We start from the raw sequence: 71558 nt of genomic DNA, 5'->3' as shown, positions 1-71558 counted from the left end.
CTCCACAAAAGCTGGCAAGGTAACTGTTTTGGCAGGGGTCAAAGGTCTCCTCCAAGCTTCTGGGAAGAGCTGCCAGAGAGGGCCTGAAGTGAAAGCGACCCCATTCAACCAGAAAATCTGCTGAGATTCACAAACTGGTAGTCTGCCATGGACTTCGCTCCTCTCCCCGCTCTTCTGCCCCACTGTGTCCCTCCTGGCAGGCAGGAGCCCAAGCCAGCCGAGTTCCCTCTCAATTGTGCTGTGGGCCAGGAGATTCCCTGCCCAGGATCCCAGTTTGAGCTGAAAGTGTGGCCCTCCCATGGGGGTGGATGCCCAGCAAGCTCTCCACAGCTAGGACCCACACTGCATTCCCCTCCTAGTTCATCCCACGCGGGCTCCCTTGCCTCCTGAGGCCAAGAAAATCAATCCCTGACCATGCCAGGGAGAAGTGTGCTGGCCCCAAGTCACCCACGGGGTGCCCAAGCAGGATCAATGTCCTTTTGCCTTGAGGCGCGCCTTACTCTGATGGAGCCACTGGGCAAGCAGCACCAGGGAGGAGCTCACAGTCCGAGCACCCCTCAGTCTGCTGCAGAACCCCCAAGAGGAAAGGCTTGAGCCCCACTCTCTGTGGAAGCTTTGGTGTGGTGGCTCAATTGTCTCTCTCAGCAGCCGCAGCTGGGAGAGGGGAAGGGGAGGGAAAGAGTCTGTGTGGAGGAAAGCTAGTACTCTGGTCATCTCTGACCCTCTCTCCGGGAGGCAGTCCGCCCAGAATGTCGAGGCTCTGTCATCATACTGCAGATCATTCGGGACTCCTACAGTCTGGGCCAAAGTTGGGAAATGTCTGTGTGGGAACAAGCAAGACCAAACCTGAGGAGTTGAAGCCCCCTGGGGAGGACAAAGGTTCACAGTGGCCGGAGAAGCAACATGGTGCCTACCGTCTCAGCTCAGGTGTGTGGGGGCGGGAAGTGCCCCAGGGGGCTGACAGCCTGGTGCCCTGTCCACCAGAAGTTCCCAGCTCACTGGTGACAGCAGCCTCTGGGCTTGTGTGGGCAGAAAGTCTCTCCAGCATCTCAGGAACTCACCAACTATCAGAGATGCGAGGGAGGGAGAAACAAACCGCTCCATCTACTCTTCTCACTGGACTCCGAGCCTCTGTGGGGGGCTGATCTTTGCTGATACCTTGATCCTTCTTGTTCTGCACTGCAACTTCTTCCCATGGAGTCTCCCGAAGACTCTGGCACCCTTCCTTCAGACCCATATCGGATCTATGTTTGTCTGTTGATTTTCTTTTCTTTTTTTTTTTCTGAGACAGAGTCTCACTCTTGCCCAGGCTAGAGTGAGTGCCGTGGCGTCAGTCTAGCTCACAGCAACCTCAAACTCTTGGGCTTAAGCGATCCTACTGCCTCAGCCTCCCGAGTAGCTGGGACTACAGGCATGCGCCACCATGTCCGGCTAGGATTACAGGTGTGAGCCACTGCGCCCGGCCTGTCTGTTGATTTTCTCTCATCTAAAACTTCTCCTCACTGAGATGCTTGGGTAGCTGGTGTCTCTGGTCAGCCACGTGCTTTTGAATTTAATAATGTGTTAATGCAACCTGAATTGGTGGCAGTCATGAAATGGCTGAAAATGAAAACATTTGTCCTCTCTGCAAACCATGGTGGTACTCTGGCGGCCAGTTATCCATTTGATAATGGTGCTCTAGCAACTGGAACATGACTTTCCTGGAGCTTAATTCCTGATGATGATGTTTTTCAATTTCTCCCACATATCTATGATTCAAAAAAATCGCAATATGAAGAAAGAAAATCAGTGTAAAAATAAAATGAACTTTCCTAGTGGAGTTACAAATTGATACTCTTGGTATCCCCTCCAAGGTGGAATGCAAGATTATAACTACATCTGGGCCCAGTGTTTTGGAATTACACCGGAGTAGTCATGTAGTAAATAGCCCCACCAGGAGAAGCACCAATTCTTCTGGAATAACAAAGCCTCATTACATGGATATATAAAACAGGTGCACCTAGGTGTAAAGGGTCAAGTTTTTGATCAGCATGGAAATCAATTACCCAACGTAATTGCGGAAGTCTGAGAAAGAAAACATATCTGCCCTTATACAACCAAAAAATATGGACAGTATTTGGAAGTATCTCATTCTCTTGCCTGGGTCATATATAATAAATGTTACAGTCTTTGGACTTTCATACCTCACAAATGTGATAATTCCAGGGAAATCCCAGAACTTCAATGCTCTTAAAAAGGACATTTTGCTTCCATTCAAAGGGTAATTGGAACAGTGTCAGATCCTTCCTGCCCCATGATTCCTCTATACAGAAAATTGCCAAGCCACTCTATAGTAACAAAGCATGGTTTATTCTTATTATTTTAGTGACTCTTTTGTAAATATTTTTCATATAAACCAAAATGTGAAACTCAACCCCCATCACCACCTGGAACTAAGAATGAGTTATGCCAGGTTACTGCAACCCTAACTCCCTCTGGGAGATCTCAACTGGATAAACTCCATGGATTTCCCTAAGATAAAAAGCTGTTTACAAATCCTGCAATAAACAATACCTGGTGATAATGAAAGAATACATTCTTGATGATGAATGGAAGACAACTACCTTCAAGTCTTTAAGTAATTTACATTTAAATTAATCTTGAAGTAGTCTTAGAAATTTGTGAGAAGTTAATCTCACGAAGCAAAAAAAAAAAAAAAAAATTCCTGCAAGAAAAAAGGAGTTAATTTTGTACACAGAGAGCAAGATGAATATAAAAAATGATGATGAACATATATTGATCACCTACTATACACAAGACCTTGCCATGAGTGGCATATATGAAGGAATAGTAAGTGCTGTGTATAACTAGTTTGACAAGTGCAGGGGGAAATAATCATAGCACTGGGAATATTTAGTTGTGAAAATGTTCAAAGGCTATACAAGAGAAAATAGGCAACCATGTCTCAGTGGCCCAAGAAAATATGGGTTTGAGGGGATAACAAGTTTGTGCAAGGTTGTGTTTATAGAACCTGAAAGTGACAGGTCATTTAAGTAAGTCTTTCTCCCTCCAGAGCCAGAGTCCCTGCCTTTCTGTACCTGGATGTCACAGTCCTCTGTTATGCTGACGATTCCCACATGTGTAACTCTAGCCTCTTGTCTGAGCTTCAGACTCATGTCTCCCCTCCCAGTGGACATATCCACCTGGATGAAACCCACAGGTCAGGCCGGAGCACGAGTGTGAGCATGAGCATGCTCATGGCAAAGTTGAGCATACTTTCCCCCCCGTGAGCTGCTCTCCCTCCTGTAGCCTTTATCTCAATTCCTGGTACCATCAAGCTAGAAACCTGAGAGTCATCCTTAATACTTCCTTTTCCTTCTTCATTCCATATATTCAGTAAATCATAAAGATTGTTGTTAATTGTAACCGTTGATTAATTCTAAAAAATTATATTTAAAAATAGATGATTCTACTTAAAGTGTTCTTACTTTTTTTTTTGAGACAGAGTCTCGCTCTGTTTCTCCGGGCTAGAGTGCCATGGCGTCAGCCTGACTCACAGCAACCTCAAACTCCTGGGCTTAAGCGATCCTTCTGCCTCAGCCTCCTGAGTAGCTGGGACTACAGGCATGCGCCACCATGCCCGGCTAATTTTTTCTCTCTCTATATATTTTTTAGCTGTCCAAATCATTTCTTTCTATTTTTAGTAGAGATGGGGTCTCGCTCTTGCTCAGGCTGGTCTTGAACGCCCGACCTCGAGTGATCCTCCTGCCGTGGCCTCCCAGATTATTTTTTATTTTTAATTATTATAGATAAATAATAGTTGTAGATATTTATAGGGTACATGTGATATTCTGTTAAAAGCATACAATGTGTAATGATCAAAGCAGGGTAATTGGGGGATCCATCAATTCAAGTGTTTATCATTCTTTTGTGTAGGAACATTTCAATTCTACTCTTGTAGTTCCTTTGAGATACACATTAAATTATTAACTGTAGTTGCCCTGTTGTGCTATTAAACATTAGATCTCATTCCTTTTATCTAACTGTACTTTTGTACCCATTAACCAATTCCTCCTACTCCCCGCTCCCCACTACCCTTCCCTGCCTCTGGTAACCATCATTCTGCTTTCTATCTCCATGAGGTCAATTTTAGCTCCCACGTATAAGTGAGAACATGTGACTAAAATGTCTTATTTTAGATCGATATGTTTGTATATAATTATGAAGTTTTTTATAAGCTTAATTATGGTATTGGGTAATATTAAGTATGAAAGATGAATTTATCTCATGTATCATGTTATTTAATATGTGATATTCACTCTTTATTTTAAATTCATGTTAAGAGAAAAGCCTATTAAGAAATAAATTCAAAGATAACATTATGCTGTATTTGGTTTGGGGAAGCCATGTGCTAAAAGGTAGATTGGGATTTATTGTGTTATTCAAGTAAAAAGTTGATTTTATGATATTTGGAATTTTTACACTTAAAATATTTTTTTTTTTTTTTTTTTTTTTTGTTGAGACAGAGTCTCACTTTGTTGCCCAGGCTAGAGTGAGTGCCGTGGCGTCAGCTTAGCTCACAGCAACCTCAGACTCCTCGGCTTAAGCGATCCTACTGCCTCAGCCTCCCGAGTAGCTGGGACTACAGGCATGCGCCACTATGCCCGGCTAATTTTTTCTATATAGATTTTTAGTTGTCCATATAATGTCGTTCTATTTTTAGTAGAGACGGGGTCTCGCTCAGGCTGGTCTCGAACTCCTGACCTTGAGCAATCCACCCGCCTCGGCCTCCCAGAGTGCTAGGATTACAGGCGTGAGCCACCGCGCCCGGCCTACTTAAAATATTTTGAAAGTTTAAAATATCAATAATCTTAGTTTTATGTTTGAGTTTTCTGTAAAATTGAGGAATTAAGAAAGTGGTTTTATATTATCTTATTTCTCTGAGTATGAAAAGCCCATCTAGGTATTATTCTCCATTCTGTTATTCCTTTTCAAAAAATTGTTTTTGAGACAACGGAACCATAAAATGAGGTACTGGGAAAAAATTTTGAATAGATGAATGAAATTTACTGATCAGATAAAGGAAATCTTGAGGGGAATTTATAACGTTATTATTTCTGTGCTCCTCATTAAGTTATATTTTGACATCAGTGCACTGTACATTTCCTGTCTTTAGCCAATGGTCCATTAGAGGCATAAATAAAACAGCATATGAGCACAAATAAAGATAATTCTAAATTGTCTAATGATCTGAACCATTGTGCTGACAAATGATATTCAACTGAGTACTGGTGGTAAACTGGAGGAGAGGCGAGTCATATGCACACTCATCTGGTTAAAACTAGCTCTTGAGCACCTCATTTGGTATTTATTCAGAGCTCCAAACTGTTCCCTTTGTATAATTTAAACAATTATTTTATTTACTAATCCCAAAGTAAATAAATAAAACAAATATTTAAGTAAAAATAAAGTAAATCGATACCATTTTGACCTTTAACCAGATGCAGCCAACTGGGACCATTGGGGCCTCCCAGCTCTAACTAACATGCAGTGGCTACAGTCAGGAAAGTTAGGGCTGCCTCAGGCTGATTTGCTACATTAAGCCCTAAATAATCAAAGAGAGGGCAGAGAAAGAGGGCACTGGCAAAGTTCTTAGTGAAAGCAAGAACTTTCAAAAAAAAAAAAAAAAAAAATCCAGAAGTAGTTAAGAACACATTGTCATAGATCAGAAGTATGTTGTATTATTATTATGTTTTCAAAAAAATCAATTCCAATCATTTTTTTTCTACACCTTCTTTAACTGGAAAAAAAAATTAATGATCGTTGGGGAAAATATCAAAGAAATTTCCAAAGAAAAAACAAAATCAACCATAAACCTATCCAAAGATAACCACATTTAAGATTCTAGTTTAGGTCCTCTAGTGTTTTATTTAAGTGAATAGATCAGTGGACACACACACACACACACACACACTCCACACTTGTGGAGGAGTGGCTTAGGGTGACTGTTACAAGCCTGCAGGGCCAGACTTCCTGAATCCTGCTCTGTGTCCTGGTTCTGCCACTTAAAGGGTGTATGACCATGCACAAGTTACTTGACCTCTCTGTCCTTTAATGTCCACATCTTTAAAGTTGTGATAACACTATTTCTGTCAGAGAATTTTAGGAGAATTAAATGGGCCTACAAAGCTCCTAGAATAGTGCTTGGAATATAGACAGCAGTATATAATGTTTATATTTTTATTATCTCCAATCATACATAGTTTTACAAAAGATGATGTCACATTGTATTTGATATATATTATATTAGAGCTTGTGTCTTTCCAATCTAGTGCTAGTCCTTTAGAAAAATCTGTTTGTTCATGCTTTTCTTATATGTTGGAGTCTTTGAGGGTGTCCAGTAAATACCAGCTTTCTCCTCCAATCCTAAATGTAAATCTTTTGAAAAACAAGACAGACAAGTGTGGCACATGGAGTCCAAAATACTATTTTTAGCACCAAGTATGTTAATATGAGGGAATGTGTTTTAATTAAAGAATCCATTGGCAAGCACATTTCCTAATACTAAACTTCCAAATAGACAGACTTCCCCCATGATCACTGATCATGTCAGCCCTCCCCACGTGCGTAAGTGGGATATGCACAGAAGAGAGGTGTGCTGTGCTAATGGAGCTCCATCGAAATAGAAGAGAATAGTAAGAATGAGGAATAATACCAATATAATCCTTTTCTCATTTTTATGTACCCTTTTTTAAAAAAAATGTTTTAATGTGCCATTTTTAATCTGGCTGTTGAAGCATTCTAACAAAGCACTTAATGATAACCAAGAATACGTACGTATCATCAACTCAGTCTCTTTGGACATTTCTGCCCCCACCCCCACCAAAACCTTAATAAGCAAACAGGGTATACGTTGCTGTATGAAGATTTGGTGACTATGATTGTGTTTACATGATGCAAAAGTGATTAGTTAATGTATTCAGGTCAATTAAAAATTAATTGATTTGATGATAAAATCATCTTCTTTGGCACCACAGAGAGATTGCAGTGTCCACATTCGTAAAGCGGGGAGCTGAACACTATACAAGTAGTTAAATTTCCTGAATCTTTTATTACTGAGAATACAAAGAGCATTGAGGACTAAAAGTTTATTATCCAATAATATAAAAAGCTACCCTTCATTGAATGTTGACTGTGTGCAAGTTTTATATTACACATTTAACATCTCCTATCTACTTCTGGAATGATCATGGTTGTGTTGATCATTTGTTTATCTGGCCTCACATCCATTCATTCCTATTTCACTATCTGGACCTTGAAAAAGATAGATACTGTCTCTATTTTGTAGATAGATTAAGTGACTTGTACAAATGCACAAAGCTAGTTTAAAAACAGGCTTTCAAACCAGTTGTACCTAATTTAAAAGCCCAAGTATATCAATTACTATGCTGCATCCAAATGGTAGTTCAAATGAATATCCAAATGAGTAGTTTTCATTAATCACCCTTATTTAGCTCAATTTGGTTGCATTATGGCATTAACTTGCTATTATCAAGATTTAATTAACTATCTCTCCCAATAGCTTATAACACCTCTTGAGAGCAAACACGTATATTATTCATGTTTGTATTCCTAGTACCTACATGTGTGCTTGGAATGTGGTAGAGCCTTAATAAGTATTTGTAGAATGAATGAATAATATTCATTTGTAAAATGAATAATAATCACTGTTATCAACTGAGTGACTATTTTATTTTAACAACCATGCTAGGGGTCTTATGTACATTTTATAACTCAATCTTCATAACAATCTTGCGAGATAGCCATAAATATTTCAAAATCATGGGTGAGGAAAAATAGGCTCAAACAGTTTAAACAACTCACAACTAATTTGGGATTAAACCCAGGCTAATTGGTTTCCAAGGTCTGACATTTCAATTATATATAGCTGCTTATCTACATCAATAAATGTGAATTTAAAAAACACACAAATAAATGGATTGGGGAAAAAATCTAAGCATTTTATTGAATTTTCAATTATTTTTGGAGCTTTACAAACAGACAAAGTCTTGTCTTTATGAGAAAAAGGAGCAGTATTTATTTGCCATAAATTGAATGATGGTACATATTTTTATATCTAAAATTATGTCTATGCAGACAAATGGAAGAGAAGAATTGGGATAATAATCTGAAGAAATTAAATAGTTTATATTACTGTCAAAGAAAAATCAGAGCTGGACAGAAAAGTGGTAAAAGATTTTATTCAAAAACAACTGCAATGAGAGAATAGAGACCTCAGTATAGAATGGGGCCCAATTCCAAATACAGAATGGACAAGGAGCAAGGTGGGGGTCGGTGGATGGGAAATTGCTAAGAGAAAAAGTAAGGAGGGATTCTGGATAAACCAACTTGACAAGATTTTTGTTGAAGACAGGCTAGGGTGATCAGATTTCACCTGGGGGATGATCAGGGATGGGAATTTTATCAAATATCTAGATCAGATATCAAGGGCGAGGAATTCTCTCTAAACTGACTTAGCAAGATTCTTGCTGCAACTAGGCAGTACAGGGTTAGACACCAGTTCGAGGAGTAGCGGGATTAGAGGAACCTGACTAGGCTTAGGTTAAGGAGGGCATCTTGTGATCACCAGTGTGGAAAGCATTGATTACTCTCATGATTATTTAATTATTTTCTAGAATTATTTGGTTGACAATATTCACAACCTGTTCCCCCAAAGATAGAACTGAAATTTCAGCTTTGTGTTTCTGTTTCTTGGTCTATTGTCTAGAGTTAGTACATTATCCAAAGTAACAGGGTAGGTATTTTTACTGGTGGATGGCTGATGAAGATTTTTGCTTGTGTTTCTGTGAGTTCCAGTCTTTGCTTTGCGTGGAAAAATCATAGGCATGAATAATATTCTTTGTTTCAGTTAAGTTTCTCCTCTAATTTTCCCTAGAGTAATGCAATCCTGGTACCTTCCTCTCAATGTACAGAGTAAAATAATACCTGCATTTTTAAGGCTGATTTGCAGAATCCATTATTTTATTCTTTGATTTCTGATAAAAATGAATGAATGGAAGTAAAATAATTTGGTAGGCATCATACAAAAAAGTCATTGTTGATTCTACATGTGCTTCATTGGCACGTACTTGCTTGGTTTGGTATTGGTTGACGTTGTTTCAGCTGAATACTGCCAAAGAGGCTGTTTAGGCTGTTTTCTCACAGGGCTAGGAGCCATTTGAAGATCCTGAAAATAAGTGATTTTCATAAGATTTTTGTGTGACTCTCTTTTTTCCCTGGGAAAGGATTGTCTTCTAAGTCTTCTTCATGTATGGACTACTGGCTTTGCCATGATAAAGTAAGGCCTTTATTTTATTAATTGAATGGTAGAGAATAATGTAAATTAAATGCATGCATTTTTCCTAGGTGATTTCTACTAATCACAGATGATGTCAATTTGCTTAACACAGGGACAAGAGGGCAAATGAGGCTGTTTGTTGTTCTCTTGTGATAGAGACATATTATTAAGGGCTGGCAGCCAACAGGTCTCAAAAACTTCAGAGTATTGCTGTTCAATTGGTGTAGAGTTTCGTCATGCAAGATGAAAAAGTTGTAGATACCTGCTGTCCAACAATGTGTATATAGTTGACAATTCTGCACTGTGCACTTAAAAATTTCTTAAGAGGGTATATTTCCTACTAATTTTTTAAAAATCACAAACAACAAAACAAAACAACCCAGAGCTGTGACCAGTAGGCATGAAAGAAACTGAACCACATTTGTGTGAGAAAGCATACTAAAAAGCATTACTTGTCTCCATTTGAATGCTGGAAGGATTTAGAGAAATAAAATGATTTTCCACTTAATAAAACTTCAACAAGTTGTTTTCATTAGCAGCAGTGACTGATAGGAATTTGTCAGTGACACTTTGTGGTCCTGGGAGCAAAAGTCACTGTGTAAACAAGACTGTGCTAACAAAAGAGAACTGTTCACATGGCTGGCACTTGGACAGCCTTGAGAATATGAAGAAACAACACATGCAGTTCTCTGAGTTGAGGCCAAAATGGCCAACAATGACTGTAACATTAACTATTGGATCTCATGAATTTTGTCAAATAAATGGGATAGATTTTGTTAGTTCAATTATTTTTTTCCACCATGAAAATGTTTGAAATATATCTGAAAACAAAATGTTTCACTGCATAGATTAACAAATTAGAGAAAGCTTAGGGTTAATTTAATCACATTTGGTTCTTTCCAAGTGTTTACCTTTAAATACTACCTCTTACTCCAATCAAGACAATTGTTTATAAAACTTCTCTCAAATAGTAAAAACATTTGAAATAAGTCTTTAAGACATGGTGATAAAATCTTCTTAAGATAGTCACTTTGTGTCATAATTCATGGAAGAAATTACATAGAATTCCTCTATGTGGTAATTTTCTGTGTCACTTACTCCAGCCTCTATGCCCTTTGGCTACATATGAAAAATACACATGTAGATTACAGAGGGAGGAGATGGAGAAAGATGGCCAAACAGAACCTTCCAGTGATCATTCCCTTCCAGGAAAACCAAATTGAACAACTATCTACACAAGGAATTATGTTCATAAGAACCAAAAACTTTGTGCAGTCCCAGCTGCAGTAGCCACAAGGGAGTGCTCACATTACCCCTTCCACAACTCCAGGCAGCCCAGCACCAGAAGTGACATTCCTTCTCTTTGAGGGTACATGAGGGAAGAGAGTGAGAGACTTTGTATGGTAATCCAGGGAATTCTTCTGTACCTTACTCAAGTCCACCAAGTTGGTACCACCAGGAGTCTGCAAGAGTCATGGCATTACTGTGCCTGGGGCATCCTCTAGTACTGATATGGCTGCTGGGACCAAAGACTTAGGTAAAAATACTCAATTCCCTTTGAATACCTGGAAAGCCTTCTCAAGGAGGATAGATACAGAGAAGCACAGACTAAGAAGATTAGAAAAAATACCTAACCCTTGAATGCCCAGACATCTATGAACTTCCACAGGCATCATGAACATCCAGGAAAACATGGCCTCACCAAACGAACTTAATAAGGCACCAGTGACCAATCCTGAAGTGATGGAGATATGTGACCTTTGAGGCAGAGAATTCAAAATAGCTGTTCTGAAGAAGCTCAATGAACTTCAGGACAACACAAAGAAGAAAGTCAGGATCCTATCAAAGAAATTTAACAAAGTGATTGAAATAATAAAAAAAAACAAAAATTCTGAAGCTGAAAAGTTCAGTTGACAAGCTGAAAATGTATCAGAGTCTCTCAATAGTAGAATTGATCAAGCAGAAAAAAGAATTAATGCGCTTGAAGACAGGCTATATGAAAATACAGAGCCAGAAGAGAAAAAGGAAAAAAATAATAAAAAAGAATGAAACATGCCTACAAGATCTAGGAAATAGCTGAAATAGGGCAAGTCTAAGAGTTATTGGCCTTGCAGAATAGGGAGAGAGAGAAAAAGAGAGATTGGGGTAGAAAGTTTATTCAAAGAAATTATAACAGAGAACTTTCCAAACCTAGAGAAAGATATCACTATTCAGGTATGAGAAGGTCATAGAACACCAAGCAGATTTAACTCAAATAAGACTATACTCAAGGAATTTAATAATCAACTCCCAAAGGTCACAGATAAAGAAAATGCCCTAAGAGCAGCAAGTTAAAAAAAATATATATAAACACACATATATATAACATGCAAAGGAACTCCAATATGCGTGGCACAAGACTTCTCAGTGGAAACCTTACAGGCCAGTAGAGAGTGACATGACATACTTAAAGTACTGAAGGAAAAAACTTTAATCCTAGAATTTTATATCCTGCAAAAATATCCTTTAAACATGGAGAAGAAATAAAGATTTTCTCAGACAAACAAAAGTTGAGGGATTTCATCAATTTCAGATGTGCCCTACAAGAAATAATAAAAACGTTATTCAATCTGAAAGAAAAGGATGTCAATGAACAATAAGAAATCATCTGAAGATATAAAACTCACTGATAACAGTAAGTACAAAACAAATATGGAAACTCTATAACTGTGGTATAAACCACTCATATCTTGAGTAGGAAGACTAAAAGACAAGCCTGTCAAAAATAGTAACTACAACAACTTTGTAAGAGATAGATAGTATGAAAAGATATAAATGGAAATTACAAAAGGTCAAAAAGTGGTGGAGATAGCGTTAAAGTGTAGAGTTTATTTTTTTAGCTTTCTCTCTGCTTGTTTGTCTAGCAGAGTTAAATTGCCATCAGTTTAAAATAATTAGTTATAAGATTTTTTGCAAGTGTCATAGTAATATCAAATTAAATTCCTACAACAGATACACAAAAAAATAAAAATCAAGGAATTAAAACACACTACCAGAGAAAGTCACTTTTACACAAAGGAATACAGGAAGGAAGGAAGGACGGACTACAAAACAACCAGAAATCCAATAACAACATGACAGTAGTAAGTCCTTATCTATCAATAATAATATTGAATGTAAATGGACTAAACTTTCCAATCAAAAGACATAGAGTGGCCAAATGGATAAAAAAAGCTAGACCTAACTATATGCTGCCTACAAGAGTCTCACTTCACTTATAAAGACACACAGGCTAAAAATAAAAAGATGGAAAAAGATATTCCATGCAAATGGACACCAAAAACAACCAGGAGTAGCTATATTTGTATCAGATAAAATAAATTTTAGGACCAAAACTCTAAAAAGAGAAGGTCATTATATAATGATAAAGGGGTCAATTCAGCAAGAGGCTATAAAAATTGTTAATAATATATATGCACCCAACACTGGAACATCCAGATATATAAACATTATTAGAGCTAAAAAGATAGCTAGACCTCAATACAGTAATAGTTATGGTAATATTTTCAACATTGGACAGATCATGCAGACAGAAAATTAACAAAGAAACATCAGGGCCGGGCGCGGTGGCTCACGCCTGTAATCCTAGCACTCTGGGAGGCCGAGGTGGGCGGATGGTTTGAGCTCAGGAGTTCGAGACCAGCCTGAGCAAGAGCGAGACCCCATCTCTACTAAAAATAGAAAGAAATTATATGGACAGCTAAAAATATATATAGAAAAAAAAAATTAGCCGGGCATGGTGGCGCATGCCTGTAGTCCCAGCTACTCGGGAGGCTGAGACAGGAGGATCCCTTGAGCTCAGGAGTTTGAGGTTGCTGTGAGCTAGGTTGACGCCACGGCACTCACTCTAGCCTGGGCAACAGAGTGAGACTCTGTCTCAAAAAAAAAAAAAAAAAAAAAAAAAAAAAGAAACATCAGACTTACTCTGCACTATAGTCCAAATGGATCTAATAGATATTTACAGAATAGTTCATCCATTAGCTACAGAATATACATTCTTCTTCTCAGAACATGGATCATTCTCAAGGATAGACCATGTGTTAGACCACAAGTCAAGTCTTAACATAGTCAAAAAACTTGAAATACTGTCAAGTACTTTCTCTGACCACAATGAAATAAAACTAGAAATCATTAACAAGAGGAACATTGAAAACTATGCAAACACATGGAAATTAAACAATATGCCCCTGATTGGCCAGTGAGTCAATGAAAAGATTAAGAAAGTAGTTAAAAATTTCTTAAAACAAATGAAAATGAAGAGACAACATACCAAAACCTGTGGGACACAGTAAAAGCAGCACTATGAGGAAAATCTATAGCAATAAGTGCCTGTATCAAAAAGCAGAAAAACGTCAAATAAACAACCTAATAATACATCTTAAAGAAAAACAAGGAAAATGAGAGGAAACCAAACCCAAAGTTAGTAGAAGAAAATAAATAATAACAATAACAGCAGAAATAAATGAAATTAAAACAAAAAAATACAAAAGATCAATGAAATCAATGAAATGAAAAGTTGGTTTTTTGAAAGGTTAAACAAAATTGACAAACCTTTAGCCAGACTAAGGGAAAAAAGAGAAAAGACCAAAATAAATAAAATCAGTGATGACAAGGAAGACATTACAACTGATACTGCACAAATTCAAAGGATGATTAGAAACTACTAAAAGCAACTATATGCCAAATTGAAAAACTTTAGAAAAAAGAGATAAATTCCTACACACTTAGAGTGTACCAAGATTGAACCAGGAAGAAATCCAAAATCTGAATAGACCAATAAGAAGCAATGAGATAGAAGTAGTAATAAAAAATGTCCCATCAAAGAAAAGCCTAGGATCCGATAGCTTCACTGCTGAATTCTACCAAACATTTAAAGAACTAATACCAATCCTACTCAGATGACTCCAAAAAAACTGAGGAGGGAATGCTCCAAAACTTACTTTATGAGACAAGTATTACCCTGATACCAAAACCAGACAAAGACACAACAAAAAAGGAAAACTACAGGCCAGTATCTCTGATAAACATAGATACAAAAATCCTCAACAAAATATTAGCAAACTGAACTTAACAACACATTAAAAAATTATACATTTTGATCAAGTGGATTCATCCCAAGAATGCCTGAGTGTTTCCTATATAAATCAATCAATGTGATATATCATATCAACAGAACAAAAGACAAAAACCATATGATCATTTCAACTGATGCTGAAAATGCATTTGATAAAATTCAACATCCATTCATGATCAAAACTCTCAAAACACCGGATATAGAAGGAACATACCTCAACACAATAAAAGCCATATATGACAGACACACAGCTACTATAATCCTGAATGGGGAAAAACTGAAATCCTTTCCTTTAAGATCTTCAGCAAGACAAGGATACCCACTTAAACCATTGTTAGTCAACACAGTACTGGAAATTCTAGCTAGAAATTTGGACAAGAGAAAGAAATAAAGAACATCCAAATGGGAAAGGAAGAAGTCAAATTATCCTTGTTTGCAGACTATATGATCTTATATTTAGATAAACCTAAAGACTACACCAAAAAACTATTAGAACTGATAAATTCAGTAAACTTTCAGGATACAAAATCAATACACAAAAATCAGCAGCATTTCTATATGTCAACAGTGAATAATCTGTAAAAGAAACCAAAGAAGTAATCCCATTTATAATGCCTATAAATAAAATGAAATTCCTAGGTATAAACTTAATCAAAAATTGAAAGATCTCTACAATAAAAATTATAAAACATTAATGAAAGAAATTGAAGATGATATAACTAAATGGAAAGATATTCCACACTCATAGATTGAAAGAATCAATATTGTTAAATTGTCCATACTACTCAAAGCAATCTACAGATTCAATGCAATCCCCATCAAAATACCAATGACATTCTTCACAGAATTAGAAAAAAAATCATCCTAAAATTTATATGGAACCACAAAAGACCCAGAATAGCCAAAACCATCCTGAGCAAAAAGAACAAAACTGGAGGAATCACATTACCTGATTTCAAATTATACTAAAAAGCTGTAGTAACCAAAACAGCATGATACTGGCATAAAAACAGACACATGGACCAATGGAACAGAATAGAGAATCCAGAAATAAATTCACACATTTATAATGAACTCATTGTTGATAAATGTGCCCAGAACATACACTGGGGAAAGGACAGTCTCTTCAATAAATGGTGATAGGAATACTGGATATCCATTCATTCTTCTGCATCTGGATATTGATATGCAGAAAAATGAAACTTGACCCCTATCTCTCACCATATACAACAATCAAATCAAAATTAATTAAAGACTTAAATATAAAACCTGAAACTATGGAACTACTAAAAGAAAACTTTGGGGAAACACTCCAGGATGTTGACTTAGGCAATGACCTCTTGAGTAATACCTCAAAAGCAAAGCAAAAATGAACAAATAGGGTCATATCAAGCTAAAACCCTTCTGCACAGCAAAGAAAACAATCAACAAAATGAATACACAACCCACAGAATGGGAGAAAATATTTGTAAACTACCCATCTGACAAAGGATTAAAAACTAGAATATATAAGGAGCTCTAACAACTTAATAAGAAAAAATCAAATAATCTGATTTAAAAATGGGCAAAGGATCTGAATAGACATTTCTCACAAGAAGAACACAAATGGTCAATGGGTATATGAAAAACTGCTCAACATCATTATCATTAATCATCAGAGAAATTCAAATCAAAATAACAATGACATGTCATCTCACCCTGGTTAAAATGGCTTTTATCCAAAGACAGGCAAAAACTGGCAAGGACTCAAAAAAGTGGAACCCTTGTATACTGTTGGTGGGAATGTAAGTTAGTGCAATTACCATGGAGAATGGTATGGAGGTTCCTCAAAAAACTAACAATAGAACTACTATATGACTCAGCAAGCTCACTGCTAGTTATTTATTCAAAAGAAAGGAAATAAAAACGATATCTGCACTCCCATGTTTACTGAAGCACTATTCACAATAGCCAAGATTTGGAATCAACCTCAGTGCCCATCAATGGATGAATGGATAAAAAAATGTGGTACACCTTTGCCCTTCTCTACATGAATGTATTAATAAAATGTGGTATGTGTATACCATGGAGTACTACTCCGCCATAAAAAATGATGAACTACCTATTGCATTATCTTGGATGGAGCTAGGGCTCATTCTTCTAAGTATCACAAGAATGGAAAAACAAACACCACATGTACTCACCATTAAATGGGCACTAACTGATCAACACTAATGTGCACATGTGGAAAGTAACATTCATAGGGTGTTGGGCAAGTGGCAGGGGTGGGGGGTGAAGGAGGGGCTGGGAAAATCCACAGCTAGTGGATACAGTACCTGCTGTCTGGGATGGGCATGCTTGTTGGGCAGTGCAAAGGCAATTTATGTAACTAAAGCATTTGGACCCCCATAGTACTCTGAAATTTTTAAAAAAATAAAAAGCAACATCTTAGAAAGAAAAAAAAAAAAAGAAGAAGAAGAAAATGTGGTACATACATACAATGGAATATTATGCAGCCATACGTAAGAATGAAATCCTGCCATTTGTAACAACAACTGGAGAACATTTTGTTAAGTAAAATAAACCAAGAACAGAAACACAAGTGTTTTTTTTTTTTTTTTTTTTTTTTTGAGACAGAGCCTCACTCTGTTGCCTGGGCTAGAGTGCCATGGCGTCAGCATAGCTCACAGCAACCTCAAAATCCTGGGCTCAAGCGATCCTACTGCCTCAGCCTCCCAAGTAGCTGGGACTACAGGCATGTGCCACCATGCCCGGCTAATTTTTTCTATATATTTTTAGTTGTCCAAATAATTGCTTTCTATTTTTTTAGTAGAGACGGGGGTCTCACTCTTGCTCAGGCTGGTCTCGAACTCCTGAGCTCAAACAATCCACCTGCCTCGGCCTCCCAGAGTGCTAGGATTACAGGCATGAGCCACTGTGCCCGGCCTAGAAAGACAAGTTTTGTGTGTTTTCACTGGCAAGGGTGGTGGGGGAGGATGGTTAATGGGTGCAAAAATAAGATAGATAGAATGAACAATATTTGATAACACAACAATGTGACTACAATCAACCATGTTATTGTATACTTTAAAATAACTAAAAGAGTAGAATTGGAATGTTCCTAACACAAAAAAAGGATTAATGCTTGAGATGATGTATACCTCAATTACCATGATTTAATTATTACACATTGCATGCCTGTATCAAAACATCATATTTACCCCATAAATATATATAACTATTATGTACCCATAATAATTAAAACTAAAAAACGAAAAATAAAAAATAAGCAAAGGAAGTGCAAAAGAATTAGACATTTTAATCAATTAGTCATGATTCTAGCTGCTAAAGTGAGTGGAGGCAATTTTGACATGGAAGAGGGATTTTTCTCTTTTATTGTTTGATGGGGTGACTACGTTGGGCTAAGATAATGACAAGGGGAGAGAGAATGAAAAAAAGACAGGTGAGAGAAAGTGAGATCTAAAGGCATGAAAAGAAAGAAAGAAAGAAGGGAAGTTGTAAAGTTTATGATTAAATCAAATTTGATATATGATTTAACTATATTGGTTTCCACTCATTTGAAATATTATCCCATTCTATCAGTTTTTCCATAACCAGTGTTATGTTCTCGCACTATAGTTAAGGTGAATTGGAATTTTATGTGGGAGAGTTCAGAATGGGCTCATGTGAATGGCCATTTAGAATTGCCAAATGTGTCTCTATAACTTTCAACCATAACCTATGAATTTTTTTCACCACTTATATAACAAACAAGTGGTAGTTCATCATATACTGCCTGGTTCTATTCCAATTTTTTTAAAAGTTTTATCTTTCCCAATGCAAGTTTAATTTTCTTGGGATTTTAGTTCAAGTACTTTCCACAGAGACATACTTCTCTAGCTAGTTTACATTCTCCATAGGACAGCTCACCTGTCTTTTTTTTTTTTTTTTTTTTTGAGACAGAGTCTCACTCTGTTGCCCTGAGTAGAGTGCCGTGGCGTCAGCCTAGCTCACAGCAACCTCAAACTCCTTGACTCCTTGGGCTCAAGCAATCCTACTGCCTCAGTCTCCAGAGTAGCTGGGACTACAGGCATGCACCACCATGCCTGGCTAATTTTTTTTTCTATATATTTTAAGTTGTCCAGCTAATTTCTTTGTATTTTTTTTAGTAGAGACAGGATCTTGCTCTTGCTTAGGCTGGTCTCGAACTCCTGAGCGCAAACAATCCATCTGCTTGGCCTCGCAGAGTGCTAGGATTACAGACGTGAGCCACGGTGCCTTGCCAGCTCACCTGTCTTGTTCGCTATTGAATTCTAATGCTTAGCATAATGACTGGCACATGGTAGACTTTCAATAAATATTAATTATTTGTTGTATCTGTAAGAGAATGAGTAAGAAGAACTAAACTCATACATAATTGTGCAATGGTTACTCCTCTGGTGTGTGTATTCGGGATTCAGCAAATTTGCAGAGGTCAAGCAGTTAGGTTTTTAAAAATTAGTGCCATTCAGGATCACTTGCTAAATAAATGTTATTTATGGAATTTTAATTAATGCTGAGATGCTGTTAAGATATTCTGGAAACTAGAATAAATATTGTTAAAGTGAAATACTTTGATATTAACACAAAATATTGTCCTAGTTTCAAGATACAAAATAAATAAGGAATTTGACAAGGAGTTAGTAGAACTTAATAGCGTTTAAACCAACTTTTTGTTTTGCATATAAAAATGTGTTCCTATATATTTGATATACATATAGATCCACAGATATCTATACCTATTACATATATCTATATGTAGATCTCCATTTATATGTTTGATCTTTTCTTAAACCTCAGATTTTAACTTATAATTGTAGGATTCTTTTCCAGATCATAGAATTGTTTGTTATTTTTACTTAGGCTATTTCCATGATTAAAATTCCATGTCTCTCCAGGTTTCCATGAATCAACAGTGCCCCAGAAAGTGTTTCCCTTCCTGAGACTCCAGGGAAGTCTTGGAATGCCAAGAACTTGAAGAGGGAGCCTGGCCAAATAGAGATTTTTGAACCTTGGTAGGCTTGCTGAAGCAGTTTTTTAGCACAAACACAAATCAAAGTCTTATGTTCTTAAAAGCAGCAATTTTCGTGTAAGTCCAACGAGCTCACTTTGGTTCTATTTGTTTTGGCTAAAGAAATGAAAAGCTTTGTTTAACAAAGTAATCATTATTTTGCAAGGGGATCTTAACAAATTTCTCCAGTACCTTTAATCTCACTAAAGAGTAGCTACAATTACTGACGTAACTTTTTCAATAGAAAATGACCAAATCTTCTCTAACGCCATTATTTTCTCGATCTGAACCAAAAGCTTCCTAGGTATTTTTGTAATACAATAGATTTCCGTTATGTTATTCACAATAGATACTTTCTCCAAAAGAATAATGATTTGTGATTTTGTCAGTAATTTAACAGATTTTTGTTTTCTTCAAAGGGTAGAACTAAGTCACGTCAAGATTTAAACATAAATACCTTGAAATATTCAGAGAAGCAACATGGGAGAAACTGAGAAAAGGATTGAAACCCATAGAATAAGATGTCTTTCCAAGTTGAAGGTATGGAATTTTTGTGTGGATATTTGTGTGTGTACAGTATTTAAAAAAACTGAGATAGTCCTTGTAAAATTGCTCATATCTGTATGGAGTAATCTATTATTAATGTTATACTACTTGATCTATTGATAATTTATTGCTTTAAAAAAGTGTTTTTATAATTGAGGGTGTGTCTAAATATGATTATTGATTCAGGTAATTTAATATAATCAGAAATGGCTTTGACGGATTTAAATGGAAGATAAGATCTTAAAAAATGTTCAAGCATACTTTATGCTGTGGCAGAATTTATTTTCCTGGATCAAAGGCCAATTTAATGCTCATCCTTCTGGGGCTTCTAACCCAGAGACATATGCAAGTCACTTTTGGAAAACAGCTCTTTGGACAGAAATGCTTTGCTGATTTGTATGCAAAGCTTACTTCCCAATGTCCTAGTAAAGCAAATATATTCTTCAAGCTTTGGCAGCATAACAATCATTCTCTACAAGAAAAATGCTCATTTTTTCAGCTGCTCTAGTGGTTTTGAGTTTTTCAGAGAAAATTCTTTTTTCATTGCTTCCAAGTCATTTTACATTCAAACAAAATTTGAATCTATTTTAAACCAGTGGATCTGGGTATTTGCCTTGATTCTACAGCTAGTACCTGCAAGTGGTTTCCAAACTAAGACACTGTCACCCATTTTCCCCCTATCAAAAGCTTATTTCTTCCTCGTATATGTGTAAGGGAAATCTATACCCGTACACAAAAGTGAAGAATTATGATATAGATCTAGAAAACTACTTTTGCCTGAAATGCCACATTAATTATGAAATTTTTTTCTCATAAATTGTCCCTTAATTCTAATGCCCTTCTTTTGCAATTGAGTGGATAAAAATAAAGATCTAGGCTCAGGCTTTCTGGGTTCCTATCTGAGTTCAGCCATTTACTTGCTGTGTGACACTGGATAAGTTGGTTATCCTCTTTGGGTTTCAGTGTTCTCATTTGAAAAAGGTAATAATAATATTCCCACCTTAACAGGATTTTTTTATGCTTGAAACAATGATTGAAATATTATATACATTCAATAAATATTAGCTATTATTGTTAAAGCATTTGTGGAGAAAAATCAAATTAGGTGTTATTTATTAACAACAGATCTTTAATTTTTGACTACTTTGGGGTTTAGCAAGATTAGACATTGATATGGACATTTTGACAAAATATTGCAAACACAAGTTTATCAGTTAAAAGTGAGAGGCAATGGCTTAATAATTAGTTAGGTTTTTCTGCTTCTCTGAACTTAGAAATATGCTCATTAAACAAAACTCTTTAGTAAGCATCAAAAGACTGTCCTCAACAAATTTGTTAAATTTATTTTTAAAAGCTAGTAGGACTAGCTTTATAAATATAGAGGTTATTTAGCACTAGACATGAGTCAGAAGTCAGAAGCCAGTAGCCACTGGCTTGTTTCACTGTGTAAATAGAACCAAAGAATTTAGGCAACCTATTTAGCTGTTTTAGGAAAAAGTACTGGGGTACCTATCCATCTTTTCTTAAAATGTTAAATAGAATAACTTATTTTACTAACTCTGATTTGTACTTGACTTAGTAGAGCTTCCTTGCTCTACTAAATCTTGCTTTTAAATAAAAAACTGTAATTATGAAAACATGTAAAAATTGCTTACTTTCAATAATATCCTCTGTAAAGGTTTATGGGGAGGCCGGGCACGGTGACTCATGCGTGTAATCCTAGCACTCTGGGAGGCCAAGGCGGGAGGATTGCTCAAGGTCAGGAGTTCGAGACCAGCCTGAGCAAGAGTGAGACCCCGTCTCTGCTAAAAATAGAAAGAAATTATATGGACAACTAAAAATATATAGAAAAAAATTAGCCGGGCATGGTGGCGCATGCCTGTAACCCCAGCTACTCGGGAGGCTGAGGCAGGAGGATTGCTTGAGCCCAGGAGTTTGAGGTTGCTGTGAGCTAGGCTGACACCATGGCACTCTAGCCAGGGCAAAAGAGCAAGACTCTGTCTCCAGAAAAAAAAAAAAAAAAGGTTTATAGGGGAAAGAGAGACAGAATTTCCACAAGTGGTAGTTAACATAAAAGATAAATATCTAGAGATATAGCTATACTATCTTGTAGCCATATTATAGTTTTGACTCATTTTAAGCTTACTGTTCAAATTTCCAGGTCCTTTTCACATAAATATCTATTCAGATTTTGCCAAACTATTAATGATTGATACAGATAACTTTTGGCTTATATGTATCATGGTCTGAATGTTTGTGTCCCCCTCAAATTCATACGGTAAAATCCTAACCCCTAAGGTGATGGTACTGGGCAGTGGGGCCTTTAGGAGGTGATTAGATCATAGGGTGGAGCCCTCATGGATGGTATCAGAGTCCTTATAAAAGACGACTGAGAGAGATTCCTTGTCTCTTCTACCACATGAGGATATAATGAAAAGATGGCTGTCCATGAATCATTAACTGGGCCCTCACCAGACATCAAATTTGCCAGTGCCTTGATGTTGGACTTTGCAGTCTCCAGAACTGTGAGAAATAATAAGATACAAGTTACACTACTCTGGTGATGGCACACTAAAAGCCCTGACCTTAGCCTTATACAATTCATCCATGTAACAAAAACACTTGTATCCCCTTAATATTTTGAAAAAATATTTCTGTTCTTATAGGCCACCTGGCTTATGGTATTTTGTTATAGCAGCATGAATGGACCAAGGCAGTGTATTTAATCCTATTCTATTTCATCTTACTTTCAGCTTTGACTTAGTCAAGATGTTTTTGATACTTACTCTGTTATTAACTCAATAAACTTATATCGGTTACCTACTATGCATTAGGCACTTACAAGGCACCAAAGACACAAAGGACAATAATATATGGCTGCTAGTTCTGAATTGCTCACAATGTACAGAGGGAGGAACTTATAAATATCCAAACACATAAATAAAGTGTTCTGTGATAGGGCCAGGAATAGAGGTCGGGACAGAGTATGGTGGGAAGATAAAGAGTGAATGGTCAAGGCTCTCTGGGGAGCAGAGAGACAAGGAAGGCTTCACAATAGAGGTTAATGAATGAACTGAGTATTGGAAAATTGATTATATATTTACCAGATGCACAAGGGAAATAAAGGTTACAAGTAAAGGAACTTCTTGTTAAAGGCACTGAACTGTAAAACCTTAAAACTGTAAAATGAATTCAAGGAAGTATGAGTAGAACATTATATCTAAGGGCAAGCAACAGATGATGTTAAGATATAGATTAGACTTTTTTTTACCATCTAAAAACAGCAAGAACTTTTGCTAGGAATTACTGAAAAGTTTTAAGAAATGGAATCACATGCTAACTCTGTATTTTATTAATTCATTTGATGAAAAATCAAGCTCCAAACTAGTGGTGGTGACATGTGGAAGAGAGATTGGTGGTGGGTAAGACTAGAGGAGACTAAAAAGGGTTGCAATTGTCTAAGCCAAACTGTGTATACACATGAGATATTTCAGCATATGGGTGGTAGTTAAAGCTATGGGCATAAGTGACACTTCCTACAGACACCATGCATAGAGAAAAAAGTAGAGAGTACAAGACAAAAGCCTGAAGGCGTTGGCCAAAGAAGAGAAGACTAAGTAGAAAGAGTCTAACAGGTAGGCAGAGATAAAGGTATGCGTGGGACGGGGGTAGGGAATTTCAGGAAGAAAAGAGAGAAGAATGGTATCAAATGACTCAGACTCATGAAGGAAGCTGATGACTGAGAAGTAGCTAGTGGATTTGGAAATCAGGAAGTTGTTTATGACCTTATATGGAGTAGCTTCAGTAAACCCCAGACTGTGGTTGACTGAAGGGTACATGGAAGGTTAAATAGTGTAGGCAATGAGTCTAGGCCATTCTTTCAAACAGCTTTATGGTAGTTAGAGCAGCTACCATCAGGGTTGAGGGAAGGAATTTTTTTCAAAAGACAGAAGTACCTTGAACATATTAATAAGCTAGTGCGGAGAGAAGCAGTACAGAGTGTGAGGCTGAAAGTAGAGAAGGAGCAATAATCAATGGATTGGGATTTCAGAAATAGGAAGAATGGATTCAAGAGCATGGATGGAGGAATTTTATTATGCAGGAAAAGGGACATCTATCATTCTAAAATTATAGGAAAATTAGAGGAGGCAGAGATGGAGGTAAATTTGCAGGTGAAGTTGCTGATATCATTCACTGGTCATGAAGAGCATGTCGATACCAAGAAACAGAAAAGATTTCGAATAATCTTAAAGGGAATGTGTGACGTAGAAAATAAATTGTGTGGTTAGCTCAAGACTGGGGGTGTAGAAGATGTGTGGATGAGGATTTTAGGGATTTGATTGTGCTGGCTAAAGAGTAGGTCAAATGGTCTCTCAGGATGCAAGTATCATCAGAAAATATCTTTAATAGGGCCAAGGAAAAGCACCAAGGCATACAGTTCTCCACCATTTAAGCCAACATAAATCTATAACTTGTTGAATTGAAGCAATAAGTAATCTAACTATACTATTACACAGTGTGTGATGTTTCTGTTTTCAAATTTCTTACTAAAAGCTAAGTGTTTTTTTCTGATTTAATAAACCTATCAGAATTTAACTTTTCACATTTTTAGTGAAAGCATATTAGCTTCTGGTCATCACAGTGGTTCTATCTGTTAAGTCATAACTGTTTATGGGTTGCATCAACCTCACTGCTTTCTGCATCTATATCAATACAAAGGACATGTAATTGATCAGCATATGGAACTTTGTAATATGCATATTAGCTTGGCCGCAAAAATAAACAATAACTTATGATCCATGCGAGCTGGTTCATCAAGGCTCAGGAAAGCTGCCCAGAGTGGAGTCTCATCTGCACATGATCACCGCTTTGCACCGCAGCTGAGAAACCCTGAAAACACTCTGCTCTGAGTTTATGTACTCTGGGAACCATTGGGATGACTGAGCTCAAGTGTTGCCGAGAATCCTATTCTGGGAAAAATGAGGATATAGCTCAGATTGTTCTGGACATTTTCTCCATTACTGAGAATACAACATCCTGTATTCTCAGTACATTCTGCCCAAGAATTGCAAGCAAGAAGGGTGAAGAGCTGGGTTGACCAAGGTCATCTGGGGACCTATTGTCCTGCAGAGAGACCTTAAGCAAATTTGTTACAGACACAATGTCTTTGTGTAATTCCGCATTCCTTCTTTTCACTAAAAACATATGTATGAATTCTTTTGTACTACAGATAGCATTGTAGTGCTGAAGACATATTTGGATCATCAGCTATGCCTTAGTTAGAGTGACAGTTTGTTTCTATGTATGTGCAAGGTATGCTTATTAAATAATGAGGCTACAATTACCTATAAAATTAGTCCCATTTTGAGTTTTCATGGTAGAAGACATTTTGTCACCAGATGGCAAATGTAAATTTAAAAATAAACTTTTCTATGTTTTCTTATATTTTCTTCCCTAGATGTTTCTGTTGGCAATAACATGTGCATTTGTATCCAAAACACTATCTGGATCTTATATGAATTCCATGCTCACACAAATAGAGAGACAATTCAACATCCCAACATCTCTAGTTGGATTTATTAATGGAAGCTTTGAGATTGGTAATAAATTATTGTTGCATTCCTCCTTTTGTATTTTGTTTTATATATGGAGTTTGTCTGAATTTTGTTCTCTTATTTGCTACTTTAGGTCATTTAATCTGAGTGCGTCACTTGTTTTTCTAAAACCGATTGAATAGCCTGGCTATGCTTGGAATGTGCTTAGAAATAATTCATTTAAATTTTGCCTTATAAATGACACCTAAATATGGCCACATATCCGCTATTGTCCTTTTTGGCCTAATAGTTTCTTGGTTACCTAGCATGGATAGCAGAGTATTTATTTATATTTAAATCTATCATTTGATAACCCTAAAGGAGACTAAGGACTCTATCTTTATATTTAGAAGATATTGTGGGAGACCAAAGGTATCTGTTTTACAAATGGAAATGCAAATATTTTTCTTCTGTTGTGTCTGGGAAGTTGACGATTTTCTTTTCTGAGTGCAGAGGGAAGAAGAAATTGTGTTCATTTCTCTCAGAATTTATTTCAGAAGCAGCTTCTAGGGAAGAACAAAATCTATTCTTAGGTTCTGATTTTTGTGGATAACTGGGAATATGTGAGGACGGGGGAGAGAAAGATTTCCTCTGTGAACACATCTACATGGAATTACGAATGCCACTCTTCTAAGTTTTATTTTATTTATTTTATTTTCTTCAAGATTAAAATTGCTTTCAATATATTTAGCCAATATTTGAAAGAAAAATCAGGATTGAGGAGAGGAAAAACTGAAACAGATGATGCTTCCTCGTGTCTCCTAGTGTTCAACACCCTCAGATCTTACTGTGCACCACCTGTGTGCTACATCCTGGTGATGGAGTTAGAACTAACTTATATATGCTTATATTGTCTTTTCATAGACTCAGTTCACAGCCTAATGGAGGGTATAGATGCAAACAATAATTTTAATTTAATGCAGTAAGTATGGTGGTATAGATGTATATAAGGTCCTTTGGGAACAGAAAAGGGGGCACAACCTCACTTAGGGGAGATGGGCTCTTAAAGAATGAGTAAAAATTTTCCAGGTGAAGAAATGGGGTTAGGTAAGTGTGAAGGGAATTCTAATAGAAGAAGTATAAGAGTGAGGCACCACAGTAGCTTGTGAGGGGAGCAACATTCAGCTCAGTATTATTGACCAGCCAAGATGAAGGTAGAAATTACTAAGATATCAGCCTAGAGAAATGGGCAGGGGTGAGAAATGGGCAATGGAGGGCTTTGTGTGCTTGCCATGGAGTTTATTTTATCGTCTAGGTGAGGAAGAGTAACTAAGGATTGGAAGGGTTATTAATCTTTCTGTGCCAAGGACCCCTTTGGCAATCTGATGCTATATGATCTCAGAATAATAATTTTAATTGCATAAAATAAAAACTGTATGGGTACAAGGGAAACTAATTATATGGAAATAAAATTTTTACAATATTAAAGCAACTTATAAAATAGCAATATTTGTGCTTTTTGTCAACATATTAAGATCTAGCATTAATTTTCAAGTAATTATTAAGTGTCAATATTTTGAGGTATTTGCAACAACTGTAATGTCATCTGCAAATATCTGTAACTTCTATTCATGACAGTTGATGACAAAATCATATGTCCACATTGCAGATATGTGAGTTTCATGCACTGGGGAACTGTCTGGGCTGGAGATATTGATTAGTGAGTAAGTAGGTATTTGTTAAAACTAAAGAGGAGACAAAGTTATTCAGAGAGAGGTTATAGGGTGATCAGAACAATAGACAAACAATGGATCCTTGAAGTACACTATATGTTTAAGGCACAGATGGAAGAAAAGGAGCCCATGAAAGTGTTAAGAGAAGGAATGGTCAGAGAAATGAGGGAACCATGACAGAATAGTATTATAGGAGCCAAGGGTGTAGAAATTTCCAAAAAAAAAAAAAAAAAAAAAAAGACCACAACAGTGTCAAAAGCATGAGAAATATCCAATTACATAAAGATGAAAAACTATTCCTTAGGTTTTATAATATGAAGATAATGGATGATCTTTGCCAGGGCACTTTAACTTTTAGCAAATTTAGAAGCTAGAAAGTAGTGGAGACAGCAGTGACTTCAGGAGAGAAGGAGAGGGGAGAAAAGTGGAATGTGTGGAAATAGATAAATGTTCTGAGAAATCTGGAAAGAAACTGGAGAATATCTGTAGACTCTAGTTCAGTAGAGAGGAAGAGTATTAAAATATATATGGGAGATTTTAGTTACTGGAGTAAGTTGCTGGAGAGACCAGCAGTGCCCAGGTGGTGTATTTGGCGTTGGGTGGTCAGATGGGCACCACGACCTCTGGAACTGAAGGAAAATGGCAAAGCCATAGGATCGAAAACTCAGACACGATGGTCAGTCATCATGTTTGATTGCCCAGAATGTCTTGATAAAGTAGAAAATATTAAACTATTTCTACCGCTAGTGGGTAGTGCTTTATGGCTGGAGGAGAATGATGATCTGAAATAATGTTGAGGAGAAGTAGAGAGGTAATTTCCAGATGCAAATAAAAGTGTCAGTTAGCTTACATTTCCCAGTCACTTTTACAGGCAACATTCTCCATCTCCTTGACAAAAACTTGCCTGTCTTTTCTATCCTCTCTCGTGGTGATTATTTTACTAACAGAGCAAAGCAATTTGAAAGATGAACTCACTCTTGTGTAAAGAAGAAATGTTCTTCCTTTTTTCCCCCTCTCGAAAATAGATATGGATTTCAGACAATGGCCCCTAGAGACACTACTTTCAACATGATGGCCTGTACGATGGGATTTTAGGAATCTAGAGGGGCCCATGTGGCCGATGTGGTCTTAGAGGTGGGGTACTCTCCATATAAAGTAATGTACAGGTTGACATCTCTTCAAATATAAGCCATACTAGAGATAAACAGATTGAAAGAAAAGTCTTCAAAATATATAACACCACTTCAAAATTATTAACTCCTTGAGGAAGAAAGTTTTTGAAATTTTTATAATCCTTGAGCTCATTATAGAGGCTTTCCTTTTATATAGTGGAAGCAAAGTAGATATTATTTTTTGAATTAAAAAAATGTATGGTTTGCAAAGAACTTATATATTTGTTTTTTTCAACTCTTTATACTCTTCAAGGGCCTAAACATCAGAACAGGGCTACTCCGATTAGTTTCTTTATCCTAAAGCTTTATCCTAAGACATGGGGATAAATTTTTCATTGACTTTTTTACTTCTCAAATCCAGACTTAATGAAGTACCCAGTAGGAGAAGTGGGCATTTAATATATATATATATTTTTTTACTTAAATGCATTATCTAATCTAAGGAAAGAAGTAGAAGTAAAAATAGATCTCTGGCTTGGTGATATTGACCAATATAAAGTTTTCTTTGAATAATGAGTTACAAAATGTGGATGTATCTGAATTTGACTTTCACTTCTCTTTTTGAGCATTTAGGAACATTATAATGTCCCGTGGAACATGCATAGAAAGGCCAGAGGTTACATGCAGGCTGACACCTACTTTTGCATCTCATTTTCCAAGTCTAGATAGTCACAAATTTCTTTTAAAATTTAAAATTTAAAATTTCCTAGAACCATTCTTTCCTTTCATCCCTTCTACTGGCTTCTCTTCCTCTTTAAATGCTGGTGTTCCACAGATACCTCTGTATGTATCTGTCTATGTTGCAGAACAGAGCCCTTCCTAAGGGGAGGGGTTGTGTCTTAGTCATTTGTTTAATGCAATCTGAGCACAAATCTCAGTATTTGAGATAGTTGCTGTACAATAAATGCTAGAGTATAAATGATTGAGTGAGGCTGTTAATTAAGACTTTGTTCATACTTATTGAAATGAATATTCTCAATTTTTTCCTAGGAAATCTTTTGCTGATTATATTCATCAGTTATTTTGGGAACAAACTGCATAGACCTATAATGATTGGTGTCGGATGTGTGGTTATGGGCTTAGGGTGTTTCTTACAATCGCTACCTCATTTCCTCATGAACCGGTAAGTATTTCAGTTTTTGAAGATTTTTTAGGTTCCAGTTTCACCTGTAGGAAACGAAGCCTGTGCTTTTTCCTCCATAGGAGCAATGCTTACTAAAAACACAGGGCACTGTAGTAGGAGAAGCAAGACGTGGGTTCTGTTCCACCAGTCTGTTTTGTATTCTTGGTGACCTCACTTCCACTTGCATAGTCACATTTTTTCAATTTATGCAATAGAGATTTGGGGCAGTTCTTTTATGGAGTTGAATTTGATAAAAAGATTCTTAGGACCCTCCAAAATTTGGGATTACACCCTTCTCAGGATTATTTAGGCACTTCTAAAAAAAATGAGATTCTCTTTAATTGTAGGTTGCCAAGAAGTGGGCTAGTCTGAAGGTTGATTTTTTATTTTAATTTTTACCAATGTAATTTTAGTGCAAAGTTGTAAAAACACAATGATATTAAAAAGTCTGTATTGAAAATGAGTTCTCCCCTGCCTTTTATCACTGTTTTCCAGAGGTGACCACTTGCAACTCCCTTAACTCTTTCTTCTATTTGCCTCCGTATTTCTTCTTCTTTTTTTTTTTTTTGAGACAGAGTCTCACTCTGTTGCCCAGGCTAGAGTGCCATGGTGTCAGCCTAGCTCACAGCAACCTCAAACTCCTGGGCTCAAGCAATCCTCCTGCCTCAGCATCCTGAGTAGCTGGGACTACAGGCATGTGCCACCATGCCTGGCTAATTTTTTCTATATATATATTTTTTAGCTGTCCAAATCATTTCTTTCTATTTTTAGTAGAGACGGGGTCTTGCTCTTGCTCAGGCTGGTCTCCAACTCCTGACCTCGAGCGATCCTCTCGCCTCGGCCTCCCAGATTGCCTCCGTATTTCTACATAAACGTTTATCCTGTTCGTTTTTAATACTGGCATACCTTGTTTTATTGTACTTCATAAATATTGTGTTTTTTTTACAAATTGAAGATTTGAGGTAACCCTGTGTCAAGCAAGCCTATTGGCACCATTTTTCTTACAGCATGTGCTCACTTTGTGGCTCTATGTCACATTTTGGTAATTTTTACAATATTTCAAACTTTTTCATTATTGTTGTATTTGTTATGGTAATCTGTGATTAGCAGTCTTTGATGTTTTTATTGTAATTGTTTTGAGGTACCACGAACCATGCCCATTTAAGACGGTGAACTTAATAAATGCTGTGTATGTTCTAACTGCTCAACGGCCCAGCTGTTGCCCCATCTCTCTCCTTCTCCTTAAGCATCCCTATTCCCTGAGACACAAATATATTGAAATTAGGATAATTCACAATCCTAAGTGTTCAAGTTGAACGTCTCTCACTTTAAATCAAAAGGTAGAAATGACTAAGCTTAGTGAGAAAGGCATATCCAAAGCCTAGACAGGCTGAAAGTTAGGCCTCTTGCACCAGTTAGCCAAGTTGTGAATGCAAAGGAAAAGTTCTTAAAGAAAATTAAAAGTGCTGCTTCAGTGACCACATGAATAATAAGAAAGCAAAACAACCTTACTGCTAATATGGATAAAGTCTGAGTGGTCTGGAGAGAGGATCAAACCAGCCACAACATTGCCTTAAGCCAAAGCCTAATCTAGAGCCAGGCCCCACCTCTCTTCAATTCTGTGAAGACTGAGAGAGGTGAGGAAGCTGCAGAAGAAAAGTTTGAAGCTAGCAGAGATTGATTCATGAGGTTTAAGGAAATAACTCATCTCCATAACATAAAAGTTCAAGGTGAAGTAACAAGTGCTGCTATAGAAGTGGCAGCAAGTTATCCAGAAGATCTAGCTAAGATCATTGATGAAGGTGACCACACTAAACAACAGATTTTCATTGTACATGAAATAGCCTTCTATTGGAAGAAAATGACATCTAGGAATTTTTGAGCTAAAAAAGAGGAGTCAATCCCTGGCTTCAAAGCTTGAAGGACAGGTTGACTCTTGGTAGGGGCTAACCAACTGGTGATGACTTTAAGTGGAAGCCAATGTTCATTTACCATTTTGAAAATCTCAGAGCCCTTGTGAATTATGGTCAATCTACTCTGCCTGTGCTCTATAAAGGGAACAACAAAGCCTTGATGACAGCACATCTGTTTATAGCATGGTTTACTGAATATTTGAAGTCCACCATTGAGAAATATTGCGCAGAAAAGATTCCTTTCAAAATATTACAGCTCATTGACAATGCACATGGTCACTCAAAAACTCTGATTGCCATAGCTAGTGACTCCTCTGATGGATCTGGGTAAAGTAAATTGGTAACCTTCTGGAAAGTATTCACCATTCTAGATGCTAAGAATATTCATGATTCAAGAGTGGAGGTTAAAATACCACAATTAACAGGAGTTTGGAAGAAGTTGACTCCAACTCTCATGGAAGACTTTGAGGAGTTCAAGACTTCAGTGAAAGAAGTAACTGCAGATGTGGTGGAAATAGCAAAAGAATTAGAATTAGAAGTGGAGCCTCAAAATGGGACTGAATTGCTGCAATCTCATGATAAAACTTGAATGGTTGACAAGTTGTTTCTCATGGGTGAGCAAAGAAAATGGTTTCTTGAGATAGAATCTTCTCCTGATGAAGATGCTGTGAACACTGTTGAAATGACAGCAAAGGAGGTAGAATATTTAAACATAAACTTAGTTCATAAAGCAATGGCAGGGCTTGAGAGGATTGACTCCAGTTTTGAAATAAGTTCCACTGGGGGTAAAATGCTATCAAACAGCATTGTGCACTACAAAGAAATCTTTTGTGAAAGGAAGATGCAGCAAATGTCATTAATGTCCTATTTTAAGAAATTGTCACAGCCACCCCAACCTTCTCCAACCACCATCCTGATCAATCAGCAGCCACCAGAAAAAAGATTATGACTCACTGAAGACAGATGATCCTTAGTAATTTTTTAGCAATAAAGTATTTTTAAATTAAGGTATGTTGGCCGGGCGCGGTGGCTCACGCCTGTAATCCTAGCACTCTGGGAGGCCGAGGTGGGCGGATCGTTTGAGCTCAGGAGTTCGAGACCAGCCTGAGCAAGAACGAGACCCCATCTCTACTAAAATTTGAAAGAAATTATATGGACAGCTAAAAATATATATAGAAAAAATTAGCCGGGCATGGTGGTGCATGCCTGTAGTCCCAGCTACTCGGGAGGCGGAGACAGGAGGATCGCTTGAGCCCAGGAGTTTGAGGTTGCTGTGAGCTAGGCTGACGCCATGGCACTCACTCTAGCCTGGGCAACAAAGTGAGACTCTGTCTCAAAAAAAAAAAATAAATAAAATAAATTAAGGTATGTATATTTTTAGTCATAATGCTATTGCATACTTACTAGACCACAGTATAGTGTAAACATAACTTTTATATGTACTGGGAAACAAAAAAAATTCATGTGACTAGCTTCATTGCAATACTCACTTTATTGTGGTGGTCTGAGACCAAACCTGCAATATCTCTGGGGTATGCCTGTAATTTATTATGTATAACAATATATATTGAATTCTACTATAAAGTCATATTCACTATTTACATTTGTATGACTATGTAAATATTTTTAACCACTAAACCATGCTATTGCCACTGTTTTCTTGTATAACTTTTTATTTTTCCTGGATTTAATAATTTCATTTTTTAATTTAATTCTCTATTAAATCCTGGATTTAATAATTTCATTTTTTAATTTAATTCTCCACACCTTTTTGTGGAGAAAATATTCTAATAGCTTTCTGAGAAAGTGTGCAAGGGAAGTATAAAATTTAAGACTTGGTACATCTGAAAATATTCCTATTCTACCCCCACACTTGACTGATAGTTTGGCTAGGATAAATTTCTAGATTAGAAATATTTTCCCTAGGGATTTTGAAGACATTTTTCCAGTGTTGTCTAGATTCAAATGTTATTCAAATTAAAAATTTGTGTTTCCTGCTAATTCATCACCAAAATCTCTACTGTGAGGGCAAATTTCCTCTCAATATACTCATCCATATCAGACGATACCATTTTTGTCTTGGAAATACCTCTCCTATCACTTTCAATTCTCCATCTGCATTTGAACTGGGAACTGACTATGCTTGCTGCATTGCTGTTTGCTTGAAATTTTCCTTCATTATCATCTTTAAGAATCTACTTTACTTCTTTCTTGAGTTCAGTTACTCATTTCCTGGGTGTCACATCTTTTGGTTTTCCTTTTACTCTCACTTCTTTTTCCTTTTCTTTTCTTTTCTTTTTTTTTTTTTTTTGTAGAGATAGGGTCTAACTATGTTGCCCAGGTGGGTCTCAAACTCCTGTCCTCAAGCAATCTTCCTGCGTTGGCCTCCCAAAATGCTAGGATGACAGGCATAAGCCACTGTGCCCAGCCTCTCATACCTTTTTGTGGAGAAAATATTCCAATAGCTTTCTGAGAAAGTGTGCAAGGGAAGTATAAAATTTAAGACTTGGTACATCTGAAATTCCTATTCTACTCCCACACTTGACTGATAGTTTGGCTAGGATGAATTTCTAGATTAGAAATATTTTCCCTAGGGATTTTGAAGACATTTTTCCAGTGTTGTCTAGATTCAAATGTTATTGAGATTCCTACGTCATTCTAATCCCTGTGATCAGTTACCTTTCTCTGGGAACTATTGGGATTTCATTTTAAACTCCAGAGTCCAAAATTTATAATAATTATCTTGATGTAAATACTTCTTCTCCATTGTGCTAGATGCCTTCAATCTGGACATTTGGAAAAGTTATTTATGTATTTCTTTGACAATGTCTCCCCCACACCTCTTCTTACCTCACTGTTTTCTGTTTTCTCTTTCTAGAACTTCTACTGCTTGAATATTGGGCATCCCGGATTAAGCTTATGTTTTTCTCATCTTTGTGTCTAATTTTCCATCTTCTTATCTTCTTGTTACTTTCTGGGAGATTTAACTTTATCTTCCAAACCTTTGAATGGCTTTCTAGTTTATGCAATCATATTTTTAATTTCCAAGGACTTTTGTTCTTTGTCTCTTTAAAGGAAAACCTCATTATTCTTTCAGAAATGCAATGTCTTTTCTCATTTAAATTTTCTTCATCTGTCTTCTTTGTCTCTGGCTCCTCCAAACGTACAATTTTTTGTTTGTCTCTGTCTTTACTGTTATAGGCTCCTCTCGTATATCTAGTAGTCCTTGGTTATCTATTCATATTTAATAGGAAGAATAACAACAACAAGCTAATTGGAAGTTCTGGATACATGTGTAGTGCTTGGTTAATGGAGGATTCTTTTTTAGAGTGATTGTGTAGGGACTGGCTGTTTTATAGATGGCTCAGAACTGCATATAACCTGTGAGTTATCCTAGGCAGAGATTCTACAATCTGTTACCTGGGAGGTAGAACCTTGGCTACCAGCCACACCGAAGTGGCAGTCTCACTAGGTTTTTTTTTTTTAACTTAATACCCCCAGTTTTTGGTATGGCTTCCCTATCCTCAGTGTACTTCTCCAGACCCTAGAGTCAATGGGCATTCTCAGTTGGGGTGGCAGGGGATGCCTCTGGGAGTCTACCTGTTCCTTAAACATACTTTAAACCAAAGTGTTTAAACTCTTCTGTTTTGTGGACCTTGTCCACTTTTGCATTTATAGGTATCTTGCTGGAAACTTTCCAGTGATGTGTGGCATGTGCTTGATTGCTCCCTTGTGGGCACTTATGGTCGTGTTTCTCGTAAGATAGGATTCCGTGACAACTCACTTATCTACTTTCCCATTTTCAAAATCTTGAACTCTTTCTTCTCAAATCTCCCATTACCTTTACTTTTGTGGAGTTTTGTCTTTCCTCTCTCTGTTTTGAAATCCGTTCACTGTCATTTTTGCTGGTGTTTTCAGAATGAAGGGACTTGAAAGGAGTTATTGGATTTTAAGTGCATAAATTAAATGAACAAATAATATTTTATCCTTTCAGGTACTTTTGAAGGAATCAGGAGTTTCTAGACAAGAAGTTTTTACTCTTATGTCCCATCTTATTCAAGACTCTATCAAGAAATATTTAGTTATTATTTACAATTCTTTTCACCATCTGCCAAAGGTGTTACTTCTTTGAGGCTGCCATGTCTCACGAGACCATGAGTATGGAGACAGCAGCTTTTGTCCACAGTTCACAACCAAGCTCTGTGAGCATCACTGGGCAATTGTCCTAAGGGTATTTTACCCATTTTATTATGTCCTATAGCATAGAAATTAGGACTCTTGGTGGCATCCAAACATAACACTCTTTAGCTCACGTGGACCTCAGAAGAGCAAGTTTTCTTTTGGCTTTTTCTTATCGAATAGAAAGCAATCTGGCATAATTTCTAACAAAGAGAGACTTAGCTGGATGTGTTTTCCTCCATTCTTGCAGCCTATAATTTATTTTCTGAGAAAGGACATGTGGCTTTTTTTTTTTTTTTGTAATTTGCCCAAGGTAAATGATCGTATTCTATTAATCCTTTTGTTCTTACAAGAAGAGAAAAAGTCACTACATTAGGCTGTCATCGTGATTGAGATTCTCCCAAGGCCTCTCTCATTACGAGGGGCAAATATTTTGTTTTTCTTAGGGGTTAATGAAACACATGAAAGAATTATTGTTTGGATTTTCAGAAAGTAAGAGTTATGCCTCTTATGAACAAATCCAAAGTTGGAGACTTGTTTTGTTGTTATTTCCCCTAAAGCCTTTATGTTCTTGATTACGCTGTATTGAATCTAGTATTTTTCTTGGTTTTTGTTTCTTATCCTACAGTAATTATTTCCAGGAAATGATCACCTAAAAATGACAGAAGGTTGATGTTAGATAATCTAAAAGTAGATCACCCACAAGCAGATTCTTGAAAGCTAACTATGAAAGGATTACATATTTATAATGAACAGCAAGTTCTTTTGATGATAATAATTTATGAGAATTAGAATGGCAAAGATGAAAAGACATTTGTGTTGGATTTGGATGTCGTAGCTTAAAAGAAGCAGAAGTCAGTAATCTATACATTGCCCACATTTTCCTCATTAGCTTTTTAACATGAACGTGTTTTCCCTGTGTTCATACAGATATGAATATGAATCTACAGTTTCAGTTTCAGGCAACTTGTCCTCCAACAGTTTCTTGTGTACGGAAAATGGAACCGAGATTTTAAGACCAACACACGATCCATCAGGTTGTCTACTTCATTTTATTGCTTTCTATTCAGTGAATTTGTAACTGAACACTTTCTGTTTGAATGAGATACTGGGTTTGGTTAAATGAGTAAGGTGATGAACAAAAGATATTTTCTCTCTTCAGGGATTTTGGAAGGGCTCACAGGGGTGAATAGGAATGACTAATAATACAGAATGTCATTTATCTTATATTTGAATGTATTTAGTAAGACTGCCTTTTCTATTTATTAAAATGGTAATTTAAAAATGAGTCAAAGACATCTACCCATGGACCAGAGTTGATCCCACAGAGGAAAATACCTTAGAAGGATGGATTTGGTCTTTATGATTATGAAAATAGGAAATAGAAACAAAGTTCAAGGGATTTGTGTTATATCATTGACCTTCTATAGCAGGGAAAGCAGGCAAGTATGCTATAGTTCTGAATTACTCTACTCCCTTTCTACTAAACTAGGAACTGGTCTTTCTGCTCCCTTTTTCCTCTTTGCTGGAAATACTATTTTACAACCCAACACAATAGTGATGCTGCATCTAGTTTCCTGTAGGCCCAGGCACCTACATACTGGCTTCTGCCCCTTCATGTGCTAAGGAACCTATAGAATCTTCCGCTGATACCTAGTCTGGAGGTGACTCTGAAGACTTACCTCAGCCCAGAACTTCACCTCCTGTGATGAATTTATGTCAGTGGAAGTTGCAGGAGACTCCAAGACTGGGAATTTCACTGCTACTGTTGAATCAGAGGGAACCAAAATAGTTTCAAAGAGTTGAAAAATATCTGTCTCAGAAGCTCTAAGCCAAAGAACACCCCCAGGAAACAAAGGAAAACTGTGACATTGACAGTGGCCTGTGTTCTCTTTTTGAGCTGGCCTTTGCCAAAGACTGATCCAGGTGCTAGTCTTCATCACAGTGGATATATCAAAACCTTATTCTGGTATATCTCCAGGAAAGTGCATTGATACTTTCATCACCTGATATTTGCATTTTTGCCCTAGAATAGGCCTAGAGTTTGCCTGTGATCTCTATAAGCAAATCATTATACTCATCATACAAAAAAATCTGAATAGCCAGGAAAGGAGAGTATGATTTTCTGGACTGGTAATGACTGAGAGATAGACTTCATAAGAAATTCGTGGACCCAGATGTGCTCAGGACCCTCTTGAGTGGCAACTGGCCAGTTTAGAGGAGGTGAGAGTACATTGTCCTTCACTTCCCTGAAAACAGGATTCCACAGAGCTTACCAAAAATTTTGGCTTAGGACATAAATCAAAAAGGGGTAGATAAAAGTCTTCAGAGACCTCCTTATCTTTCTCACTTTCAGTTACCTTTGATCTAGTCTTTGTTATTCTACTAAGCAATGCTGCTCCAAAGATTGGGGTGGATTTCTTTATTGAAAGTTATTTGGTGATCACAGTATACTATAGACTTTACAGAGAAAATATACTCAGTACCCAGTTAAATATTTTGGGGTTTTATAAAGTAATTAGAGATTTAGAGAATTCAAACTCTAGTGAGACTCTTGTTTAAATCTTATAAATATAGTATCAATTCCAGGGACAGATGTGTGCGTGGTTTTTTTCCCTCTCCCCAAAGTTGTATAAGAATTGGGTAGCACTTGTAGAAGTTAACTGGGTCCAGTATTACTGGTAAACTGAATCTCTGGGAGAAATAAAAAGCCTCGATTTTTAGTGTTTGCCAATTTCTGTGGTGTAATACTCACATCAAACTACTAATGAGTTGTCACTAAACACTGGGTTGGGAAGAGGTGTGTATACTCATCTCTCCCAACCCAGTAGGAACTGGCTTCAGCATAACACTTATAGTTGTCGGGACCTAAGTACTCTGTCAGAAGATGCAATAGAGGTGGCCTAGTGATTCATTGCTGGTGTAGTAATACAAATCATTGACAAGGTCACATAAGAACTGTGAAATCCCTACAGAAAACTTAGAATTCAGTATCACTAACACTCTACTATCAAAGCATTAATGCAATGTCTTTTCTTTGTTTGTTTTAATGCAGAGTGTACGAAGGAAGTTAAATCATTAATGTGGGTGTATGTACTAGTAGGAAATATTATACGTGGAATGGGCGAAACTCCCATCATGCCTTTGGGTATTAGCTATATAGAAGATTTTGCCAAATCTGAAAACTCTCCTTTATATATTGGTAAGTTTGAAAATCCGCCTTAACTCCTTTTCAGGGTAGTAAGTTCCTTGAGGGTAGAAATTAGTTATTTATTTTTATTCTTAGTGATTTTCAGAATGATGAGAGCAGAGTGCCTTGGCACAGTTGACCATCATTAAAAGTTTGTTGGCCAGGCACAGTGGCTCACGCCTGTAGTCCTAGCACTCTGGGAGGCCAAGGCGGGTGGATCACTTGAGATCAGGAGTTCAAGACCAGCCTGACCAAAAGTGAGATCCTGGGTCTACTAAAAATAGAAAGAAATGATTTGGACAGCTAAAAATATATATAGAAAAAAAATTAGCTGGGCATGGTGGCACATGCCTGTAGTCTCAGCTACTCGGGAGGCTGAGGCAGGAGGATCGCTTGAGCCCAGGAGTTTGAGGTTGCTGTGAGCTAGGCTGACGCCACGGCACTCTAGCCAGGGCAACAGAGTGAGACTCTGTCTCAAAAAAAAAAAAAAAAAAAAAAGTTTGTTGAATGGAGCAGTTATATGTCAACTCCAAATGAGCCACTTTGTTAAATCTGCTTTCTGGTATTGGAAATACCACAAATCTAGTGCCCCTGGGGTTTTCTTTGACTCCTTCCTCAACACCATCCTGTAACCAATCTGTTACCAGATTTACTGATGTTTTCTCCAAAATGTCTCTTGTATTCAAGATCTTTCTCAATATTTTCACTACCTCTATTTTTGTTCAGGTCCTCATTCCTTCATCTGTAGGTTATTATAACTTATTTATTGGTCATTTTATCTTTAGTATTTTCTTTTATCAATTTCTTATAAACATTCTTGAAGTATAATTTTTCTCAAACATTTTTAATCATATCTTCTCTACTATGCCTCATGACACATACAGACTCCTTATTTATTAAATCTTATCTCTCCATGTATTAGTCATGGCTCACCACTCCATTTAGTTCTTTAGTTTCTATATAGTTTCTCTTCTTCACAATCTCTCCATACCAATCAGACTTCTTCATATTTCCACAAATATCTGTCTTTCTTTTTAGTTATGTTTCTTTTCTTTTTCTTTTCTTTTCTTTTTTTTTTTTTTGAGACAGGATCTCGCTCTGTCACCTACGTGAAAGTGCAGTGGTCCGATCAAAGCTCACTGCAGCCTCAAACTCCTGGGCTCAGGTGATCCTCCTGGCTCAGCCTCCTGAATAGCTAGGACTACTGGCATGAGCCACTGCATCTGGATGGTTATGTTTCTTGAAATTACCTTAATTTCATACATGTCATCTGGCACAACAGCCAACCAAGACCCACCTTCTTTTGTGGTCTTCCAATATCCTAAGTATTCTTAATTTACTATGCATGACTTGCTTATACCCTTCAGTTATTCTATCTATAATTGGTCATAAACTCATAACTTTGAATATAGGGTAATTTTCCTATTAATAAAGATATATCCTTTAAAGCCAGAAAAGTTGAAGAGGATGAGAGAAGACAGGAATAGACTTATACATAATGGTGGTGGATTAAAATATTTAGGAATCATTACCCCAAATAACTCTTGGCACTTTTTGGTGACATACTGATTTTACAATAATCTTTTTCAGTGTTTTTCTATTCAGTTCTTTCAAATCCCTTCACGTAGTTATATTGAAAAAAATGCAAACACTCTCTTATAATAAATGAACAAACACTTTTTTATAATATGCATTTCCTTATTCAACAAATACTAGGGTGTCTAATATAAAAAAGTAACTGTGATAATCTCTATATGTATTAAGATGAACAAGACATGGTCCATATAAGGTTAGTAAATAAATAACTACATTCTTATGGGTATTATACGTATATATAGTGTGTGTGTGCACACGTATGTGTATATAATCAAATAACTATAAATCAAATTGCTATATATCAAGAAAGTAGTTCCATGTGTGGTTCTGGAGTGTAGGAGAGAACATAAAAGCTAAATATAAAGTCTGAGAATCATCTATCCAGAGACAATAAATGAAATCAAGAGGAAGAAATGAGGTTGCCATGGAATGCCATATATCCATTGAAAGATCCTAGGATAAAATACCGGGAAATACTTCTACTGTGAGTAGGGTAGAAGGAAGAAAAATCAAAGAAGGAATATTCATAAGGGAAAAAGTGAAATGATAAATGTATAGTTTTGTGATCTTAGGAGGAAAATGTCAAAAGAGGAGTGGGCAGCACTGTCAACCCAGAGAGCTAGGAGAACAAAGGCCAGAAGAGGATACTGGATTAGTGCCAAAAGAGATCACTGGTGCTACTTGAGAGTATTTGGAGGATAAAGTGGAGGGATTTGAGTAAATTGAGAGGTGGGGAAGCAGAGGCAGAGAATGTACTGAAAGGAAAGAAAGCAGGGCGGATATGAGATGCTGTAGAATTGCTGGATGGGGAGATGGAATAAGCACAAGAGAAGGAGTGTTTGGTAGAGCAAGACCTCAGAGAAGATAGAAGGGAGTGGCAACAAGAGGTCAGATGTGTATAGCGTGGACTTCTCTATGGAACTGTGCAGAAGGCAGAGACAATAGGCAAAAACAAATTTTGAAATGAAAAAGAAGAAAGTTGAAGAAGTTTTGTGTCTGGATTTTCAGTGAGCAGGGAGGGCTTAGCATAGACTCTGAATTGTAGACAAGTCATGAGGCAACAAGTCATGATGACAAAGTTCCAATGAGTAAGAATTCATGTAGGGACAGAGAGGACTCATGGAAATGGAAAATAAGAATGGAAAAGGTAAAAAAGAAGAGCACGATAAAACCGAAGAGAGGTATCATAATTATGAGGGCATAGCCAGAAGGAAGCTTCAAGTTGGAGATTTGAGAATGGAGCTTTTCTGAGGAATGTGCTACAAGAAATTCATCAAAACATGCTACAAAAATCTTTACCTGCAATTCAACATGAAAAAGAATTTGGAGACCTAGAGAAAGTGCCTTTAAATTCTGAGGCCTCTTTTTCAACACTTACAGAAACAAACATTGCTAGTGTGTACGTGAAATCGAGTATTTAAAGCAAAATAATTCAATCTTCAGGCTTTTCATGGATCCAGAACTCTTTATGTGGGTATATAAATATAGTGTAACTTTATATTTTTGTTTATTTTTAGGGTTTATAGAAACAGGAGCTGTCATTGGCCCTTTGTTTGGACTTTTGTTAGCATCATTCTGCACAGGTGTTTATGTAGACATTGGATCTGTGAACACAGGTAATCAGTAAAATCTGTTTATTGAGTATTGAGAGTATCCAAAGCATCTTTGATATATTATTAATATCACAGTAATCATCGCCTTACTTGAACCTCAGTTAAATAGATTATCTCCATTTCACAAGTAGCAAATCGAAATAGAAGAGTTTAAATAACTTTTCAAATACTTCAAACCAGGAAGCAGTAGAGCTAGATAAAATGCTGATCTGACTCAAAATCCAAGCTCTTTCTACTCCAGCACTTCAACCATATTTCTTGGTTTCAAAAGCTTTAAGCACAGTGGTTTCAAAAGCTTTAAGCACAGTGGTTTCAATTTCTTTTAATCAAGCAGTGATTTGTGGATACTTAAACAGACCTTTTAGTTACTTAGTAAGTACCTATTTTTAAATTCCTTACATGTTAGGACTGATAATCAGACTAATTTATTACCAGACAATATTGTAACAGCACATATTGTCAGACAAGTTTTATGGATGTTTGAATTATATACAAATTTTATACTTGGATAGACTTGAGAATTATAACTTTAATGATTTTCTACTGTTTTTACAGGAAATAATGACTTGAACTAATAAAAATGCATATATTTCTTTACAGATGAACTGACCATATCTCCCACTGATACTCGTTGGGTTGGTGCTTGGTGGTTTGGCTATTTGATTTGTGCAGGAGTGAATGTGCTCACTGCCATTCCTTTCTTCTTTTTGCCCAAAACACTTCCAAAGGAAGGATTAGAGGATAATGCTGACATAATTAAAAATAACAAAGAAGAGAAACAAAGAGAAGAGGTCAAGAAGCAAAAGGGTGGAATCACTAAAGGCAAATATAAACATTTTAAATACTATATAATTTATTGTTTATTTTCTATAGCTATGTCTGCATTTTAGTCCAACACTATAATATAATATGCTTTGTAGAGACATTCTGACTGCCATTAACAGTCACCGGTCCATAATGCCTAACTAGTCTAATTCTTCCTATGCTACTCCTTGAAAATAAATAGCGTAATTTGGAAGCTGAATTACCTCAGGTCAGCATTTATATAAATTTAATGTCATTCTGGGCACTCAGACTCTTTCTATATTTGGTCCCATTTGCTTTAAAAAACTTGCTTTACAGAGAACATAGTTCTAATTTAAAAAAATAAACCAACAGAAATTCAAGCTAAGAATTAAAGTAGGAAAAATATATATTAATCCTAATAATCTATTTGTATTAGTTCTGTAACCAAAATGTTAGCTTAACTGTGAGCTTCCTGGAAGTTAAAGCAGAGAAAGAAGACACGATAGGTGATATAATTCCCTACATTTGATAGAGAAAAGAACAATAATTTTTAAAAAGAAACTGTTCTGGGTGGTGGGAAGGGGTAAAGAAGAGGTGTTGGTTAATGGATAATACTGTTAAATAGAAGGAAAAAGTTCTAGTGTTCGATAGTGCAATAGGGCAACTATGGTTAACAATAATTTATTATATTTCAAAATAGCTAGAAGTTTTCAAACGTTCCCAACATTAAGCAATGATAAATGTTTCAGGTGAATCATGTCCCAATTACCCTGATTTGAACATTATGTGTTATATGCTTGTATCAAAATATAACATGTAGTCAATGAATATCTACAATTATTATGTATCAATAAAAAATTTAAAAAAATCCTTACTAAAAAAAAAGAAACTGTTCCTAAAGTAACAAATTATTAAAAAAAATTATCATGTGATGTATGATACAGGCAACATTGAGCCATTTAAAGGTTTTTCAGCAACTGCAGGGGTATATTTCATGTAACTTCTTAAAAATATAGATCCTCAATTATGCTCAAAGCATAATTTACAGGTCTTTCTATGGGAGACTAAGCTAAGATAGTCTATGTATTTAGTATTCAAGAACACTGATTCTCAAACTTGGCTGAACATTGAACTCACCTGAGAAATTTAAAAAATTACTGATGCCTGGACGTTCTGTAGTATTCCCAGAAAGTCTGATTTAATTAGTGTGGGTGTATGTCCTGGGCACTGGAATTCTTAAAGAGTGTTTATTTGGAGGATGGGAGTGGCTCAGTCTGTGGCTCTTTCCTTGTCTGTAAAGTGGGCATAATAATAGTACTTATTATAGGATTGTTGTGTGAAGATAAAAGGATTCTGACACACATTACTATTAATATTATTACTGCTACTAGTATTTTCATTGTTGTCGTTGTTGCTATTTCTATCACCACCCATAAATTATAATACCAACTTGCACAGAATTTTTGTTAAAAACTACAAATTTATTTATACCACAATTGAACATATTTTAATATGTCGTGGCTTGTTAGGAACCAATTTAGAATACTGCAAATTTTCAGAATCATCATGATTATATTAACAACTCTTCTTAAAGGCTTGATATGGACTGATAGACCTCTTGTGGTCTGCAAGATCAATTCAATTTTCAAAACTAGGAAAGAACTTAGCTTAGCTAAGAGCTTATCTTAGTATTAGACACATAGAAAATAAACTTGAACTACGAGAATCATCTATTAGGACAGGGATGTCAAGAAACGTGTGATTTAAAAAACTCCAAAGAGCTCTGACAAGTCTTTCTCCTGTCATGTACCTTATTTGTAAATATGATTTCTACAATTAGAATGCATTTCTTTGTATTAAGCTGTGCTGCTTCTTCTTTTAGATTGTTTATTTACTGATATTTTGTGTCAGAATGAATTTTTAGGCAGTTTACTAAGCAAACCAGAATAGTACAAAATAAGGAAATCAAGGCAGGGAACTTGAAGATAGGCAAAGTGAAAAGAAATTAGAAATGAGAATTTGAGCTGAAATGGCAGCAGTGTGACCTGGCACATTTATTAGAGAAAGGCCACAAATTTGGCTCTGTGCCTTTTCAAATAGGGAAAAGTTTTGATTATGTCATTTACAAGGTTCTTAGAATCTACCAAATGAACCAGCATCTCTGGGAGTGGGACTTGGGTGTTGGTATTTTAAAAAATATTTCCAGATGGTTCTAATGTGCATCTTGTTGTTAAACATTGGCAAACCACCAAAATGTTCTGAAGAAGCAGAAAGATTCCTGATACTCAAACCAAATTATATCCCATTAATTCCTGCATATGTCTTCATTTTAAATGTTCGAGGAGGGATAAAAATCAATATTTGATTGTGAACTTATTATCAAATTTATTTCCTTCCAGGCTTTAGAGGACAGAACAAGCATTTTTCATTCCAAATGATCTCTGGAGAAAAGAGGATATTAACAGAAGGAAAAAGAGAAGAACAAAAATGAAATGTTGGGGACACAGACAATATTTTGGTCACTTTAGAGTTTTGCTTTAAGACACAATAGTGACTTACTGAAGGCAAAACTATTGTGTTCTGACCCCTACCTAGTCAGCTATATAACTGACTTCTGGAAGCTACTAAGGGAATGCTATAACTTTAATTTTCGAGGGATTAAAAGAATTAACAAGCATGTACACATTACAAAACAGAAAAAAAAATTTATAAGGGAGGTTGATGTTTCAGAAAAAGCCAGTCACAAAATACAAAGCCAAGTTAGTTTGACTCTGTTGTCATTCTTTCATTTCAGATTTTTTACCGTTCATGAAAAGTCTTTCATGTAATCCAATTTACATGCTTTTCATGCTTATAAGTGTGCTACAGTTCAATGCATTTGTTAATATGTTCTCCTTCATGCCTAAATATATGGAACAGCAATATGGAAAATCATCTTCGGAGGCAATCTTTCTAATTGGTATGTGTGCTTTTCTCTGTATTAGCAGCACACTTTTTTTTTCATGAAATGGTGAACAGTGTGATGTCAGGTCTAGGAAACTCCTAAATTGAAGTCTTTTAGGATATTTCTGTCTCTCTGTATTTCCCCCTTTCACTCTCCAAAAAAAAAAAAAAAAAAAACAAGTAAGGGTGGGGAAGGGAAGGGGCCAGAAACATCCTGACTTTCTTTTTTCTGCTCTCTCTCTTCAGCCAAAATGCAAATTCATAATATTTATGGAAATCTTGGGGAATGCAAAAATTAGACACAATTTTCAAAGAGCCAATCTATTATCTTAAAAAGGAAGACAGAATTAGTGCCTCAGGATTCTGTTTTACTCCGAAATTTTACTCTTTTGGCTTCAATTCATAGATTCATGTTCCTCTTAACTGGTCCCCCTGGTGGTTTTCGGTGTCTCTGCAGCCACACACATTCTGCTTTTCCACACTGACCCTCGTGGTTCTACCATACCTTGGATTTTTCCTGGGATCTTTCCACTGTTTTGAAAAGTCAATATCCCAGACTACTTGAGTCCCTATTATCTAGAGAGCTTGTGAAAGGTTCAGATAACACACCCCGTCAGACGTGACGTACTAAATCAGACTATAGTGTGTGGCTCTGGCATGGATTTTTAACAAGCTATCCCAAGCATATGATTCAGTGAGCCAGGTGCTGGCATTGTATGAATGCAACACAGGCTTTCTTTTCCTTTTTCTTTTCTTTTTTCCTTTTTTCGGGCGGTGTTGAGAGAGGAAGAGTGCTGGTCAGTGAAATGTATATACACTTGATAGCAACAGGCTCAGCAAAATGTCCCTCTAAAGTACCTTGAGACGAGTCAAATTCTGAACAACTGGAGGGGGAATAAATAACTGAAAAACTATATACATATTCCAATCCTACAGAATGGAGAGTAATAAATTAATAAATTACTGGTCAACTTTGCCACTGCTACATGAATCCTAGAAAAAGACATATTGGTCATGATCCCCATCTATAAGAAATTTATAACCTACTGCAATTAATTAAATGAATGACAATAATAATAATCTTCCAAAATATTCTTCAGCATTATAGGGCATTTCAAAATGTCCCTGTATGTAATGTGTAACTAAGTGGGGATCAAATTAAATCATTGTTCCTTACTGAGAGTTGGACCTAAATAGTTTCTTATGTATAAGACATATTAGATAAAAGTGATAACATATTTGTTCCTTTAATAAGCCACTTTGTAAATAATATTTTACTTGCATTTATAGGTGTTTATAACTTACCTCCAATATGCATTGGATATATTGTTGGTGGTTTAATTATGAAGAAGTTCAAGATTACTGTCAAACAAGCTGCCCACATAGCATATTGGTTATCCTTATTTGGGTATCTACTCTATTTTTCAACTTTTTTCATGACCTGTGATAATACTTCAGTTGCTGGCATAACTACCTCTTATGAAGGGTATGTTATTTTCCAATGAATCTCATACTCTTTCAACAAACAGTTAATAGTATATTTTTTACAGTGCTTAGATCATTTGCTTACTAGAATTAATGGCAGTGATCAATGGTCTTCTTGTATCTTTCCTCCATCTGTCCATCATAACCCAATCCATTCAAGCTCTAGGCTTATTAAGGAGATTAGGAACATATCACAGGGTGAGTTTATGATTATATATGTATGTGTGTGTCTGGTTGTCTTTGTGATATCCTTGGGGACATTAAAGTGCATATCAAAGAAACTACCTATAGTTTTAGGTTGTATTGGGACATGTTATCCATATATTTTATACTCCTATAAATGAGTATAATTAAGAATTGACTATACAGTCTAAATAGCCTTTATATGTTTCCACTATGGGCTTAAATTTAGCATAAATGAATTCTAATACATGAGAAATTGATAAATTCATATATTTCATTTGTATAGTTATGTCTAAAATAGCGAATAATTTTAGATTTTTGTATTTTGAGAGTTATCTGGGTTTATTGAAAAGTTTTCCATAGTGATGTAAATTTTAAAAATTCACTTGTAGGGCAAATTTAGATAATAGTCATTAGATAAAATGAAATGAAGAATATCTTAAAATATTCTTTCCAACATCAAGGATTATAAGAATAGAACATCATTATAAGATTATCATCAAGGATTATAAGGCTGGAACAATTTCAAATATAAAATCATAAATTAATTTTATATACATTATCTGATTTGAGTCTTGCAAATTCCATTTAAGATAGGCATTATTATCTGTTGAGGGTTAGGGTCAAGACATGAGAATTCCAGGAGTGAGACAGGACTTTGCCAAAGAGCAACCAGTGGACATGTCAGTTCACTGAGCAAAAGCTGCTCGACCTTGAGGGGTACATTCCACCAATCAGGGATGTCTGCAAACAGACCCTGCCTTCAAGCCTGAGGGCCACAGCCTGGATGTCTGCAAATGCACCTGGGCTTGTAATCCAAAGGCAGAGAGAATGATCAAAGGATGTCAGCCCAGCAGATAAGAGCAGTTTGCTATTCTGAGCCTGAGGCAATGTTCCTGTCTCTCTCCTGAGTTCCTGTCTCAGTAAATGAGGAACTAGATAAAGTAGAAAGAAGTATGTAGTCTCTTTGTTCTCTTTGTTCCCATTTAGATTATACGTTTTACTGTTAACCCATGAGCTTTTCACGTGAAATTGTAATCCATAACATGAAAAAGAGAATAAAAACAAGTGCTAGACTTTAGTCAGTACCACCTGGCTTATGGGAACGCTTGTGGTCCCCCGACCTCCCCACACCCTTTCACCTTACTTTTTGTGTGCTTATCTTTGTCTCTCCTATTTCTTGCAATGCACACTGCCAGGGGACCCGGTTATATTGGGGGCATCATGAACCCCTGATAATTATCTCCATTTTACAGATGAAGAAATTGAGATTCAGAGGGATTTAATGACAGAGGGAATTCATGGCAAACCTCTTCAACTACATCAATATAGAAACATAGGTTTTAAAATTGTAAAGACTCTTAGAGATTTTCCCCGTCTCCAATCATGCTGATTCCCAAAGAGAATGTGCAGAAAGCCACACTGGAATCTAGTCACAGAGTTAGGACTTGAATTCAGTCTTTAGACTTCCATGCTAATGCCCTTTCAATCATATTGCAAGTGCTGGACACTTTTTCTACTCACAGAATGTATTTTTTTTAACTCAAGAACCTATAGTGCTGGAGCTAAATGTATTTTCCACATTGTAAATGGAACTTGCAGATTTTGATCTTCAAGTTAGCCCTTTCTTGTTACTTTTCATCTTATGGATCAACCACAGAGATTAAGTCATCTTCATTTTTGAGTTCTAATAGTATCTGGAAAAATGCATCTCACGTTTTAGGCATTCAATTAATGTTTGCTTATTGCCTATATGTTATTCCGAAATAAATCATTAACAATGTCGCTATGTGGTCACTGAAGCAGGTATCTTTTGTACCAAAGCTACAGTGCACAGACCACATTGAATGTGGGAAGACTTGTGTTTCTATTTTGGGGAGGAGAAGAAATGTAATTGGGAATGGACATGAAAAGGAGAGAAGGTGGGGAAAAAGTCTGAACGGTCTTTTAATGTCCATGGCATTTTTTAAATCATTTCAGAATTCCAAAAGATTTATATGTGGGAAATAACATCCTTGCTGCCTGCAACATGGATTGCAATTGTCCAACTAAAACATGGGACCCTGTTTGTGGAGACAATGGCTTGTCATATATGTCAGCATGTCTTGCTGGTTGTGAGACATCGGTTGGAACAGGAATAAACATGGTAATACATCCTATTGGCTTTTGTGACAGAGCTTTTTTTCACCATGTTGGCACTTTCCAACTATGAAATGGACCTACATGTAGTACAAATAAAATTGGTCTTTCCTGAAAATCAAATTTTTTTGGTGTGTGTGGAAAAAGTAATGTACTTCCTATATGCTCTCTTGATTACCTTTTATTTCCTAGATCTTACATAAAATCTTTATAGTGTCTGAACACTGATCTGTAATTTTCAAATGGTTTAGATTATTACTCAGATAATTTGGATTAAAAATACTCCAGACTAAAACATTTTTATCATTGAGATAAAGTTGGCAGTTTTGATTTCAATTGTTCAGCTAATTGCTTTGCTTTTATTCCTGTGTATATGTATACATGTGTTTTCTATGTTTTTAACATACTGACAGTTTTTTTTTTCTTTTCCAACAGCTGACAGTTTTTTTAAGAAGTTGGAATTAGAAATATTTTCTTGCCTCTAAAATATCACAATACTTATAATGTTGGTTGGTGATCAAAATAAAATATAAATTTTAATTCTTATTAAGACCTGGAAACATATAACAATTTTAAAAAGGTTGAATGAATTCTGTTTTCAAAATAAACTATATATTTTTAACAAAGTTTTATTTCTAAGCATCTGTTAATATTTCAACTGAGAACTCTAAAACAGATTTTGTCTGTCATACTTAGTGTTGTGAAAAAACAGTATTTGTTTTTTTTTTTTAAAGTATGCCATTAGGATAGCTTAGTTATTGCAAATTTACTCCATATATTTAGACAAAAATATCATTTTTCTGAAACTATCCATCTGTTTTATTTTATGCAATAAACCTGAAAGATATCATAAAGGACATGGGAATACAGGGAGTAAGCAGTCTCTATCTTGATCCAACTGGCTATGTCAAAAATAGTTGAGATTTGTGTTCAAGATTTTTCTTCCTAAAATAGAATATGATATTATTTTGTTTTACTATTTGTTTATTTATTTTTTGCAACTGGTTGTTTCTTTATTGAATGCAAGTTCATTCACAGAAAACAGAAATGCAACCATAGCATGAATATTAATGCTATTTTATTTTTTGACAGGTGTTCCAAAATTGTAGCTGCATTCAAACATCAGGAAATTCATCTGCAGTTCTTGGGCTGTGTGACAAAGGACATGACTGTTCCATGATGCTCCAGTACTTTCTAATTTTGTTAGCAATTGGCAGTTTCATTTATTCTTTAGCTGCCATACCTGGATATATGGTTCTCCTGAGGTACAAGAATTATTTTCATTATTTAGATTTCTTTCTGTTCATGTATTAGCATAATTTTTTTCTAAGGAAGCCACTTGAAGCTCATGGTATCTAAGAACTCTGTGCTTTATAATACCATTTTTTAAAGGGGCTTTCATTAAGCATTGTAGAATTTCACACAATTTTTAAAGTTAGTGATAGAAATGTTCATTTCCCTTCCTATCCCTCCCTTTTTTCCTTCCTTATTTCTTAGAGCTAAATGAGTGAACTTCCCATTGTGCAACACAAGAAGAGACACATTTATATCTTAGGGTAAGCCATATGAAATGGTCATTTTCATAGGTGAAACGTTAGTGCCCATTTCCTAGGGTTCAACCTAAGGACAGCAGAGTGCAAAGCTGTTCAAAGCCCCCATTTCACCAAGGTCACTTGATCTTTCTGAACTCCATTTTTCTTTAACAAAAATGAGCATAATAATGTTCAACTTTTACAAGGCTATTGTGAAACCCAAATGATGAAGGGCTTTCTAAAACTAGGAGATTGCAGAGCTCAGTTTCAAAATTAGGTACATTAAACATGTATTCTTTCAATTATAGAACTCTTCATGCCTAGGAAATAATCCTGAACACCGTTTGCATTTTTTTTTTCTTTTTTCTTTTACTGGAACTCGGGAGCAGAGTTAAGTTAATCATAATGCTCAGTTTATAACACATTTCATCATAGGCTGGGGCAGGGATTCTTTCTTGTTTTATTTTACTTTATTTACTTTTTTAAAAATTTCATTCCCTACTTCCACTCACCAGAGGCACCCACTTAAATGTAATAGATATGTCTTTAAATACACATTTTTCTTTGTGAAATATTAAGATTTGTGTGTGTGTATATGTGATTTTATAGTCACACAGATGGTGACCTGCTATAAGTCTTCCTCTGGTTCATAGGCACATGCATAACACAGGTAAATTCATCATCAGTCCTGCTAGTATTTAGAGTTTTTTTCATACCATCACTGCATGAGCGTTCTCACCTTCTTATATCCTCACTAACACTTGGAATTGTCTGACTTTCTGATGTTGACTATTCCCATGGGTATAAATGGTAATGGTGGCTCATTGATATTTTAATGTGATTTCCTGATATAATGAGCTTAAACATCTCTTCAAACTATTTTTTAGCTATTTGACCTCTGCTTCAAAATGTTTACTCATTTTTTTTGCCCATTTCTCCATTATGTCTCCTATCTTTTTCTTGGTGATTTTGATGATCACTGTGTAAATTATGGATATCAATGTAATACTGTTTACATGACATAGTTTTTCTCCTAGCCTGTCATCTTTCTTTAACTTTTTCACAATATCATTTATGAAATGAAATCCTAAATTGTGTCATACTGAAATCTAACAATTTTCTGGCCTTAGGGTTTGTGTGTTTAGGATGAGGGGTCAAATTTAAAAAGTATTTCCATATTCCTAATTTAGAAAAATATTCCCTTAGATTTTATCCTACTGCTTTACAGCTTTATCTTTTGCATATAATTCTTTACACCATGTCAAATTTATATGTAGGTATTGCAGGAAGATAGATATCAGTGTTATTTTTCTCCATATAATGAACTTGTTTTCCCAATAATAGGTTCTTTCTTCCTTGATTTATGGTTCCACCTTTAACATGTCTCAAGTTTTTATATAATACGGGTCTACTTTTCACTCTTATTCTGTTCTACAGCTGTATTGTCACACTGATTTTATTACTTTACCATTGTGAATGTTAATATCTCATATAACTCTTCCTCACCCACCTGTCACTTTCATTTTTCCTTTATTCTTTTCTTCCCAAATTTATTTAGCTATGCATGGATCTTTATGCTCCCATATGAATTTCGATGGGTTTATGTGGATTCCATAGATCAACTGGAGAATCTCTGACATCAGATATTGGTGAATGTGGAATATTTTTCCATTTATTTAAATTTTCCTTTATGTCCTTGAATAGAGTTTTTAAAATTTCTCTATAAAGGTGACATGTCATTAGGTTGCTTCCTAAATACTATGTATAAATTATACACACATGTATACAGATATATACACACTGTTATAAAAACACACTGTTTCTCAACTCACACAGAATCCTTCTGTAACCAGATGTGTGGGTTTTTTCCCCGCATTCACCAATTCTCCAACATCAGCTGGGTGTTCAACAGTTTGATTCAATTCTAGCGCTATCTGCATGAAGTTAGCATCAGATCCCACAAGTTAAAGGACTCAGTCCTACAAGCCTGCCCTCATTTTCCATACCACTCACAAGTCTGGGCCTCCCAGACTTCTGACCAGCCAGCTGTAAACTGGGGATTCCCAGGGCCCGTCTTCATGTTTGATAATTTGCTAGAATGCTTCACAGAACTCAGGCAGGAAACGCTTTACTTACATTCACTGGTTTATTGTGAAGGTTGTTATAAAGGATGCAAAGGGAAGCCAGGGGAGGTTTGGAAGGGTCCCAAGAGCACAAAAGTTTCCGTTCCTGTGGAGTTGGGGTGTGCCACCCTCCTGGCATGTGGATAAGTTTACCAACCAAGAAGCTCATCAAATTGCCTTTTCAGGAGTTTTTAGAAAGCTTAATCTCCTCCTCTCCACTGTCTATTCACTTGGTCTTTCCAGGTAGTCCATCTCATCCTCAGGCTATCTAGGGGCCATGCCCTCAGTGATCTCATTAGCATAAACTCAGATGTGATAAAAAGGGGCCCCTTAAGAATAACAAAAGACATTACAATTACTCAGGAAATTCCCATGGAAGTCCAAGAGTGCTAAGGAGCTTGGTGCCAGGAGTTAGGGACAAAGACCAAAAATATTTCTTAGTATAACACATACACACACACTCTCTTACACAAAATGGTGCCATTCACAATCACAAATATTTACATATACACATTCATATGTAAATATTCAGGATTGGAAATTGATTTGTATTGATTATAAATATATTTACCTTTATATTTGTATTATTACAAATGTACTAGTGATTGTAATTATAATTGTAAATGGTATCATTTGGTAAGCATATGTATAAATGTATATGTGTATCTTTTTTCATATATATAAATTTTATATTTATATTACAATAAAATATAATTATAGTTATAAAATTAAACTAAGAAAAATTAAATTCAAAATAAAAATATGATTATATAATTATATATAAATATAAATTCTTATATCTTTTGTATGTATGTGTACATATGTGCATATATATGTACATGGGTACATGTGTGGTACCATTTTCTCTTATTTTTTCTAGTTGCCTGTTAGAGGAATGCTGTCTTTTTTAAAATTTACTTTTTATCCAGCGTCCTTTCTTATTTATTCTAATAAATTGTTGATTTTGTTAAGTTTTCTATGTAGATTTTGCATGTGCAAAAATAAAGAGTTTTATCTCTTTTCTTTACAATCTTACACATCTTAGACTTCTAAAATTTTCTTATAGCATCAATACTTCCAACTATGATAAATTATAGTGGTGATAGTGCATATTCTTGTTCTTTCCTAATCTTAATGGGAACTATATAAAATCCCTCCATTAAGTATGATGCTTACTGCAGATATTTAGTATGTGGTTGTCATCTAGTTTCTGAGTTTTTAATAACATTGGTATTAAACTTTATCAAATATATTTTTCTACATCTGTGAAAACAATTATATATAATTTTTAAAGTCAGGACTTTTTAGCATAGTGAAATTAGTAGGCTTTTTAAAGTACTTTATTTTCATGTCTGAAAAAACCTCATAATCACAATATTTTAATGCATGCTCTGATTTGTTTAAATATTATTTTTAAAATGTTAGCATCTATGTTGATAAGTAAAATAGATCTATTATTTTCTATGCTTTTTCTGTTTTGGACTCATTTTAGTCCCACAAAGTAGATTGGTCAATTTTCTATTTTTTAATTTCTAGAACTATTTGGATGAAATATCTGTTTGTTGAAAGTTTTGTAAATTCACGTGTAAAAGCATTTGTACTTTGGGCTTATTTGGACAGTGGTATTTTCTTATTATTTCCATTTAGTGTTATTGTCTATTCATATTTTTTATTTTTACTTATACCTGTTGTATATAAGCTTTCATAATATTCTTTTATCATTCTCATATTCTCTGATTTATCTAAAGGATTTTCTCTTTTTCTCTTCTGTATTTTGTTTATTTGCATCTTATTTTTTTTTGATCAATATTGCCAGAGGCCTGTAAAGCTTATCTTTATGTCATGAATTTCTGTTTTGTATTATGTCTTTTTTTGTTTCTTTTGGGCTTGCTTTGTTGTTCTTTAGTCAACTGTTTAACACTTAAATCATTTGTTTTGATTATTATACTTCTATTATTACCAGCACTTACTGTTACTCTTTATCTTTTGGTGTTTTCTTTTAGGGAATTCCATTTTGTTTCTTATTAGAGTTGCAGTTCTAACTTTCTTGTAGTTCATAACATGCGTGTTATATCTTTTTCCTTCCCTTTATCTTTAATCTTCCACTTCCCTTCATAGATGACTTGCTAGATCTGATTTTCTAACCTGAGATTGATGTGCTTAACCTATTCGAATTTTGAATTTTTTGTAATTATTGTGGTAGGGCTTTTTTTTTTTCTTTCCATTCTATAGATTGGAGCTTCTTTTACTGCTTTGAAAGCTATATTTTCCCAAATGGTTAACCTGATTATTGAGATTCTTAACTACATTTATGTCTTGCTTATCAATTAAAAAACTTTTCAGTATTAATATCTACTCCCTGATAAGACAAATACTTAATCATGCTCTCATTTTTCTTCATGTCTCTACTCTTCTCTCCTGTTTCTTGCCAAGATCATATTGTAGAGTTTAACATCTAAATTTTGGTAGATATACAACTTTTCTCTATTATTGTGGATTCTCCCTGGATACCCTACCATGGATGGCGGAGGGATGCAACATCTCTGTTTGTTTGATATTTTTAAATAAGTATTGAAATTCACTCAGCATTTTCTTTATAACTTACATTATAATTTTTCTTTCTTATTCCTGAGTTCTGGAAATTGATGTTCTTATTAATGCCAAGTAATGATAAATACTGGAGAACAATTTAAATGGCTTGTAATTTGGGAGCTATTAAGATCTCATACTCCTGTGAGATTTTAAAGTACTATGTTAAAGATAATCAGAGGAGAAAAAAACATTTTTTACATAAAATTTAAATGCCCTATTTTCTGATTAAAAGGAAATCAGGTTGATTATAGTCACTTTGTTGTGCTAACAAATATATACAACTATCATGTACTCACAAGCTAAAAATAAAAAAAAAGGACATCAGGTGACCAAGAGGGTCATGCTAGGTCTCCTGGCTTTTTTATTTCCTTCTGAGTGAAATTATTGATGTTGTCTAAATAACCTCTCCCTCAGAAAGATAGTGTCTGGATCAACTCTGTCTTGCCTTATGAGGTTGTAGAATTATTCTATTTGGTAAAATACATGTACCAAGAAATTACCAATAAAACGTAGTGTTTTCTGAAAATGTGCAGTATCCTTTTCCTTTTGTGAAGAAAATCGCTTTTGTTTTTTCAACTTTGAGCTAATTGGGGAAGGGAAGAGAGCACAGAGGAGTTCTTAAGGTGAATTTTTCTTAAGGTGGCCATGCTGATGCTGGAGTGAGCAGGACACCAAAGAGGGCCACTGGGGTATTGTGTTCTTCATTTTCTCTTATAGGAATTTCAGGCGCCAATGAAAGGATGGGGGGATTTTTGAAGAGAATGGAAGCAGCTCTGTGCAACTCTTGAAATTAAACCAAATCACTTAAACTAGATTTGCTTAGGATTTTTTTCATCACTTTATTTTGAAAATTTTTATTTTTGCTTCCTTTCCTCCTTTCAGTTACTCATGTAAATTCTTAGCTTTTCTATATTTTGTTCATACAAATAAGCTGAATACAGCTAGGGCGGCATTGTTCTTGCTTTTTAGGCTTAAGGTTTAACCATGAGAATCAAGAACTACTGCTATCAGTAGGAGGATACTGGGATAGAACTGGGATGATTTCAAATATTTTCTTCTTTGTTAACTTTCTGGTAGAAATGAATGAGCAAAAAGTGATGAGTAAAATGCCAATCACCAGAAATGGGGTCCCTGTGTGGGCTATAGACTGGATAATTAGGCCCTGAATAACCAAGAGCTGAGTACACAAGGAAATTTTTTAAGTGCTTAGTGTGTGTTACTAGCATACAAACAGTCCTTTTAAGAAACTATGGTAGTTTTTAAATCTTTATTTTTCTTTTATTTATAAATTTATTTATTTTTTAGGTGTATCAAGTCTGAAGAGAAGTCTCTTGGTGTGGGAGTACATACATTTTGCACAAGAGTATTTGGTAAAAATAATTATTTTTCCCAATATCCTATCAGACCAGTATTAAATGCTAAGTAAATGAAATAATTCTCTCAAAATAACAGTCTATATTTTTTCTGTTTATAAACATCACTTTGTAATTATTGCAAGAATGAAGTACATGGAGAGATGGAGAACTTCTTTTATTTAAACAGGTCCTATCTGACCTTAATTACACTTTTTGTCTATTAGAAGATTTGAAAAAACTGAACAGGAAATGCTTTGTTGAAATGTACACATGATTGTCCCGAAACATTTCAGAAAAAGTATAAAGTTCAGGATCTATAATTCCATTTTATTCTTCAGATTACTTACCCTTTATAATTTAGAAACTTTACCATAAAAGTGACATAATTTCTAAAAATCAAATTCAGAGCATTAGGTTTATATTTTGTTAAACTTTGTTGTACAAACAGAGAAAATTGAAATATTTCCAAATAAAATAATGTATGTTAATGCTTACATTGTTAATAGATTTTTCTTTCTCTCTTACTTGTAGCTGGCATTCCTGCACCTATCTATTTTGGAGCTTTAGTGGACTCAACATGTTTACATTGGGGAAATTTGAAATGCGGTAAGCCAGGTGCATGCAGGATATATGATTCCACCAACTTCAGGTAAAGATAATAATTTTTTTAGCATTGCTTTCTAAGCACAGCCTATGCATAAAATGGCACCATTCATCTTGAACATTGTCAAGTGACGTGAATACTTTTGGCTTTATTTTCAGAATAGATATTGATGCTATGTTCCCATTTCTTATTTATATATTAGAATTTTGTTTTCCCATTATTTCTAAAGTGCTTGATAAATATTAGCATGAATGGCTTCCCTAACCTAGCCTTTGAAAATGCTGTTTTTTAAATTGTTAGTAATCAACACATGATAGAAGGTAATGGCTGTGCATAAGTCTCCTATCCAAATTATGTTGTCCTCTACAGCCTCCTTGTTCCATCCTATGTCATTGCTTCATCTCCCTAGTCTGAAGCCTCACTTCCTCTCACCACCCATCTCTCATCTCCAAAATGATACTTGTTCTTCAATGAATCTTGCTGAAACGATATTCTTCATATTTATTAATGCCTTATTTTTGGTTAATATAGATATTATTTTGAACAAAACTCTTTCATTTTGCTCTTTCTGTTTTCATGTGCTTTTTCATTTGGAGATTTGAATTTTGTTTCAATTTGTATGAATTTCTCCTAATGGGGCAACAAGAAAACTCTTCTATTTACTACAAAAAAATAATTTAGCATTGTTTAAAGCATTCTGAGATCTTTATCTTGACCAGCAAAAGGATATATGTCAAGAACTGTGAGGAGAGCGGACAGCATGAGATTCATCTTCGCACCTATTCCTTTTTCTCACAAAGTCCCACAAAGGCAATATGGAGACAGGCTCAGGACCACAGTTAAGGAACCTCAAGGGTCACCGTTGGAGGTTGGCTTCATCCTGCTGCTTGGATTCCTGTTGATAGCAGCCTTAATTAAATGCTGTTTGAGACATATTAAGTAGATTCGGTATCATCCTCTGTTAGATTAATGAAACTGGCCCATGAAGTGGTGTACTTATAAGATAATTTGCTAGAAGCTAAGATATTATAGGAAATAGGGGTAGATATTATTGGTAGACAATTCTCTGTGGATGCCTACATATATGCATATCTTGTTAGGAGAGTCACTGACAGCTTTTGCTGTCTACTATTTTTTTTTAAGGATGTTGAAACCTTGGTAGATATAGATGTAGACATTGATAGTGTCTCCCTCTAAAGCAGAGAGCAATTAGTTTGCTGTCCAGGCTGATAAGAAAATGTCTCCCTCTGGGGCAAATGTTGGACAGATTTTCTTGCAGCCCATTTAAAAGATTGGGATTTCCTAAACTCAGGATTTCTTAGTTGTAACTCAAACCTGCTGTGTGCACAACGTTTACCTCTGTCTCCCTCTGTGTCACCACTTTGGGACTTGGGAGGTAGGGAAAATCAACCTGAACATGAAGCTGATGCTGACTGCTGTGCTGTGACAAAAAGTCCTTAGTCTCTAAACCAGGAGCTTGGTATCTTCTGCCAGCATCCATGAAACCATGGCAGACCAACCTGTTAATTTACAAGCCAAGTAAAATCTCAGACTCTAATAATTCTTGAGAACAAAACTACTGATTACCTTTAAATTTTGCCAAAAATATAAGAATGATCACTTACATTTATTTCATTCTAATAGAGGGCAGAAAATGATTATGGAAAATACAGTGGGCATATGAAATAAGAAAATTAAAACACACAAAATAAGTTGAAAAAATAAACCTAAATGGTTTCCCAATAAATGTAAACTGATAGAACTTGCTTCTTACAAGAAAGACAGTGGTTTTCATATTGAACTTTTCAAAAATTCTAACTATATGTTGTTTATAAGAGACCAAAACTAAGAAAAATTAAAATAAAAGAAAGATTGAAGGTAAAGATTAGAGAAGACATACCAAACATATACTAAATCAACGTCTGTAGTTATATTAATGACTGTGAGGCAAAATATAATTTAAAGGGAAAGGATTAAGAGGGTTAAAGAGAACTACTACTTAATGATAAAAGAAACACTCTACCAAGAATATATAGCAATTACGAACCTATGTAAATCTATCAACACAATCTCAAATATATAAAACAAAAATTTTTTAAATTACAAGGAGAAATCTACAATCAGAATGGGAGATCTCATCACACTTGTTCCACAAATGACTGTTAAATATAGACAAAAACGAGGGAGGATGCAGAAATTTGAACCACCAAATTGTGCAAGAGTGATCTAATAGATATGTCTGTATACAGATATTTGTTAACCCAAATACTGGCACCTATGCCACTAAAAAAGTTTAAAAAAAATCCAAAGTGTTGAGACCATAAATGAAAAGCTATACTTTTGAAAATACGAAAACACAACAATAATAACAGCTGTTTGGAAATGCAAATAAAGAAACAGAGGAGGCACAAATAGACATATTAAGAATGAAAAAGAGAATATAAATACAGATGCTTGTAATACTTCTGCACAGATTTCAGATATAACTGTTTGGAAACATTAAATAGAGAATTTTTTGGACAAATATATATAACCAAATTTTATTATTAATATATAGAAAACTTGAATATATTCATAACTATTTAAAAATGTGAATCTGTCAAAAAAGCCCATTTCCCAAAGGCACCAAGTGCAGATGTTTGTAAGGCAAGTTTTATCAAACTTACAATGAATTGATGATTCCTACATTATGCAAGTTATTCCAAGAAATAGAAAAAGGGAAAAATTCCCAACTCATTTTACAAAGCTAGTACAATCTTAATGTTCATACTGGACATAGAAGAAAAAAACTATCATAGGTTGATCTTATAAATATACATGCAAAAATCCTACATAAAATTAACAAATTGAATCTAATAATCTAGAAAAATTATTAGGGTTCATTTTTTTTTTTTTTTTTTTTGTTGAGACAGAGTCTCACTTTGTTGCCCAGGCTAGAGTGAGTGCCGTGGCGTCAGCTTAGCTCACAGCAACCTCAAACTCCTGGGCTCAAGCGATCCTACTGCCTCAGCCTCCCGAGTAGCTGGGACTACAGGCATGCGCCACTATGCCCGGCTAATTTTTTCTGTATAGATTTTTAGGTGTCCATATAATGTCTTTCTATTTTTAGTAGAGACGGGGTCTCGCTCAGGCTGGTCTCGAACTCCTGACCTTGAGCAATCCACCCGCCTCGGCCTCCCAGAGTGCTAGGATTACAGGCGTGAGCCACCACGCCCGGCCAAGGGTTCATTTTTAACATACATGGATGGTTCAACATCAGAAAAATCTATTGCTGTAATAAGCCCTAAACACAATAAAGGTGGGAAAATCTTGGATTTTCCTCCAACTACATACAGAAAAATGATTTGGTAATACTATATACATTGATGATTAAAACTTTGGGCAAACTCAGAATAGAAAAGGAGAACTTCCTTAACTTGATAAAGTTTATCTAAAAAAATATCCACATGAGTATATACCATAACTAATGGTGATTCTTTGGAAGCATTCTTATTATTAAATACTGGAATAAAACTGCTATCATTGTCAGTATTAGATTTAAAGTAGAGGTCCTATTCAATCAAAAAAATAATAAGAACTTTAACAAAAGATTGGAAAAGATAAAAATAAATTTGGATTTTCTCAATGGAAAATAAAAAAAGCCAAATATTTTAACAAACATTGGAATTAATGAAAGAGTTCAGCAAAGTTGCTGATGTAAGATTGACATGCAATACAGTTAGTGGCTATTATCTTTACGGGAATAAAATTTGACAAAGATATATAAAATTAGTTTGTACTAATCATACTGTTTATGTAAGATTTAATATGTTTTAACTTTTTTTTTTTTAAATAGTCACATTTACCTTGGATTGCCAGCAGCACTGAGAGGATTAAGCTTTCTTCCAGCCTTTTTAATACTCATTCTTTTGAGGAAGCCTCAACTACCTGGTGAAAACGCCTCTTCAGGAACCGAGCTTGTACAGACAAAAGTCACAGAGAAGGAAAATGAGGGCAAAGATTTACACCAAAATTCCAAGGTTTCGAATGATAATGAATTGAAAACTAAACTGTAATGCCCTATTATATCATCCTTCTCAGAACTGGAGAACTCACTGTACAACTTGATTGTTTTAAAAATCAATAGAGTCACTACAGGTAACTTTTTCTTGTCTTTAAGAAACTCAAGACTTTTTTTTTCATTACAGATAAAAATATTCACTGCTGATATTTCCAAGGTATCAATAGCACTTGAGATTTTCCTAGGAGGGGCATTTATAACAACCCACTAAACAAGATTTTAGAGCCAATTTTATTGTTAAAACAGCAATTTCTCTTTTAGCTCACAAAGGTAAGGGTGTATGTCCCCATCTTCTGCTCTAAACAGTTCTAAAAGCTTTCTGTTATGAAAATCTATTTAATTCTATTGAATTTGCACTTTGTTATTCGGATTAGTCGGAGACTGAAATTCTCATCCTGTTTATGTGAACATTTCAATATTTTATTCAAATTTATCATGTCCATGTGAAAAAAGCCTACATCTTATTCTATTTAGGAATTGTCCTTTAGCTCTTTCTATTCATTGCAGACATGACTCTTTTATAATAGATTACTCATTAATATGTCATTGCTTGCTTTTGTTCTTTCTCTCCTTTATTACTCATGTAATATATTTGGTCATTTTGTTCAGAGTACTGACAAATTTAACCAGGCTATTAAAAATCATGTAGCAAACATTGTTGGATTTTTTTTTTCAGCAATTCAAATGTAGTGACTAAACTCTTTCTTAAAAACAAGTATCTGAGTCAAAAGATAAAAGGACAATATTAGAAAAAGTTTAGTCCTTAAAGGCTGTTTGTAGTGTCAGATTTTGTAAAAAAAAAAAAAAAAAAAAAAAAAACAAAAACAAAAAAACAAAAAAAACACCAAAAACAAAAACCCAAAAAACCCATTCTCAGAGTCAGGAAGACTGCTGAATAGACCAATGTTTATGCCATCTATTGTGTCCTAAGTTAGAACACAAACACTAATTTTCTAAAAATAATCTTAGAGAATAAAACTTATAAAAAGAAGCTTCTGTTTTGAAACTGAGGTGAATCAAGTTCAAGGTACATATTAAACACTAAATCTAATCTACTCATATTATTACTTTGTAACCATGAATAAAATCAAAGAACAGAAGGATTTTAGAGTACAGGAGGCCTTACTGATAAGATAGGGCTTCTGGTTCAAGAGAGTAGAATGAACAGATGTATTTCTGTTTGTCTACTCCTTATTCTCCCTGCTATTGAAATGATAGTCAAAATACAAAAATAACCTAAATCCCTAATGATGAAGAGAATGCAGGAAAGTTGGGAGAATACTATGGTTATTTTTGCATAGTATAAAGAGGATGAGAGTGTTTGCAGGGATAGAACCGAGTGGGGGAAGTTGTAATCCAGAATGTATTTAGAAGCAGCCTGGAATGTAGGCGGGAAATGAGTTGCCAGTGCAGAGAGTATGAGGTGGTAGCCGGATAGCAAACAAGCCAGTTAACTGAAGGAGAAATACAGAAATACAGAAATAATCTGTAATTTTGTACAGATTATTTTACAAGCCAATATGATTTCCCAGATGATTGGATACGTAATATAAAAAGAAAGCAACTGAGATGAGAAAGACTGGGTAGAACAGGTTTTGGGGAAAGGATTAAGAATTAAGTTTTAGGCTTGTGAAGTTTGAGACTTCATCTCTGGGCATATTAGAAATAACTAAGATTCAAGATTCAGGATTGAAACATGAGCAAAGGGCTAACATCATTGGAAAAGAGGGGTAGATACGACTGCAGCAGTGCGGTGTAGTGTTAGGGTCTGATGATGTGAAATTTACAGCTGCTTTTTTTTGGTGGGGGGAGGGAATGAAGAGGAGAGAATGGTCTGGAAGCTAAAATGAGAAGCAAGGACTTAACCCTAAGGTTTCAGGGAAGCAGATTTTGCTTGGTGTGCAGTGGTAAAGAGAATGCTCATTTAAGAATTGGAGTCTGAGAGAAAAAGTAGAGAATAGGAGGTGTATGGGAATTAGACATGGAAATTAGAAGAAGGGGAATGAGAGATAACTTGGAATTCTGGGTTTTTTAGGTGACTGACATAAACAGGGCCAAAGGCCATAATGAGATTAGTTTTGATGGATTCAAAGCAGGTAGTAAGTGTCAAAAGCAGGAGAGGTAGTGAATGGGCTCCCTGGTGACCCCTCATCATGGAGGCAAATTGAAGAAGCTGAAACTTGAGCATTTGAGGCCACTTCTAGTCCCCTATTTGAGGTGATTAGAGAAAGTTGAGTCTTACTCTGAGCGCAGTTCACCCACTTGAACTCCCTCAATAGAGAATCATAGGCCCAGTTTGGAACCAGCGCCTTGGGGTCTCTGTTATCCCTTCATGGGGGAGATGGCATTTTACTGAGCAGAGAGTTCTCTCTTGACACTTCTTGGTGGAGGAAAGCAGGTCAGAGGAAGTGGGTGTTGGAGTGCGTTAGGATCCCTCATGACCTCTGTTCTTGGTGTCCATGAGGCCTGGGGAGATCAGTTCTTATTCTGAGCACTTGCTCTACCCTATGAGAACCCTTCCTATGTTGTCTTTCATCCCTGTGCTTGTTGTCTCCTGGTTGCAAGATGGCAGCTGCTCCCCAAGGCCTGATATCCACAGGTCAGAAAGGAAGAAGAAAAAAGTCTTTTTAGAAAGTTTTGCCATTTTATTTCAGAAAGAAAGGATGGCATAGCAGACAGATGTGAAGGAGAGGAATAAGAGAACAGGTAGTGAGAAGTTGAGGGTTAGTAATTTTCTTATTTGGTATTGTGGGTGTCTAAAGTTAATGTAATTACAAAAAGTGGCTTAATATTTATAATTCTAAAACCAATATTTTCAGAAACTTAAAAAACTAACTTCAAAAATCAAAAATTAGGAAAAGAAATATAAAAGGAAGAATAATAATCATTCTTCATATTGTATAGCACGGAGTTAAAATGTGTGTTAAACTTGATGAATGAGGATTAAACAATATATACATATTAGCCTTATGAGTTCACTACCAGAGGAACCAGAAACAGAACTACTTCAAAGTGGCTGCCTCTGGGGTATTGGACTAGTCATGTGGAAGATCAAAGAGCAATACATTTGTCTTTCATTTTAGTTCCTTTTGTGCTCTCTGACTTTTTTTTGCCCATTGAAGTAAAATATGATTAAAAATAATATTTTATGAAGACTTATTCATTAGTAAAAACAACAATAGTAACTAAAAAATAAGATAGTGCATTTTATAGAAGGAAAAGAAATTGAGTTCCCAAATTATAAGAGTTGTTGAGGATCTCCAACAGATGTTCATGGAACAATCATTTTCTCATTTCATTTTTCATTTCGTTTATTAGTTCTAGAGCAGTGGTCCCCAACCTTTTTGTCACCAGGGACCAGTTTCACGGAAGACAATTTGTCCACAGAATAGCGAGTAGGGAGGGTTGTGGTAGCGGTGCTGGTGGTGGTGGTTTCGGTATGATTCAAGCACATTACATTTATTGTGCATGTTATTTCTATTTTTATTCCATTATAATATATAATGAAATAATTATACAACTCACCATAATGCAGAATCAGTGGGAGCCCTGAGCTCGTGTTCCTGCAATTAGACAGTCCTATCTGGGGGTGGATGGGAGATGGTGACACCCGAAATGTGTTGCTTATGTCCAGTCTACACTATATTCTCATTTTGGTTGCTGTCACTACAGAAAACCCTGCTTTACAAGATAGGATATTGGAAATGGAAGCAGGCTTTTCAGTGCTTTTGTGGCAATCTCAGTATATTCTGCCTTGACTTTAATCCAGAATGTATGGAGATTTGAAGTTGTCTCCAATATACTTTTAAGGCCACTGTCATTTGCGATCTCAAGCAGTTGATCCTCTTCTAGCACGGACAAAGTCGATTCACCTGGCTTATTCACAAATGGGTCACGGATCCACTCCTTCCCAGTTCAGGGGTCTTTTGTAGTTGGGAAGTAATGCTCAAACTCTTTTGAAAGCTGAGAGAGGTGATCGTGCACCAGCTGGGAGAAAGAAGGCCCTGGCTCAGTCTCTTTCAAAATCTCTGCTAAAGTTTGAAACGTGTCAAAAATCCCGAAGTTCACTCATTGCCCCTATAATTCTAGTTTTTGGCTTTCAATGCAGCCACTTTATCTGCTGACTTGAACGCAGTTGTCATTCTCCCCTGAAGTGACAGATTGAGTTTGTTGAGCAAGCTGAATATGTCACACAAGTAAGCAAGTTTTGGGACCCATTCTGTGTCACTGAAATGTGCTACCAGTGGTGACTATTTTTCTTAAAGCAATCTCTGGAATGGCTCTCATAACTCAGAAACTCTGGCCAGTGATCTTCCTTTAGGAAGCCATCTCACTTCTGTGTATAAGAGAAGACATGTGTGCTCTGCGTCCATCTCCTCACAGAGCTGCACAAACAGATGTGAATTAAGGGCATGTACTTTAATGTGGTTGATAATTTTAATCACATCCTGCAAAATGTTGTTCAGGTGACAATTTTTAGTTACCCAGCATTTCTCTACGGATGACACAGTGTGTAGATTCACATTCAGAAGCAACCTCCTTGACCTAAGTAGTGAAACCAGAAATCCATCCAGTCATGTCAGCCGCTCCATCCGTGCATGTACCAACACAAAATGACCAATTCGGTTTTCCTGATGTGTATTTATTCAAAGACTTGAATAGTTCTGCAGCTGTGGTGTTAGTTGGCAGCAAAAATGGACATAACATATCCACATGCACATCTTCCTGAAAGATATATCACACAAAAACAAGCATAGTTGCCTTGTCAACATCGGTAGACTCATCAATCTGGATTGTGTACCACAGTGACTCATTAATCCTCGCTAACAATTGTGCCTCAATATCCTCTGCTATTTGGTGCCTCAATATCCTCATCTAGTTATGGTGCTAGCCAAAAGAGGAACATGCACCACCTATTGAACTGAAGCCTGTCCTAAAAGCTTACGGCACATGTCCTTAGCAGTAGGCAGGATGATCTCCATGTGGCAAAAAAGTGTTGAAGGTTTCATGGCTCCATTGGATGGCCAGTTGCCACCTATTTTACAAAGCAGGCTTGGAGAATGTGAATCACCTGTTGCAATGAACCTGTAATTTAAGTAGGACGCCTGGTATTTTCTTTTAAATGCAGCTTTCATTTTGTTGGCAGTCTTAGAGTCTTCTGCTGTTTCATCATTGGGTCTTTCCCCCTTTTCAAAGAAGCTCTCCAATGATGTTTGTTTTTTACTCATTTTTGTTAGGGTTAGCTTGTGGGCTTACAAAAACTGTGACTGAGACAAGTGCACAGTGTGGGAAAGAGGTGAGGTTGGAAGTGATAAATAAAATAACGGGTGGGCCACGCACAGACTAAAATAAGTGTCAGATTCTGACTTAAAGCCTGCCACTATATGCAGCTGTACAATTGAAATAAGATGCTCACTTGCCACTATAGAGCCTGCCACCAGATGCAGCTCAACTGTCACTTGCCACTCACTGATAGGGTTTTGCTGAGTCTGCAAGCAGTTGATTTATTATGGTCTCTGTGCAGTCAAACCTCTCTGCTGATAATAATCTGTATCTGTAGCTGCTCCCCAGTGCTGGCATGACCACCTCAGCTCCACTTTAGATCATCAGGCAATAGAATCTCATAAGGAGCATGCAACCTAGATTTCTCGCATGTGCAGTTTACAATAGGGTTCGTGTTCCTATAAGAATCTAATGCCCCCACTGATCTGAAAGGAGACAGAGCTCAGGCCATGATGCAACTGATGGGAAGCAGCTATAAATACAGATGAAACTTCCCTCGCTTGCCTGAAGCTCACCTCCTGCTGTGCGGCCCAGTTCCTAACAGGCCACACTATTGGTCTGTGGCCTGGGGCTTGGGGACCGCAGTTCTAGAGGATGTGCCTGTTGGTGTGTGTATGTGAGGAGGTTGGTTGTAGGTCGTAGAATTCAAGTTGATGTCATCTTATAAGGATGAATAAATATACACAGAGGACAATTACAGAACAACAAATAAAAGCCCTAAGTAATTTCAAACACTATTGATATGTGGTGAGTCACTTAGTAATCAGAGTTTTTTTGCGCAAACTTTCAAGACGAGTTTTGGTGGGAAATGATGACTGTGGATTTATGAGAAAGAACAAAATCCAATCCTTCATGAGGGAATAGAAGAAGCAAATGTAAGAATGTCTTCTCTGCTGCTGGCCACAGTCACAGTAGTTATAATTTAGGCCAATATAGCTAGAGGCTGGCTAATTGGGAAGGAACTTCTTTCTGAAATAAAACAACAAAGTGTTCCAAGAAGACTCTTTTCTTCTTCCTTCCTGAACTGTGGATATTAGGCCTCAGGGAGCAGCAGCCAATTTATAAGCAGGGGGCAGCAAGCACAGGGATAAAAGATAACACAGGAAGGATGGGCGAGCTGAAGGTTGCCTGTGCCACCTAGGGCTGAACACCTGTCACCAGCAGGGGCACAGCTAAGTGTTGTGGAATTTTAAGCTTATCAAATTTGAAGGGAAGGCCTATATAAAAAAATTCAAAAGTATAAATACAAAATGAGATTAAAAAGCAAATATTTACTTAGAATGAGAAAAAATATCACAGCATATTTCATGTGATATACATCAGGACAAAATAATAATTTTAGAAAAAAACAAAACCTGACAGCAAACATGAAAGCTTTCCCATTGATGTCAGAAGAGAGAAGATAAAGTCCACTATTACCATTTCTATTCAACATTATACTGGATGGCCTAGCCAGGGAAATGGCAAAAAAGAAAAAATAAAATTTATAAAGATAAGAAAATGAATAATTAAATATCAGTGACATGTTGTACATGTGGATAAAAGGAAAGTTACTACATATAAACTATCAAAATTAATAAGTTAATTTTAACAAGTTAACTGCATACATGGACATTATACAAAATCAAATGTAGTTTTTCACAAATGAGTAGCAGTTAGAAAATTATATTAGTAAAGTATACTACTTGGTGTAGTATATAAAAAAAAATTGGAATGCAAGGAACAAATCTCACAACATGTAGGTGTCCCAGACCTCTATGCCTGAAATATAAAACATTATTTAAATAAATTAATACCTATATCATATTCATTGGTTGAAAGACTTGATATTATAAGGATGTCAGTTTTCCAAAAATGTATCGATAGGTTTAATGAAATCTCAAAAAAAAAAAAAAAAACCCCAATACTATTTTCTTTTCCTTTTGCTTTTTTTCTTTATTTTTTCAATTTTTTTATTTCAGCATATTATGGGGGTACAAATGCTTAGGTTACATATATTGCCTTTGCCCCACCTGAGTCAGAGCTTCAAGCATCTCCATCCCCCACATGGTGTGCATTGCACCCATTAGGTGTGTATATACCCATCCCCACTTCCCCCACACCTGCTCGACACCTGATGAATGTTACTACCATATGTGCACAAAAGTGTTGTCAGTTAATATCAATTTGATGGTGAGTACACGTGGTTCTTGTTTTTTCATTCTTTGGATACTTCACTTAGTAGAATGAATTCCAGCTCTATCCAGGATAATACAAGAGATGCTAGATCACCATTGTTTTTTGTGGCTGAGTAGAACTCCAATGGTATACATATACAACATTTTATTAATCCACTCATATTGACAAGCACTTGGGTTGTTTCCACATCGTTGCAATTGTGAACTGTGCAGCTATAAACATTCCAGTGCAGATGTCTTTTTTATAGAATGCCTTTTTTTCCTTTGGATAGATGCCCAGAAATGGGATTACTGGATCAAATGGTAGTTCTACTTCTAGCTTTTTGAAGTATCTCCATATTACTTTCCACAGAGGTTGTACTAGTTTGCAGTCCCACCAGCAGTGTATGAGTGTTCCTATCTCTCCACATCTACACCAATATTTATTGGTTTTGGACTTTTATTTATTTATTTATTTTTTTGAGACAGAGTCTCACTCTGTTGCCCGGGCTAGAGTGAGTGCCGTGGCGTCAATCTAGCTCACAGCAACCTCAAACTCCTGGGCTTAAGCGATCCTACTGCCTCAGCCTCCCGAGTAGCTGTGACTACAGGCATGCGCCACCATGCCCGGCTAATTTTTTGTATATATATATTTTAGTTGTCCATATAATTTCTTTCTATTTTTAGTAGAGACGGGGTCTCACTCTTGCTCAGGCTGGTCTCGAACTCCTGACCTCGAGCGATCCACCCACCTCGGCCTCCCAGAGTGCTAGGATTACAGGCATGAGCCACTGCGCCCGGCCGGTTTTGGACTTTTTGATAAAGGCCATTCTCACTGGAGATAAGTGATATCTCATTGTGGTTTTGATTTGCATTTCCCTGATGATTAGAGACATTGAGAATTTTTCATATATTTTTTGGCCATCAGTCTATCTTCTTTTGAAAAGTTTCTGTTCATGTCCTTTCCCCACTTTTTGATAGGGTTGTTTGATTTTTCCTCACTGATTTTCCTGAGTTCTATATAGATTTTAGTTATTAGCCCTTCATTCGATGTGTAACATGTGAATATTTTCTTCCCTTCTGTAGGTTGTCTGTTAGCTCTCTCCTTGGCTGTGCAGAAGCTTTTTAATTTGATCAGGACCCATTTATGTATTTTTGTTGTTGCTGTGATTGCCTTTGGGGTCTTCCTCAGGAATTATTTGCCTAGGCCAATGTCTAGGTTTTTCCAACATTTTCTTCTAGAATTCTTATAGTTTCATGCCTTAGGTTTAAGTCTGTTATCCATCATGAGTTGATTTTTGTGAGAGGTGAAAGGTGCGGGTCCTCTTTCAGTCTTCTACATGTGGTTATCCAGTTTTGCCAGCACCATTTATTGAATAAGGATTCTTTTCCCCAGTGTATGTTTTTGTCTGCTTTGTCAAAGATTAGATGACTATATGAGGATTGTTTTATAACCGGGTTCTTAGTTCTGTGCCATTGGTCTATGTCTCCCTTCTTGTGGCAGTACCATGCTGTTCTGGTTACTACAGCCTTGTACTATAGCTTGAAGTCTGATATATTGATGCCTCCCAATTTGTTCTTTTTGCTTAAGGTTGCTTTGGCTGTACAGGGGTACAGAAACCAGGGAGATCCTCTGGTTTCCTATAAAGCATGGAATTATTTGCTCTAGATCTGCTAACAATGATGTTGGTATTTCAATAGGAATTGCATTGAATCTGTAGATCACTTTGGGTAGTACAGATATTTTAACAATGTTGATTCTGTCAATCCATGAGCATAGTATGGTTTTCCACCTGTTTACATCCTCTGCTATTACCTTCTTAAGCATTTTGTAGTTCTCCTTGTAGAGGTCTTTCACCTCGTTGGTTAAATATATTCCTAGGCATTTTATTTTCTTTATTGCTATTGTGAAGGATATTGAGTCTTTGATTTGGGTCTCAGTTTGACTGTTGTTGGTGCATAGGAATGCTACTGATTTCTGTACATTGATTTTTTTTAACCTGAGACTTGGCTGAATTTGTTTATCAATTCCAATAGTCTCATGGCAGAATCTTTGGGGTTTTCTAGATATAAGATCATATTGTCAACAAAGAGCAATAGTTTGACCTCTTCTGCCCCCATTTGGATGCTCTTGATTTCCTTCTCTTGTCTGATTGCTCTGGCTAGGACTTCCAGCACTATGTTGAATAGAAGCAGTGATAGAGGGCAACCTTGTCTGGTTCCAGTTCTAAGCGGAATG

The 71558-nt window shown here is 36.0% G+C and overlaps 1 protein-coding gene and 1 pseudogene across 2 annotated transcripts; both read left to right on the top strand.

Moving 5' to 3' along the window:
• Window positions 1–1194: 1194 nt before the first annotated feature.
• LOC138397246 (carboxypeptidase M-like) lies at window positions 1195–2365 on the top strand (annotated as a pseudogene).
• A 17337-nt stretch (window positions 2366–19702) lies between these two features.
• SLCO1A2 (solute carrier organic anion transporter family member 1A2) lies at window positions 19703–62527 on the top strand. Of its 2 annotated transcripts, XM_069489265.1 has the most exons (15): window positions 19703–19783; window positions 19899–20019; window positions 25484–25625; window positions 29455–29587; window positions 36610–36716; window positions 38735–38881; window positions 41983–42081; window positions 42679–42900; window positions 45659–45823; window positions 47098–47293; window positions 49456–49621; window positions 50707–50879; window positions 57167–57231; window positions 57748–57865; window positions 61656–62527. In XM_069489265.1, the coding sequence occupies exons 2-15, from the start codon at window positions 19960–19962 to the stop codon at window positions 61873–61875; spliced, it is 2013 nt and encodes a 670-aa protein (XP_069345366.1). In that variant the 5' UTR covers window positions 19703–19783; window positions 19899–19959; the 3' UTR covers window positions 61876–62527. The 2 variants fall into 2 exon arrangements, with proteins under 2 accessions (XP_069345366.1, XP_069345368.1); XM_069489267.1 differs by lacking the exons at window positions 19703–19783; window positions 19899–20019; window positions 61656–62527 and adding exons at window positions 27229–27283; window positions 58190–58376.
• Window positions 62528–71558: the final 9031 nt, after the last annotated feature.

Source organism: Eulemur rufifrons, chromosome 16, assembly GCF_041146395.1.
Source record: "Eulemur rufifrons isolate Redbay chromosome 16, OSU_ERuf_1, whole genome shotgun sequence".
Lineage (NCBI taxonomy): Eukaryota > Metazoa > Chordata > Mammalia > Primates > Lemuridae > Eulemur > Eulemur rufifrons.
The sequence above is the reverse complement of the archived record's forward strand: the minus strand, read 5'-3'. Positions and strand labels throughout refer to the sequence as shown.

Bases quoted from the DNA above. Each gene is read 5' to 3' on its own strand.
- SLCO1A2 (XM_069489265.1), top strand. From the start codon at position 19,960: ATGGGAGAAACTGAGAAAAGGATTGAAACCCATAGAATAAGATGTCTT. The intron at 29,588-36,609 runs GTAAGTATTTCA...GTGTTCATACAG, and splicing joins CCTCATTTCCTCATGAACCG to ATATGAATATGAATCTACAG. The intron at 49,622-50,706 runs GTAATACATCCT...ATTTTTTGACAG, and splicing joins TTGGAACAGGAATAAACATG to GTGTTCCAAAATTGTAGCTG.